Source organism: Furipterus horrens, unplaced genomic scaffold, assembly GCF_987537825.1.
Source record: "Furipterus horrens unplaced genomic scaffold, mFurHor1.1.pri manual_scaffold_9, whole genome shotgun sequence".
NCBI lineage: Eukaryota > Metazoa > Chordata > Mammalia > Chiroptera > Furipteridae > Furipterus > Furipterus horrens.
Window position 1 is genome coordinate 46,117,782 of NW_028327179.1, and position 72,089 is coordinate 46,189,870.

The window sequence follows — 72,089 nt, forward strand, 5'->3', positions numbered from 1 at the left end:
TTTATGATTCTAGAGTTTTAAAAGTCCTAAGAAGAATATTAACAAAATTATGACCAAGTTGGCTTTATTTTATATAACAAGGTTGGTTTAGTATTTGAATATCAATACAATTATTATATTAACTCAATGTGGTCATCTCAGTCGATGTAAAATAAAAAACAGTTAATAAAAATCATTATCCACTTCTGATTTTTAAAAAATGTTTAGTTCCATCCATGTTGTTGCAAATGGCAGGAGTTCCTTCTTTCTTTCTGCTACATAGTATTCCATTGTGTAAATGTACCACTTGCAACAACATGGATGGAACTAGAAAAAATTTTGCTTAGTGAAATAAGCCAGGCAAAGAAAGAAAAATACCATATGATATCACCTAATACAGGAAACTAAAGAACAAGACAAACAAAAGAACTAAATAGAACAAAGAGCAGAATAGCAGTCAATGGGGGGGAGGGGGGAGGGGGGGAGAGAAGGGGGATAAGTAAGGGAAGGTTTTAGTCAAAGAACATATATAAATGACTCATGGACATGGACAACGGGGAGGGATATGATTGCGGGAGAGGGGGTTCGTTGAGTGGGGGAGAGAAATTGGGAGAAAAGGAGACAACTGTAATTGAAAAACCAAAAACAAGAAAAAATAAAAAAAAGAAAAACAAAAGTTTAAGCAGCTAACAACAAAACAATATTTTAATCTGATAAAGAGAATTAAAAAAATAAGAATAATAACAATCATCATACATGTTGACATGCTGAAAACTGTGTCCCTGACAAGGAGCAAAATATGGATACTCTTATCACCTCTTTATGCAACTCTGCACTGGAAGTCCTAAACAATAATAAAGTGAAGAAAAGAATAAAATGGAATGATTGGAGAAAAAGAAATAAAACTATCAAATTTATAGGTTATAACATTATATAAAAAGAAAATCTAAAACTCTCTACAAATAATAAGACAAGTGAAACAGTCCAGTAAGATTGATAGGTATAAACTCAGTATTAAAAACATGCATTTTTATATGCCAGCTACAATTAAAAATAAAATTTTAAATAAAATATATAGTACAAAAACATGAAAATAAAATATTTAAGAATAAACTTTATAAAAGAAGTATAAGAACATGAGGCAGAATATACAAAGCATTATTGATGTACATTAAAGGAAGCCTTCTCTTAGCTATGACAATTTCATAGATTGGAAGATTTATTAATGAAAAAAATGTTAATTCTCCCTAAATTGATCTACTGACTCTGGCAATTCCATTGAAAATATTAGCTGGATTTTTTGGTGACAACTTGTTTCTAAATTTATATACAAATTCATAAGACCAAGAATAAAAATTGTGGAAGGCCTTGTGCTACAAGACAACAAGACATGAATCTATAGTAATTAAGGGAAAGAAAAGCTTAAGAACAAACAGCCCTGGGGATGTAATGGACAGCATGGTGACTATAATTACTGATACTGTACTATATATTTGAAAGTTGCTAAGAGAGTAACAATAAAAAATGTAATTATGTGTGGTGATGGATGTTTGCTAAAATTATGTGGCAATCATTTCACAATATATGCATATACACCTATTAAGTCATGATGCTGTATATGTAAAACTAACACAATACTGTATTTCAATTTTATCTCAATAAAAATATTAGTCAAACATAGAGTGACTAGGAAAAAAGTCTGGACCTAAGCATATTATGAACACTTGAGTTTCAACAAAGTTGACACTACAGAGCAACAGAAAAAGGGCAGTTTCTTGGTTTGTTTGTTTGTTTTTTAATATCAGGTGCTAAGGTTGATTGAAAAACCATATGGAGAAAAAAGTAAAATTTGCTATCTAGTGTCATACATATAAAAATTAATATCTAGGTGGATTTTTAATCTAACTATGGTCAGCAAAACAATAAAGTTGCTAGAAGATAATAATTTAAGGCCAGATTTTTTAAATAGGATACAGGATACATCAAGTATAAAAGAAAATTTTGTAAAATTAAGAATTGCTGTTCATCAATACACCATTAAGAGACAAGTCTTGGATCACATTAGTAAATTTGTAACTGTCAGATCTAAGACCCCCGAATAGTGAAGAGTGCTGTGGTCTGGTGGCAAAGAAAAACTTCCACGGAAACTTGAGGAGCTTTTCCATGCCTTATTGGTGTGCAGTGGCCAAGAGTGCTGGCAGTAAATCTTGTGCCTTCTCTACAGTGCCATGGGCTTATATACATTTGTTACACAAAGGTGGCTTCTAGCCCAGAATTATATCAATCACCGGAAGTAGTTACATCAGTGGTTATACAATAGCTGCTGTGTCAGCTACCAGAACTCAGCTGCTGAATCAGCTATCTGGAAGTCACACTCCAGAGGTAGGCCCAACTCCATCTTAAGCCTTGGCTACATATCTCCAGAGGCCTTGCCCTGACAGTAACACATATAAATGACAACAAAATCATGTTCTGAATTTTATTTTCTTAATTTCTATAAATGAATGATAAGACAAACAATAGAAAAAAATGAACAAGGGACCTTAGCAAGCAACTGAAAGGATAACTAAATGGCCAATAAATATAAAAAAAGGTGCTCCTACTCTTTAACAATGAAAGAATAAAAGTTAAAACTAAAATAAAATGTCACTACACATTTACCAAACTGACTAAAATTAAAAGTGCTGACCAGCCCTCTAATTAGGGAGTAAAACAGATATAATTTATGTATTGTGTCACCAGACAAAATATTGAATAAATCTATTATTGCTAACTGTGCAGGCCAATAAGACAGCCACTAAATACATATGATTACTTGAATTAAAAAAAATTTACTATAAGCAAAAATTTAATTTCTTAGTAAAATTTCCTAAATTTCAAGTTATCAATAACTACATGTGGCTAGTAGCTACTGAATTTTATAGTGGAGAATATTTCCTTTATTACAGAATGTTTTGTTGCATAGTGCCAATCAAGTCAAACAATTTCTTTGGATAATTTAGACTCTAAAAAACTCTTTCTTCAACAGCAAAACTTGGGTATTTTCTTAAAATCAGTTAGATGACTTATATTATTTAGATTTTTTTTTTTTTTGGAATGTCTTTCAAATTTTTATTTTTTTATTTTTTATTTTTTAAATGTGTTTTATTGATTATAGTGTTACAGTTGTTCCAATTTCCCTTCCCTCTGCTCCCCTCCACCCAGTGGCCCCCTCCCTCCCCTTGTCCCCCCTTTTAGTCCATGTCCATTCGTTGTGCGTATAATTCTTCTCAACCTCTCTCTGTCTATTCCATTCCCTCCTACGATGTTTCTTAATTCCTATACCATTTCCCTCCCTCCCCCCCTTCCCCTTCCTTGCTGACCTCCCCCCCAATATGTTTCCCATATCTATAGTTCTTTTTCCACTCTCATTGCCTATTTAGTTCGCCTTTGCTTCAATTCCCTAGCTTCTGTTGTTGGTTCTTGTGATGCAGTTTTCATTTTAGTGTTCATAGTTTTGATCCTCCTTTTTCTAAACCAGTCCTTTTAACATCTCATATAACAGTGGTTTGGATCTAATGAACTCTTTCAGTTTTATTTTGTCCTGGAAACACTTTCTCTGCCCTTCTATTCTGAATGACATCTTCGCTGGATAGAGTATTCGTGGTTGTAGGTTTTGGATTTTCATTGCTTTGAATATTTCTTGCCAGTCCCTTCTTGCCTGCAGGGTCTCCCTTGAGAAGTCAGCTGATAGTCTAATTGGAACCCCTTTGTACATGATTCTTTTCTTCTCTCTTGCTGCTTTTAAGATTCTCTCTTTATCTTTAACTTTTGACATTTTGATTCTAATGTGTCTTGGAGTGGTTCTCCCTGGGTCCAGTTGTTTTGGAACTCTCTGTGCTTCCTGGACCTGTAAGTCTATTTCCTTCCCCAAGTTTGGGAAGTTCTGCTTTATTATATTTTCACTTAATTTTTCAATTTCTAGTTCATCTTTTTCGCCTTCTGGCAAACCAATTATTCTTATGTTGGGCCTTTTATAGCTGTCCCAGAGGTTTCTGATCCTCTCATCCTTGCTTCCCGTTTCCTCTCTCTGCACTGGTTGACTGTTTGTTCCTTCTCTATGTTCTGGTTTGTTGATTTGAACTCTGGATTTTATTTCCTCACCATCCGTCTCGTATGAGGTTTTGTTCCTTTCAGTATGAGTGTTTTTCAATTCTTTCTCATCTTTTTCCAGATCTTTTGTTAATTCTGTAAGCCACCTGATAACAATGGCCCTGAACTGAGCCTCTGACAGGTTTCTTATTTGTTCATCTGTCAGGTTCTTCATCTGTTGCCTGGTGAGCTGTGCTACCGGAATTTCTATAGTTGTCTGCCTCATTTTGACAGATGCGTTTTGCTTTCTTGGGCTGGCTATATATTATTTAGATCTTAGTGTGACTAACCCTGGCTGGTTTGGCTCAGTGGATTGAGCGTCGGCCTGCGAGCTAAGTGTCGCTGGTTCGATCTTCCAGTCAGGGCACATCAGAGAAGGAAAACTCTGATTCCAAAAAACCTCCGCTGCCTTGCGGCATACCTCTTCAGGGGAAAGGCTAAGGGAGTAAACCCCGACAGGAAATCCGGAGCCGGAGTCCCTAAGGCGGTTTGACGTTGTAGTCAACACCGGCAACTCCTGCGGCGCACCTGAAGCCAAGCTGTATTGACTCCGTCTTTCCCTTGGATCCCTCAGCTGCGAAGAGAGGGGGGGTCTGCTGCATGGGCAACAGCAGACCATCCATATCACCCTGCCCAGGCTCTGTAGCTTCAGCTTCACTGGAGAGGACACTCCAGCATCATCGCAAGATGTCGATTCAACACGGGAGGAGACAGATACCGTGTCACTCCCGAGTCGGACTGCACAGTCATTTTCGGCAGTGCGGATAGACTCTTAAGAAGCTACACCATCGTCTCTCGAGGCTCTGTAGCTTCAGCTTCACTGGAGAGGACACTCCAGCCTCATCGCAAGATGTCGATTCAACACGGGAGGAGACAGATACCGTGTCACTCCCGAGTTGGACTGCACAACCATTCTCGGCGATGCAGATAGACACTTAAGAAGCTACACCATCGTCTCTCGAGACGGACGGCTGCCGATGATGATAGTGTGACTATTATAAGCAAGGAAAATGTAATGGAAGCTCAGGCAAGATATGAATGTATAACTCTTGAAAACACCCTAAGTGGAAACAATAACTGCATATTAGATGATCCCTGTCCCTTCTAACTGGTTGTTTTCATCTTCCCCATGCAGTTTTGCACTCATATTCTGAGATTATTATTCTAATCCCCTTCATCATGTCCATCCATATTCCAACAAATTGGCCATAAGGATGGAGATATACGAGTATGGTCCTTTTCTCTAAAATAGCATACATTGGGCCTTAGCCAGTGTGGCTCAGTTAGTTGGGAATCATCCTGCAAATCAAAAGGTGACCAGTTCAATCCTGGGTTGTGGGTTCGGTCCCTGGTCAGAGCACATGTGGAAGGCAATTGGTCAATGTTTTTCTCTCACATCCGTGTTTCTCTCCCTTTATTTCTTCCTCTTTCTTCCCCTCTTTCTAAATCAAAAATAATAAAATAAATAAAATTTAAAAGTATATTGTTTCCTTTTACATCTCAGCCAAAAGGTAGGCCCATGGCTACAGCTAATCATGAGGATATCCAGGAAAGTAATTGTTAACTTTATTTCTATGTGCCTAGCTAAAACATTTATCCCTCTAGAATATAGAGAGAATGGATATTGTTAATGCATCTAACAATTTCTCTTATACTTGCCTATATTTTATATTCTTTTACACATATAATTAAGTTTTCCTGCTCCTCTCCATTTATAGATGTTCTGGTAAAGATGCTGTGAATTTTTTTTTTTTTTAATGGTCAATTCATTTGCTGTGAAATTTTCATTGCAATCTTCCAGTACATTAAACAGGACATTTATACTATATTTGAATTCTGTAATAGAATTTATTTTATCAATTTTAAGTTCTGTACCTGAATAAGAAGTGAGTTACCCCAAAAACATAAATTAAAAATTTACTCCCAGTCTCCCAAACACTTGATAGAAACAAAATGTTGATGCAAAAACATCTTGTGGCTCACCAGCTTATTAATTTTTGGTAAGTAGTGAAATCTCCTGTACGCGATTTATTCACTATGACTAACAGCTGAGTACTTAAAATGGAAATCTATTCCTACTTAAATCATAAAATAGGATCCTATTATCACAGTTAATTTTTTCACAGATCAGCACATAGTAATCATTAATTAAAAATGTTTACATGGTATATAATGAAAGTCTTTCAATAAAAGAAGACATTGGGTATGTAAACCACCCTCTTATTTACATTAAATAATATATTTAAGTTGAATTATATAGAGTTTATCTGGGCATAATTTATTGCAATAATAATTTTATGTAAATTCTTGATAATTGAGAAATCCCTACTAAATCGTCATTCTTTATTCCTTTGAAAAAGAATCAGATTTTCATATTCTCTCATTTTTTGAAAGAGTAATAAATGGATCTTTTTGATAAATAGCATGGCTACACAACTCTCCAACCTGAGAACTTAAACCTTCATTGATGACTCTTAGCTCATGATCTACAAAGTGACTGGCATCGTGGCAAACTTGTGATAGCAAGGTCAGGTTCAACATTGTTTTCAGTTCAAAGAATAAGCACTTAATTAATAATGATAGATGGAGTACTGAGTCATTACCTGAAAATGTTCATTCCACTTGGTCATTTGTATAATGTGGGTCTAAGACTCCATAATATAACACTAGGATTTTTTCCAAGGAAGTAGAGATTTTAAAAAATTTCCAAGACATATCGCAAAGAAATCTACAGGTAAATATGTTATAGCCCCACTGACATTTTATGTCTGAAATATTTCTTCATCAAATAATTCCTCATATCTGCCATTTCTTCATATCTTTATCATTTACCTTCAAATTATCTCTTGTTCTGAGAGTCTCTTCACTTATAGTGTCTGTGTACCATATGCACAGGATAAGCACAGGACTACAAAGCCCAGTTTCTGTATCCCAAGAAACTAGAAATATGAGGGGGACTCCCCCAAAACATAATTTATTTATAAAAAACTGTGTGTTTATTCTTACATGTAAAAACTTCAGTCACCTTCAAAATACTCTCCATTTGATGCAATACACCTATTGAGACATTTTTTTCACTGCTCAAAACAGTTTTGAACTCATAGATTTTGATGCCTTCTAGTGATTTTGCCATTTTTTTTTTCACCTCTTCCACACTGGCAAAATGTTTCCCTTTAAGGATTTATTTTCTTCCAGAGAACTAAAAAGAGAAGTTTCTGGGGTGAGATCAGGTGAATAGGGAGGATGGTGCATGGGGTATTGCCATTTTTGGTCAAAAACTGCTGGACACTCAGTGCGGTATGTGCAGGTGCGCTTATAAATCACACATAATGAAATAGGCAAACACACTGATAGAGTCTTCAAAACAATTTCACTGATGCTGAGTGCAGCCTCTCACAACAATGCCAGCTAGTACACTGATACAGCTGTGCTCCTAGAACACTCACCTGAGTAGGGGGGGACCTGTACTACAAGGGTCCCCCCTTGTATAACCCAAAGGGTTGATCCCTAAACTAAGTACAGAATTATATATTTGAAAAATACTGAAAATCCAGGGAACAGGAGGCCAGGAGGTTAGAAACTTCAAGTAATTGACTTCCTTCCAATTGTCGTCGTCGGCAGCCGTCCGTCTCGAGAGACGATGGTGTAGCTTCTTCAGAGTCTATCTGCACCGCCAAGAATGGCTGTGCAGTCCGACTCAGGAGTGACATGGTATCTGTCTCCTCCCGTGTTGAATCGACATCTTGCGATGACGCTGAAGCTACAGAGCCTGGGCAGGGTAATATGGAGGGTCTGCTGTTGCCCATGCAGCAGACCCCCCCTCTCTTCGCAGCTGAAGGGTCCAAGGGAAAGACGGAGTCGATACAGCTTGGGTTCAGGTGCGCCGCAGGAGTTGCCGGTGTTGACTACAACGTCAAACCGCCTTAGGGACTCTGGCTCCGGATTTTCTGTCGGGGTTTACTCCCTTAGCCTTTCCCCTGAAGAGGTATGCCGCAAGGCAGCGGAGGTTTTTTGGAGTCAGAGTTTTCCTTCTCTGATGTACCCTCACTGGAAGATCGAACCAGCGACACTTAGCTCGCAGGCCGACGCTCAATCCACTGAGCTAAACCAGCCAGGGCACCTTCCAATTGTAAGCTGCACATAATCTAATACTATCTTAGAAAAGTGAAAACTGCTGATACAAATCTTATTTAGTTCTCTTTACATTTTTCTCTTTAATTCAACTATTATGAAACTACAATCCTTAGCAAATACAGGAAAATATTTACAGTTTTCTACTTCCATTTTATGTAGTTATCCTAGCTATTGGCAAAAAAAACTATATCAGAATAATATAACATAAATAGGTTTTTCCCATGATCTTCCAAAGTTCTTTGACTATTAATTAATAAAGTAACAGTTATGTAAATATAGTGTCCATTAGATATCTGTTCTTTCTTAATTTGTTTTCAGTTTCTTATAGAACAGATATATTAAAATATGCTTTGCTCTGAGAGAGGCATTTTTTGATCTGTTTATTATAACTATAATGATTGATTGTATAAAAATAATTTGGATAATTTTATTGTTTGTATACTTTCTATATTTAGATTCCCAGATAAATTATGTCAACTGACGGTCACTGGTATCAATTCACAACCAGCAAAAATCTCCAATTTGAGGTGCAGTGAAGAAGAAAACTTTTTTCAGTGTCAATGGCTCAACTATAACCCAGCACGGCTGTGAAAACATCACTGCTGTTAAGAAGGCCCTGGGGAAAGGTAGCTCTAGGGTGAGGCCCCCTCTGTCTAGACTGCTCTGCTTTAGTCCTGTTAGACTGCTCTTCTCAGTGCTGATCTCCTTTGCTCTGTGCTGGTCTGCTTTGATCCAGTCTGCTCTGCACTGGTCTGTTTTGCTCTGTTTTGGAGAGACATCATCCAGAGAAACGTAGACTTGGGTGCAAAGGGAAAGTGTAGTCTCAGAGTCATAGGAGAACTGACTTATATTGACAGAAGTCCCCAACTCTGGACATTGATTGGTATATTGTCCTGCAAATGAGGACTCCAAATCTTCACAGTTCAGTTGGTATAAAATGCACTGTCTTGATTGGTCAGAATGGAGCTACTCTAATTGGTTGGTGAAGAAGTTAATGGGGATATAGCTGCACAGGTCTGATTGGAGGAGGAAAGTTTCAATTCTTTTGGTTGAAATAGGATTCCAAGAATGCCTTCATAAAGGCTGGCTCATATGGCAGAAACACAGCATAGGCAGAAAGTTCAGTGGAGGGACAGGTAGTTCGGTGTAGGCCTCTCCCTGAAGGGCAGATTGCATGAAAGGGCCCTGTGCAGAAAAGACTGCTAAGCTCTGTTTTAAAAATTTGAGGCCTGTTAGCCACCATGATCCCTTCTTAGTAGATATTATTTTTCTCAGGGTCCACAATGACCATAAGCTTTATTGTCTTTACATTTTCTTTATAAGACTTCCCTAACATAATATAATCACTTATATCTGGTTTATTGCAATATGCTCCTAAATTGTTCCTTCACTTCCAGTCTAAGATCGGTCCAGTTGATACTACAATCTTGAAATACTTTTTAATAACAGGAAACCAACATGGTGGAATAAAAATCTAAACTTCATCTGCTTCACATTTCTGACAAACTACAATTAAAATGCTTAGTTTGACAAATTCTTATACAATCATATATATCACACTCTGATGTTCACACTACCAATCACAATGCAAAACCTGAACCTCAGTGTAAACATCATCTCCAAATAAAACTAATAACAAATGGGGATGAAACATATTTATATCATTTTGAAATACATTTAAAGCACTCTCCTTGACCCAGAACCATGAAAGAGCAAAGTATATTTGAAAAACAGTAACTAATTCTGTGTGGTTTCAATATAGATAACATGGCCAGGAAATATTCAAACTGTTTTTTTAAAAGTTTCTTGTCACATTAAAGAACTTAGACTTTAATTCAATATACATTGTGAAACCATTGAAGAATTTTAAGCAGAACAGTAACTTGATTAGATACATAACTGTAAAAAAACTATCCTTGACAGCGTGTGGATGATTGATTGAATGAGGAAGGGAGACTAAGGAAGTCATTTTGGAAGCCCAAGTGAAAGATGATAATGGCCTAAAATAAGAAAATAGCACAAAATAAATTTTTTAAGAACAGGGACTATTTCTCATTTATTTCTTGTGCCCTCAACACCCCACATAGTGCCTGCCACATATTCATTCTCGGCTTCAAAATAACTCTCTGGGAAAGAATAAAGTGCTTAGTATCAAAATGTGACAAAAACAGTCCTGGTTGGCATGGCTTAGTGGATTGAGTGCCAGCCTGTGAACCAAAAGGTCACAAGTTTGATTCCTAATCAGGACGCATATCTGGGGTGCCGGCAAGAATCCCCAGTTGGGGACATGTGAGAGGCAATCAACCAATGTATCTCTCACACATCAATGTTTCACTCCCTCTTTTTCTTTCTCCCTTCCCCTCACTCAAAAAAGTAAATAAATAAAATCTTTAAAAAAAAAAAAGAAATACAGAATCTCACAACTTCTGAATCAGAATTTGAATTTAAAAATATTTTAAAATGACAAAAACATAAATTACAGTCATATTTTCTGGTTTATTCCTTTATTTAACACAATGCTATTATATATCTCTTTGGGGCATTGTGATAATCAAATTATTAGCAGAGTGTTCACAGACTTCTCCCCACCACAGGACGCTCTTCAATCTGGTTCCAACATTTTTAAAATATATATTTTTTATTGATTATGCTGTTACAGTTGTCCCGATTTCTTTTTCCTCTGCTCCCCTCCCCCCTGTGACCCCCCTCCCTCCACTTGTCCTCCCCCCTTAGTCCATGCCCATTGGTTATGCATCTAGTTCTTCTCAACATCTTCCTGTCTACTCCACTCCCTCCTACTATGATTCTTAATTCCTGCATCATCTCCCTCCCTTTTCCCCCTTCCCCCACTCCGCTGACCTCCCCCCACTATGTTCCCCATACCTATAGTTCTTTTTCCCCTCTCATTGCCTACTTAGTTTGCCTTTGTTTCAATTTCCTAGCTTCTGTTGTTGGTTGTTGTGATACACTTTTCATTTTAATTTCATAGTTTTGATCCTCTTTCTCCTAAACAAGTCCCTTCAACATTTCATATAACAGTGGTTTGGATCTGATGAACTCCTTCAGTTTTACTTTGTCCTGGAAGTACTTTCTCTGCCCTTCTATTCTGAATGACAGCTTCGCTGGATAGAGTATTCGTGGTTGTAGGGTTTTGCTTTTCATTACTTTGAATATTTCTTGCCACTCCCTTCTTGCTTACAGAGTTTCTTTTGAGAAATCAGCTGATAGTCTTATTGAGACCCCTTTGTATGTAACTCTCTTCTTCTCTCTTGCTGCTTTTAAGATTCTCTCTTTATGCTTAATTTTTGACATTTTGATTATAATGTGTCTTGGAGTGGTTCTCCCTGGGTCCAGTTTTTCTGGAACTCTCTGTGCTTCCTGGGCCTGTAAGTCTATTTCCTTCCCAAGTTAGAAAAGTTCTGCTTCATTATTTTTTCACATAATTTTTCAATTTCTTGTTCTTCATCACCTTCTGGCAACCCTGTAATTCAAATGTTTGTTCGCTTATAGCTGTCCCAGAGGTTTCTGAGCCTCTCCTCATATTCTTCACTTTTTGTTTCCTCTTTCTGCACTGGTTGACGATTTGTTCCTCCTCTATGTTCTGATTTGTTGATTTGATCCCTGGTTTTCCTTCCCTCACCACTTGTCTCATATGTGGTTTTTTTTTTAAGTATATTTTATTGATTATATTGTTACAATAGTTCCAATTTTTCCCCCTTGCTCCCCTCCGCCCAGCAACCCCCTCCCCAACAATCCCCTCTCCAAGTCCATGCCCATGGGTCGTACATACAAGCTCTCCTGCCTCACCCTTTCATATATTCTTCTTCTTTTTTAAAAATAATTAATTAATTAGTTAAATATTTTAACAATAAAAAATAACAATCCCTCCCTCTCAGACTTAAGACTCTTTACAATCTTATAAAGGACAATGGACGAAGGTCTCGAGCTCCTCTAGCTGCTTCAAGCTGGACATGGTCGTCGTCCTACCTACCCGTGGGTCAAGAAATCCCTAATAAGAGTGGGGGTTTGGAGGGGAGGGTGGCCTTCCCACAAGGGGAAGAATCGTGCAGACTCCAGGTTGGTTGGCTGTCTCTGGACAACGGCATGCTTGGTTTAACAGGCTGGCATCCTTGTTGTATTCTGGGGGCAACAGGGTTAAAGGACATCATTCAATCCGTAACCACTAGATGACAAAAGACAGGTATTAATTTTTCAATGTCCCACATTAGGGAAAATAAGGGCTTCTTTGGAGGAAGGTATGCCAGGTATATCTCACCTGTCCAAAACCATTTTTCCCATTATACTTAGTTTGGACTGAGGGAAATATTTTAGGTTTCCCCCATCTCAGGCCTCTGGGCTCTTTCTGTCCAAGCCATTAGGATAGAAAAGAGAAACTAGTTTCAAAGTGAAGCCCACAGACCACCCCGTTCTTCACCAACCCAGCCACTTAGTTCAGCCAAACCATTGAGTCTCAGGAGGCAGCAATGCAGACAGGATTAAGTGAGGCCTATATGTACAGACAATCACTCAGGTAATGAGATCATAGACTTATACCCTTTGAAAACAGAAAACGCAAGTTAATTTATGTAACATAACCCACATACAAGTCTCTAAATCTGTAGGGCTGTCTTATCGGAAAGACATCAAGTTGCAAGGCATTTGACATTCTTGACTGTAAATTAAACATCTTTGATAATGCCACAGACATAGTTTAACTTTCAAATGAAAACAAATTTTAAATGAAAAGAAACTTTAAAGATGGTTAGTTGCACTACTTTATAGTCTACCACTGGGCATTGTGATCTTCTTTGAATTGTGATTTTTCTCCCTAAGATTACCCTCCTTGTCATTAAAGGGACTGCATTAAGTTCATTTTTAATTTATCCTGTTCATTTACATAAACACAACAAGAGCAGCAAATTATCACTTATGATCTTTAGTTCTGCTTTGCTGGAACTTACGCAAGGAACATTTAGGGTGACCTTCAGTCTCCCCTTCAAGGCACAGAAGCAGATCCACATACCTGGCATTCAGCCTTGCCTGTAAACACCTATCTTTTCCAGGTCCTCCTGGTTTTCCATTGTGCCTTAAGGTCCCTTCTAGCCATCTTTCAGGAAAACAACCTTCATTCCTTCCCTGGAAAGATTGCTATGGACCGCTCATCCATCCAAGGTACCAGGCCTTTTATCTCGTGGACTTTTATTACCTTTGAAAGTCAGTCCCAGTTGCTCAGGGCTTTTTGGTAACAACCAGAGCCCAAGCATGTCTCCTTTAGGCATGACATTCCATTCAAAGTCTTAGTTAAAAAAGAAAAAAAAAAAAAAAACACCTCTAATAACAACTGGTCTTATTAGTTTTATACAAAGAAAGTTAGGTCATTACTTCTTTAGAATGCCAAATTCTGGAGGGATCAGATAGGGAGAAAAATATACAGTGTGAAGGAAAATCCTTGTCCTTCTAATATTCACTGAACTTGCATTTCTATTCTTTATATTTTCCCCCCCACTAAAAAATTTTCTGTTTCTTTGTTTTTCCATTACAGTTGTCTCACTCCCTTCCCCCTCTTGCCTCCCTGCACCCCGCCGCCCCTCTTCCACACCCAGTCTCCACCCAGCTGTCCACGTCCATGGGTCATCCATACATGCTCTCCGACCAGACCCCTCCCTTCCCACCCCCTCTCTCCCTCCCATCTCCCCCCTCGTTACTGTTAGTTTATTCCTTGTTTACATACCTCTGGTTCAATCCCGCTCATTTGTTTGTGTTGTTCACCAGTCTCCTGCAACAGGTGACAGCATAAGGTAATTTTCTTTTGTTGCCTGGCTTATTTTGCTAAGCATAATTCTCTCTAGTTCCAATCATGTTGTTGCAAATGGTAGAAGTTCCTTCTTTCTTTCAGTACTTATTCATTGTCATTTTCCCCCTTTGTACTCGTGTTCCTCTCTGTCTCTCTCTGTTTCTTCATTTTCTTAAAGCAGACTCTTTAACATCTCTTGCAATGCTGGTTTGGTGGAGATGTATTCTTTTAGCCTTCTTTTGTCTTGGAAACTCCTTATTTCACCTTCCATTTTAAATGAGAGCCTTGCTGGGTAGAGTATTCTTGGTTGTAGGCCTTTGTTTTTCATTGCTTGGAATATTGTTTGCCATTCCCTTCTGGCTTGTAGTGTTTCTGCTGAGAAATCTGAGGATAGCCTTATTGGAGTACCCTTGTATGTTTTTAGTTGTTTCTCTCTTGCTGCTTTTAGGATTCTCTCTTTGTCTTTGAATGTTGCCATTTTAATTATGATGTGTCTTGAAGTGGGCCTGTTGGGGTTCATCTTCATTGGGACCCTCTGTGCTTCCTGGACTTGCATGATTCTTTCTCTCCTCATGTTAGGGAAGTTTTCTGTCATTAGTTTTTCAAAGAGGTTTTCTATCCCTTGCTCTTCTTCTCCTTCTGGAATTCCTATGATACGGATATTATTACGTTTCATGTTGTCCTGCAGCTGTCTTAGAGCCTCTTCAGTCTTGTTCAGTCTTTTTTCATTTTGTTGCACTGTCTGGGAGTTTTTGTCTACATTGTCCTCCAGCTCGCTGATCTGATCTTCTGCTTCCTCTAGCCTGTTTTTAATTCCTTCTACTGTGTTCTTCAATTCAGAGATCGTATTCTTCATTTCCTCCTGGCTCTTATTGATAGCTTCCATGTCCTTTTTGATGCTGGTATAATTCTCAGTAAGTTCCTTATAGTTCTTCTGGAGTTCACTGTAGTTTTTCTGGAGTTCTTTGTAGTTTCCGCTGAGCTCACTGAGCTTCTCCATAATCCGTGCTTTCAATTCCATATCTGATAGTTTGCTCCCCTCTATTTCATTTAGCACTCTTTCTGGGGACTCTACCTTTCCTTTCGATGGGGGGTTGTTTCTCTATCTCCCTATTTTTGTGACTCCTATTGTTTGTTGGTGTTTCTTAGAATGATCTGCACTTCCTTTCATATGTGTTTTCATTCATTTCAGCAGGACTAGCCTTCATCCTTCCCCATCTTGTTCAATATCTTTTGTTAATTCTGTAAGCTGCCTTATGACTATAGCTCTGAACTGAGCCTCAGAAAGATTTTCTATTTGTTCATCGGTTAATTCACATATTTGTTTTTTGGTTAACTGCGTGATTGGTATTTCAATCATGATTCCTGACATTCTGACCATTTTCATTTATCTTTTCTTCTTGGGCAGGGCCGTCACCCCTCCTAGGCTATCGAGGGTGGAGCCCTGTGCACTCGTCACTACCAGGCAACCCTTCTCACCACACTGTGGAGCTATGTGTGGGGGTGAGGGTCCAACATGGATTCCTGCCATTCACTCTCCACTGAGAGACCAGGAGCCTACACCTCCATCCCCATGCCCTCTGGGCCTCACAGTCTGAGACAATGAAGGTCTGCCTTCCCCAGCATTGGAATCATGAGCTGACAGGTTTTGTCTGCAGTCAGGGTTGGTTCCCAGGTGCTTCTCTCCTCCTCTTAAATAAGGGTGTCTGTGCTTACTGAGTCCTGCCACTCGTTGCTGCAGCTGCCACCTCCAGCACAGCTTGATCTCTCTGCCTCGGCTTCGCCCCTCCTACCCATCCAGAAGAGCACCACTTGTTTATAACTTCATACATTGGACTTCTGTGTAGCTTTATTTTCTGGAACTTCTGGTTATTTCTGGTTTTGCGGTAGTTGTAGTCCTTCTTAGTTGTGGGGGGAGATGGAGCATGTCAGCCTAGGCCTCCATCTTGGCCGGAAGTTCTGGTTCTACCATTTTTATAACACAAATACCTAGAAGAGGAAAAGTTAAACTTTTACTTTTCTAAGTTTCTTTGTTCTCACTTGAAAGTAACAGGCCAAAACATTCCATCCCAAACTTTTTCCTATCCAATAATTCCAAACATACTCAACTTCCCTAGCTAATATTGCACATTTGTTATGAATAACTCCTTATTTTTCTTTATTTCTCAACATTTTTAGAACTATAGAAGACGCAGCATGATTAATGCTTTAAAATAATGTTGGTTGATTAGTTCTTAAAATGTAGGCATATTTAATTCACTGATTTTTTTAGGTATATTTTATTGATTATGCTATTACAGTTGTCCCAATTTTTTCCCTTTGCCCCTTTACACCCAGTACCCGCTACCTGCCAGCAACCCCCTGCCCCCCTTAGTTCCTGTCCATGGGTTGTGCATATAAGTTCTTTGGCTTTTCCTTTTCCTCTACTATTCTTAACATCCCCCTGTCTATTTTGTACCTACCAATTATGCTTCTTAATCCCTGTACTTTTACCCCATTCTCCCTTTTCCTCCACCCACTGATAACTCTTCATATGATCTCCACATCTATAATTCTAATTCCGTTCTCATTGTTTGCTTAGTTTGTTTTTGTTTTTAGATTCAGTTGTTGATAGTTGTGTTTGTTGTCATTTTACTGTTCATAGTTTTGATCTTCTTCTTTTTCTTAAATAAGTCCCTTTACCATTTCATATAATAAAGGCTTGGTGATGATGAATTCCTTTAGCTTTACTTTGTCTGAGAAGCACTTTATCTGCCCTTCCATTATAAATGATAGCTTTGTCTCTGCCCCTTACAAAGTAACAGGTGCATCAGCATCAGCGCTATCTAATACACAGAAGCAAACACAGGGAGGCTGTCAAATTGAGGAGACAAAGAAGTATGGCCCAAATGAAAGAACAGATCAAAACTCCAGAAAGAGAGCTAAATTAAAAGGAGATAGCCAACCTATCAGATGCAGATTTAAAAACACTGGTGATAAGTATGCTCAGAGAAATGATTTAGTACAGCCACAAAATAAAGAAGTGAAGGTTAAACAAAATGAAATAAAGGGAAATATACAAGGCACCAACAGTGATTAGAATGAAACCCAGAATCATTCAAGTCTTTGGAACTAAGGAAAAATTAAACATTCAACCAGAGGAAAATGAAAAACAAGATTTCAGAAAACATGAGGAGAGTTTAAGACTCTGGAACATCTCCAGAAGTGCCAACATCCAAATCATAATGATGCTGGAAGGAGAAGAAGAAGAGCAAGAAATTGTAAACTTATTTGAAAAAATAATAGAAGAAAAATTTCCTAATTTGGCAAAAGAAATAGACATACAAGTTCAGAAAGTACAGAGAGTCCCAAACAAGTTGGACCCAAAGAGAACCATACTAAGACACATCATAAGTAAAATTCCAAAGGCTAAAGATAAAGAGAGAATCTTAAAAGCAGCAAGAGAAATGAAGAGTTACCTACAAAGGAGTTCCCAGACTGTCAGGTGATTTCTCAAAAGAAATTTTGCAGGCAAGAACGGACTGGTGAGTAGTATTCAAAGCTATGTAAAGCAAGGACCTACAACCAAGATTACTCTCTCCACTGATATTTTCTTATATTAAAATACAGTTAGAATTGGAGAACACTGATTTTCACATCGTTGTGATATGCAGGTGTCTTAGACAGATTTTCAAAATTGAAATTTTGCAGGTTTTACTTAATATCTAAGATGTTGTCTTCTACTGTTGTTATGTGCACAAAGAAAGGAACCATGGCTATTATAGGCATAAAACAATTTAGATCAGAGAGTCAGCTCTAAACATGCTTTTCTTTGTAAAATCCTGGTAGTAATCAGTGTTATCAAGATTGAAATAATAAAGTCATCATATGAAAAGAATTGTATTGATCCAATTTCACTGATAGAATTAATTGAAATTGATTTTATTCTCCTTGCGCTTATAATTTCATTTTTAGTATTAGTCATAATTTTTTAACTTTTATGTTCAAAGTGATTTGTTAAACATGTTCATAACTTTAATAATCTCTTCCCCACAACACACACATACACACACACACAAAAAAAAAAAAACCTAATGTGAATTCACTAACTCTTATGTGGATTCACTAATGCTTATGTAGGCCTCAAAATCCTTGATTAAGGCAAAGTTCAGTGTAAGGGTGGGGAAAAAGCCACAGTCTCACCAATCTGATACTGCTGAAGGTCTGTTTGCCTGGTTTCTCAGTCTTACTTAAAACTTCATTGTAAGAAGAGAGGAAACCATAACAAAGTACATTTTTTAAATATCTGTCCTCATTGCTAAAATTCAAGCTTCAAGAGACCTGGAGTCCAGTGTGACTCATTCACTCATTCAACGGGAGAAGTTCTTATATATAGTAGACAACAAATAAATAATTGATGGATGAATGAATAAATGAATTAGTAAAAGGGAAAAAACAATCATTTAGAATATTGTTATAAGTAGAAGAATAGTGGCATGAGTAAAGTGGTATGAACAAATATATATAAACACAGTGGCAGAGATGGTTTTAGAAGAAGACTCTTGTTTTTAGACCTGAGTAAACACTAATGTAGTTCCTCTTACATTTCAAGATTAGATGGACAAAGATAAGGGGATGGGTCTTCATCAAAACCACGGCATTTTTAGGCAGAGGTAGGCAACTCTATATGACACTGGCAAATACACATTGAACCCCTGGAAAGTTCAATAGGACTTATGAATCACTTTCATCTTAGTTTTCTTTCTTTCTTTCTTTTTTAAGAGTATGGATTGAGGTGAATTGAAATTTGGCCTGAACACTTACTAACTCCTCTCCCTCCCTTTTACCCCTCCCACCCAAAAGGCTCCATTTGAGTGCAGAGTATTTGTTATTGCTGCCTAATGTTGGGTTTGGCCATCTGTTTACCAATGACAAGTGGGTAAAAGTGACACTCTGCCAATTCTGAGACTTTAGCTTAAATGCTTCATGTTAATTTACTAGTTGCCTTACAAATCTGTGCTCTCTGTGAGAAAAACGTGCCTTACTTAGCCCACTAGTCCCAGAAGGAGGAAGAGTGATAAAGGGATCCAAAAGTAAGCAGTAAGACACAGAGCCACCCTGAGAAAGCCAAACTAAATCAGCCAAATCCTAGCCTCTACTCAGTGTGGAAACAATAATATTAATTGTTGTTTAAAGCTACTGAGTTTTGAAATGATTATGTAGCAATAGCTAACAGATTTATGGCCAACATTCTATTAAAAAATAACATACAAAAAATCTACAGAAATATCTGAGGCTTACTGGAAAATTAATAATAATGATGACAAAAATTCTATTAACAGTCACCATTGTACACTGACTAAATGTCAAATACCATGCTAAGTCCTTACAATACTTAATTTTCACAATAATGCAAAAGGATAGGTATTGTAATTGTTATCTGGGTAAGTGAAAAAATTGACAATCTGAAAGTTTTTGCAATCACAAAAACACATCTACTCTTATCTTGAATTTCAATGAAACATTTGCATTTATTTGAAAGAAAATATTGCAGAGAAAGTAAAGTCTCACCAACTTTGTATTTCATGGTATCTTTCTGTAATTATCACATACTTGTAGTTTCTAACACTGAGCAAATGGAGAGCCAGCTTCTATGTTTCATCATATCAGGCAGCAATATAATAGATCAATTAATACAAAACACCTCGCTGTCATTACCACAATTTGTGTACATAATATATTGTAAAATTGCCATAGAAGATTCTTTATTCAAGTCTTAAATGTCATGATATTCAGGAATGGCCATTTTCTGGAAGGAATGTTGCCACTTAGTGCTCATTAAACTATGTGGCCACTATGTACCACACTTAAATTTTTAATTAAAAAAGATTTTTAGAAACTGGGGCTTTTTCAAAATCCTTTCTGTTCTTTTTCAAAAAGATTATTTTTCTTGCAAATTTGTAAAAACTTTATTTGATAGGATATTCTACTCTTAAACTAAAAGTTATTACTAATATATTGTAATTGAAAATGGAAATATATTCTTCAAGTTAATATAAATTAACTGCTGAGCAACTTAGTCCATTATTTTTTACAGTCAAGCCACTAAATTGTGAAAATGGAGTGCTTCTAAGTGGCAGAGATCATGGCACTGGGGTTGAAATGAAGACATTTCTTAAAATGCTGTCAAGAAAAAAAGATAAGAATTTTAAAGTCTCATGTAATATACATCGTTGTAAACTTTAGATATATTGTTTTAAAATTTAAATTTGGCCAACAGATTAGTCTATATAATGCCTGTCAGCAATTTGACCACATGGCAAATTAGCTTTTCGTAATTTACTTGAGTAAATTAACTTCCACAATTGCTTTTGGTTCATTAATGAAAATCAAGGGTTTTTTTTTTCTTTAATTTTACTTCTGATTTTACATACAAAATATAAATATATGCTGCCATATTCCCCCCAAAGTGGCTCTTTAAATTTGCATACCTAGGTAAGTATAGAAAATACAGAAAGTATCAACTCCACAACCTCACATACACTGGGTGTTAAAAATTTATTGATTTGTTATTACTACTTGTCTGTTCCTAATTATTAGAGAGATTGATAATATTTACATTTTTTTTTTAATTTTAATTTTTTTATTTTGGTTTTTCAATTACGGTTGTCCCATTTTCATATTTACATTTTTTATTGGCCACTGAGATTTCCTCTTCTGTGAATTTCCTCTTAGTATCATTTGCCTTGTATAATTTTTATCATAATACTATGCCCTTCACTAAAAGTCAATTTTATCTGTAGGAAACTGTATATTCTGCTCCTTATTCTTTCGGCTGCTATATGCATTACAAACAAAATTTGACAATCTGTAGCTTGTATTTTTGGTGTGCAGTTTGCTTTTTTCCTTTTGTAGTTTTAAGTTAAATTTGTTTATGATGTCATTGATCATAAGAAGTTTACTTTTATATATCAATTATAAAATATTTTACTTTATGTCTCTTGGTTTTTTTGGAACATAGGATAGCTTTCTCTTAAAATCATATTTTTAAAAATATTCCATCAATATTTTAAATATTTTTTCTTTTATGTGTTTGGCATAGTGTAAGTCACTGTTCTAAAAAATATGAGATAGAGATCTAATTTTAGTACTTAAAACACTCAAAGATCATTTAAAAAATTTTCTGGATTTAAGAGTGTGTGGCGGGGGCGGGACGCCGCCGGGCTGTGGGTCTGGCTTTGCAGCCCAGCAGGCGCTCGTGGGGGACATGGCGGGCTGTGTGGCCCGGCGCGCCCTAGCCATGGGCAGCCGCTGGTGGTCCCGGTCACTAACCGGGGCCCGGGGGCCAAGGCCCCTCTGTGCGGCGGGTGGAACTGGGCCCTTCCTCCCTGCGCTGACCACGACGCGGAGGCACCTCTCATGCTGGTGAAGGGCAGGGGCCCGGAGCCTAGAGAGCGCGCTCCCGGCCAGGGAGGAGGCTAGGAGGCCCGGCCGGGACAGGAGGGAATTCGACCCGGGATAGGGTTGCGGCCGGGAGCCGACTTGCGCTGCCTGGGATGTATGCCAGGAGCAGAAAAGGGAGCGCGCGCTCCAGAGCCCTGGGTTATGCGGGGCTGACTCTGAGGGGGAACTAGTAATCCTCCCAGAGTGAATCCTACCTCCTGGAGTGGGGATCTCCGAGCTCCGCTGTTACTGAGCAGCCTTTTAATTAAGCCCTAGGGCTTCAGAATTCGACACCCCACGCCCCCCCCCCCCCAGCCCTGTATTGGGTCAAGGCCTGCCTCAGAAAGATGCTCGAAGTGGGAAACAGGACTCTCGAGTCTGAGCCCTGCACGGGTCCCCGGTTTCAGTGTGAGCGAGGGGAGGCTGGTTCTCTAAAAAAAAAAAAAAAAAAAAATTTCTGGATTTAAAACATATTTTGATATTTGATAAAAAACAAGTTCTTTGTTAACTTAGTGGAGCTTCTTAAGCTGCTATATGAATTTGAAAATAAGTTTCTAAGTTCTATAAATAATCTTCAGAACAATTGTAATTGTAATTGTAGTAAATCTATAGGCCAATTTGAGAACTGATGTTTTTACCATATTTAGTGTCCATGAACATAGGTTATTTCTATTTTTCCCTCTAATGTCTTTAGTTTCTTCTCTATAATTTTTAATATATGTTTTGTCCGTTTCCGATTCAGCTTATGCATAGTTAATATCTTTGTTGCCATTTTAAAGGGATTTGTATATTTTGTTTGCATTTTAGAATTAGTTATTGCTGTTTTTTAAGAGAGCTTTTGGTTTTCATTTATTGATCTCATATATTGCCATCTTGTGGTAATCTTTTAAATGGCCCTGAATTTATTGGAAATATTTCTAATGTTTCACAACAATTAGAAGGTTTTAGATAAAATCACAATATCAATTTCATTTTTCCTATTCATTTTTTTGTGAAGTATTTTTATTAGAAATGGGAGGTAAATTTTAGAAAATACTTTATGAGTATCTATTGTTTTGACAGCGGTGCCTTTCTCTAATTTTAATCTTTAATAAAGATATATAGAGTTTCTAACACAATACTATTCAGTTATTCTTATAGTCTCATATTCTTATATGTTTTCTAAATATTTCTACATCTCTCTCTGTGACTTATTCCTATTCTTCACTGTTTCTTAACAGTTATATCATTTTTTTATTTGTCATAGTACTTTATTATGGAAATTAACTTTTTGTCAACATGTATTTATAAATATCCTCAATTTCTTTTCTTTTGTGTTTATTAACTTGTAGCTTTGTTTCCATATAATATATATTTTTATCTTTATGTGACAATTTATGTATTAATTTACATATTTTCTGCAGTTTCCTTGATCCATTTTTCCTTTATTTCATGCCTCTTTTCTTCTTCAAGGCCTTCAAAAAGGTTTGATAGTTATCCCAAACCATTTATAAAATAGTTCATATTTCACCACTAATTTGAAATGTCATCTTTGTCATTTGTTAAATTCTCATACATATCAGGATACATTTTTCAATGTACTATACTTAGCACACCAATTTTTCTCAACGCTATATTCTTGGTAAGATAATCAAAACAGTGTGTGTGTGTGTGTGTGTGTAATCTTACCTTTAACATGTTAGATTTTACCCCTAGCTATTGCAGTTTCTGTATGAGTATTATTCTATGTGAGATAATCAATTCGTAAATTTCTAAATGATGTTCTCATAGTTTAAGTCAAGAGAATTTTTTACTTTTTGCCTATTATCGCTATAAAAAAAAGTATTATAGTCTATTTAGTCAATACATCTCTGTTGTTCCTTGATAGAGTTTAAAAGCTTTATCTATATAGTTTCTGAGATTTTTTTAAGTGTAGTTTTTGGTATTTAATTTTGTGTCACTATTTACTATTTTTCTTTTTATCTGTATTTTCTAGCTGATTGCTTTTTTGCTTACAGGAAAATTATTATATTTTAAATATTATTTTTATACAAATCACATTGCTGAATATATTTCTACTTTATATTTGTGTAGAATTGCTTTTTCAGGGTTAGGAGAAATAGTGTAAATTTACAGTAAAACTGCTTCTAGTATACAATATGAGCTTTAAATTTACCCACCCTTGTTCTTAAAATCTCTGAGCCATAACTACCTGTGAATTTCTCACTGAAGTTGTCCTCTCCTGGGCTCACAGCCTTTTGCCATCCTGCTGGGTCTATACTCTTTTCCTGCTCTCACCTTCTCTCCATTTTCTTTGTACTATTGCACTCTTACCACCTCCTCTATAGGTATGCTCCCCAAAATAATAAATTCTTAATTTCAAAACAGCTAAGTTATCATTCTGTTGTTTTTATACCAACCTAATCATGTCCTAAAAATTATATTTTCACAACATTTTCCCAAGTTGCTTTATTAAATAAAAGATTGTGTTCTCTGAGAAATTCTGCCAAACACTTTGAACTAGTAATGGAATAGTGAGTGTAAATGAAGTGTCATATGCATGTATTTTTTAAACTCTTTAGGCCCAAAGGGAACTAATTGGCACAATTAATTGCGACACTGGTCTCAATCACACCAAGAACCAGGGCCTTTAGAGATATCACAGCATCTGTCACTTTAAATTTTATACCAAGAATATCCATGCATTAGACCTTAACTTGTATCCTGTGAAATAAATAATCTTTCCCTTTACTTTTACAGAAAAATTGTCAGGGTGGACCTGATGAGCCCATTAAGAGACCTTTACCCTTTTTTTAAAACTTATTGCTCTTTCTACGTCCTGGCTGGTTTGGCTCAGTGGATTGAGCGTCGGCCTGCGAGCTAAGTGTCGCTGGTTCGATCTTCCAGTCAGGGCACATCAGAGAAGGAAAACTCTGACTCCAAAAAACCTCCGCTGCCTTGCGGCATACCTCTTCAGGGGAAAGGCTAAGGGAGTAAACCCCGACAGAAAATCTGGAGCCGGAGTCCCTAAGGCGGTTTGACGTTGTAGTCAACACCGGCAACTCCTGCGGCGCACCTGAAGCCAAGCTGTATTGACTCCGTCTTTCCCTTGGACCCTTCAGCTGCGAAGAGAGGGGGGGTCTGCTGCATGGGCAACAGCAGACCCTCCATATCACCCTGCCCAGGCTCTGTAGCTTCAGCTTCACTGGAGAGGACACTCCAGCGTCATCGCAAGATGTCGATTTAACACGGGAGGAGACAGATACCGTGTCACTCCCGAGTCAGACTGCACAGCCATTCTCGGCGGTGCAGATAGACTCTTAAGAAGCTACACCATCGTCTCTCGAGACGGACGGCTGCCGACGATTGCTCTTTCTAATGTGGAATGAATACTCCAATTATCCAAGCCTTAAATAATGTGTCTAATACTGGCTGACAGGGAGAGAGCAGCGTCATTACAACCCAAATCAGATAAAATTGACTTCTCACAGGAATAAAAGGCCCCTTTGCTGAAGCAAAGGAAGGATGCTGGACTCATACAATCAGCAAATGCACACTACAATAGAAGTCTTAGAAATATAAAACAAGTAATACTATGGAGGGTCATTTCATAGAAAAATAATTTGGAGAACCATAATAAATCACATTTTAATTTTTTTTATTTTTAAAATATATTTTATTGATAATGTTATTACATTTTTCCTAATTTTCCCCCTTTCCACTCTGTACCCCTCATTGCCTCCGGCAATCTCCCCCTTGATTCATGTCCATAGGTCATGCATACAAGTTCTTTGTCTACTTCATTTCCTGTACTGTTCTTAATATCTTCCTGCCTATTCTGTACCTACCAATTTGTACTTCTTAAGCCCTGCACCTTTTCCCCCATTCTCCCCCTCCCACCTCCTAATTGATAATCTTCCAAATGATCTTCATATCTATGATTCTGTTGCAGTTCTTCTTGTTTACTTAGTTTATTTTTAGATTCAGTTGTTGATAGCTGTGAATTTATTGTCATTTTAATGTTTATAGTTTTGATCTTCTTTTCATTAAATAAGTCCCTTTAACATTTCATATAATAATGGCTTGGTGATGATGAACTCCTTTGCTTTACGTTGTCTGGGAAGCACTTTATCTGCCCTTTTACTCTAAATGATAGCTTTACTGGGTAGAGCAATCTAGGTTGTAGGTCCTTCTTTTTCATCACTTTGAATAACTCTTGCCAGTCCCTTCTTGCCTGCAAAGTTTCTTTTGAGAAATCAGCTGACAGTCTTATGGGAACTCCTTTGTAGGTAACTCTCTTCTTTTCTCTTGCTGCCTTAAGATTCTCTTTTTTATCTTTAGCCTTTGGCATTTCATTTATTTTTATTTTTATTTTTTTTTCATGTTCCTTCTTATATGTATCAAAACTCATACTGAACAATGAGTTCTGGGTTGCAAAAGAGGATTTATTTTTTGCACCTGTATGTTAGTCTTTGCCCACAAATTAAACAAAAACAAACACAAATGATAGCCTTTGGCATTTTAATTATGATATGTCTTGGTGTGGTCCTCTTTGTGTCCACTCTCTGTGCTTCCAGGACTTATATGTCTAGTTACTTCACCAAATTAGGAAATTTTTCTTTCATTATTTTTTCAAATAAGTTTTCATTTCTTGCTCTTTCTCTTCTCCTTCTGGCACCCCTATGATTTGAATGTTGATATGTTTGCAGTTGTTCCAGAGTCTCCTTAGCCTATTTTTGTTTATTGGGCCTCTTTTCTCTTCCTGCTGTTCTGATTGAATGTTTTTTCTTCCTTATGTTCCAAATTATTGATTTGATTCTCAGCTTCATCTACTCCACTGTTAATTCCCTATAAATTTTTATTTATTTCACTTAGTGTAATCTTCATTTCTGCTTGGGCTTTTTTGGTGCTGGTGAAGTACCCAATGACCACCCTGAGCATCATAATAACCAGTGTTTTGAACTGTGCATCTGATAGACTGCTTATTTCCATTTTGTTTAGTTCCTTTTCTTGAGGTTTGTTCTGTTCTTTCATTTGGGCTGTATTTCTTTATCTCCTCATTTTGGCAGCCTCCCTGTATTTGCTTCTATGTAGTAGGTAGAATTGCTTTGACTCTCTATCTCAATAGCATGGCCTATTATAGAAAAATGCATCTGTAAGTTGTATGGGGCAGAGCCATAGGTAATCACCATGGTGGGGCAACATGTGTGAACCAGGTTGATGGAGTCTCAGATATGTTGTCATGGCTCTGTAGCTCTGTAAGGAGGGCTTAGAAAGACCTTAGCCTCTGCTTGGCCTCTGGAGTTTTGTCCAGAGGAACCTGTCCCCTGGTACACATCCTGATGCCAGACACTTCAGTTTTTCTCCCTTTATGCCACTGGTATCTTTACAGCTGCTTCCCCTGTGCTGGAGCCCAGAAGGAGTAAGTCTGCATAAGTTCTAAGTCTGTTGCAGGTCCTTTAAGAGGAGATGTCTGAGAATCCTGCAATTCCTTCTGTTGCCCTAACCTCCACTGGTTTTCACAGCTAGAAGTTATGGGGACTTACTTTCTTAGCACTGAAACCCAGGGCTCTGTGGTTTGGTGTGGGCTGGGATCCCTTGCTCCCAAGGTTTCCCTTCCAATTTTTATGCACCACATCTGGGTGTGGGATCACCCTTTCCACCCTTTCTGAGACTCCCTGTCTCCATGTCTCTGCCCCTCCTACCAGTCTGTATGAATGTGATTTCTTTAATTTCTTGATTGTTGGACTTCTATACAGCTTGATTTTCTGATGAATCAGGGTGATAGTTTTTTTGTATTTTAGTTATTTTTTTCTGTGACTGTGCAAGAAGGTGAACCATGCTTACCTACACCTCCATCTTGACTGGAAGTCTCATAAATCACATTTTAATAAACACTTAATACCATTAATGTTAAACAGTAAAAATAGGGGTTATTATCAGTTTATTAAACATATAGTTAATAGATACATTTTGAGATCTGAATTTGCATCAGGAAGTATTCTAGCTGTTGTGATTAGAGCACTGAGCAGGATATAAAAGAATTCTCCTTGCAAATATCATATAATGTTTTAGAACATATTAATAATATTTTGTTGAAGTTTTTCAGCATAATGGGATTCTCTATAAAGTGTAGAACAAACATACAGCAACTTTAGAAGGGAACCAAGGCCTAGGTTAATATTGTGAAACTCAAATTCCTTTTGGATTTCTTTCATTCCCTATTTACTTTGTGAGCATTTATTATATTCTAAATATTCTATTGCAAACTGACTTCTGTTTCCCAGGCTTCATAAAATAAAATGTATACTGTTAACAGTTCTCAGTTTATTATGTGATAGTTTAGGCACCCACATTCTTTCTGAGTTCCAAAATTCCAAGAGAAGAGCTCCTATTACTCCATTTGAGAGGATGATCACTATTAGAACAATTATCTGTTGCCACACAAAGGGGCACAACTCAGTATTTTCACAGCTACTGATGCAAATATATACATCCAATATGCAATATTATGGGTTGGGAAGAAGTTACACTTGCAAAAAGAGAACTGACAGCAATTGTTTGAGTTGTGTTTTGTGACAAGAAAAATATAAGGTCTTTAGAAGTAAATATGCAAAGAAAGGGAGAAGAGCTCTCATTTTGTTTAGGGTAAGGTTATGAAGTAAAATTTCTACTAAGTTTTCAAGATATATGTAGCATATCCAGATGTCCTAGCTTGGGATCAGCCTAGAGTCTCACCATGGGAATCTTTCATGTCACTCAAGTAAAATTTTATTCAGGTAAAATTATAAAACTTTTCTTCTGATAGAAACACTCTAGAATTAATACTGCTTGATGCATTGCTCATCAAACTTCAATGTGTATGTGATCACCTTTAAAAATCTTGCTAAAATGCAAATTCTATTTTCAAAGGTCTAGGGTGGGAATTTTGCATTTCTTTAAGCTATTAGGTGATGCTGATAATGCTGATGCACAGACTATACTTTTAGTTACAATTTCTAGTGTATTGTAAAGAAAGATTTATATTTGGAGATTAATATGCTACTTAATGTATGAATGAATCAAATGAAAACTGATAAAACATAATCATATTTTTTTAAAAGTCAAAAGTCAAGTATTTTAAGGGTTGGATAAGATAATTGTAATAATTTTATTTCATATAAAATAGTATGTTTTTGACATCTGGAAATCACCTGTAAATAAAGCACTTTTTTTAGACAATGTTATTTTTACATTTAATTTATAATCATTTGGTTCTTTGTAATTATCTTCAGTGTCTTCTAGGAATCTTATAAGAAAAAACATGTATTATCCTCTGGAGTTCATGCAGAGAGAGAAGTTGAACTGTGCTATGGTCACAAAAGATGCCTCAGCAGATACCATGGGTAGGTCTGAGCTGGCTCACAGAGATGTCTTGAAGTTGTTGAGGCCAATATTCTGGGAAGGTTTTAGTGTGATCCATCTATTGCTGACATACCTAGAAGTTGTGGGATAAGTGTTTCAATCCTGAAAAGGATCTGAATTAGACACCCTAACATTGACCACAGAGCACCTCTTACACATACTTATCATTTGTTTTTTGTTCTGCTCATTCTGATTTCCCTCTTTCTCTGCCAGTACCTCTCCTGGTCTAGGTTAATTATTTGTTTGATAATTCATACCCTTATTCCTGTGGTTTATGAGCCCTGTAACCATGTCCTTGTGAAGCTGTGACTGCTGCACTTCTTGATTATTGTCTAAATTAACCAGGACAATACCAAATGATGTCCCAGTGGATGGCTTGCATCCTACAAACATTTCTTTCTGGTCCCACATTATGACAGCGAGCTTAATGATATTTTTTCTATGTCCCCTGGTAGAAAGAGCCTCTCCCTAGAGACCTGTATGTAGATATATATTAGATCCTAGAAGTGCAGTGATGAAAAGCACATTTGTGCTCCACATGAGTCAATGTGAGCAATGCTAAGTGGGACTACTTCAACTTTTACCCCTGTTTTTTGTACCATCTATCCAATATCTACAGGACACAAAATTAATTTATGGTATATAATCATTACTTTAGTGTGCATACTATATCCTGGAAGATGTCACTAATCTTTACAGGATGTCATTTGTAAATAAAGACCTTAGCTGTACCTTTTAAGAGTATTCCATTACTCAGTCCCCCTAGAAACCTCCTGATGGTGTTATATATGACAAAACAAGTGTAGCCAATCATTATATACCCACAGTTGCTTGCCATTTGCTGTAAAGGAGGTCCCTTGTTTGAAATGATGTTAGATATATCCCATACTGATGAATCAAGCACTGTGTAAGGCCTTGGATAGTGGTATGCCTGAGGCCCAATGGGAAAGAAAGACAAGTCTATACTAGTAATGTGTTTATTCAAATCAAGCTGAAATGTTCTCTCTTCCAGAGTGAACGTGGTTCAATATGACGAATTCCTGAGACTCCTTTGGAGATGGTGCTGAATGATAGTCTCAGCTTTGGTCTTCCTTGCTGGCATGATGAACATTTGGTAGCATAAGTAGGTTAACCGGTCTTTTTTCTTCTGTCCTGTTTTTATTGTTTACAGCAGAATGCCCAACATAGAACATAGTTATTGCAAGTAACTGGATGTAAAAAAGAGGATAATGACTAAGTACAAGTAGGAGACACGACTTTCTTTAAATAAATACTTAATAAACACAACTCAGTCCTGCAAACAGCTGGGCTCTGAATTTGTGCAACAGAATGTTCTGTCTGTGGAAGCACAATGATGTCAAGATTCCCCTCCCCCTGTAATCAATGAATGGAATCAGGGTGCCAGCTGTCGTGATCACAATGAACACCATTCTAGAGCCCTCCCCAGCCTCCCCAGCCTTTCACACATGACCTGGCCAGGGAAAGACATCAGAATTTCTGGAAGGTCAGTGGTCCGAAACAGTGAAGAATTCTGCATGACTCTCCAAGTCCCTGTGTCTAGAGCAGGGGATACACCTAGATGACTTTCTTTAGTTCGTCGTAAAGGACCAGCACAAAACCACCGCCCATGCCCCTGAGGACATTGGACCAGGCACCCTTGAAAAAGGCTTTGCACCCCTCATCCTTGAAGATCTTCTGCCAGCAGTGGTTGGTTCCCCTGTACATGATGTCGGCTCCTTTGCATCCAGACTGCATCATCATCCGCCTCCGCACGGTGTCGAAGGGGTAGGTGGCCAAACCCGCCACGATCGTCACAATCTGTGCGATGGTCCCACTCACCATGATGTTGGTGTTCTTGGGGTCAGGAAGCATACCTTTGGCTGTGTCATACAAGCCAAAGTAGGCAGCCCGGTAAAGGATGATACTCTGCACAGAGACGCTGAAGCCCTTATACAGGCCCCGGATGCCATCAGACTTGGTGATCTTCACCAGACAGTGTCCCAGGCCTTTGAACTCCCGCTCAGAGTCAGATTTCCCCACGTCTGCCGCCAGACGGGTTCTGGCAAAATCCAGTGGGTAGACAAAGCAGAGGGAGGTGGCGCCGGCTGCCCCACCAGAGGCCAGGTTGCCAGCAAAATACTTCCAGAATTGCGTGTGTTTATCTATGCCACCCAGGAAGACCTGCTTATACTTATCCTTGAAGGCGAAGTTGAGGGCTTGTGTGGGGAAATAGTAGATGACGTTGGCCAGGTTGCCCCTCCAGAAGGACAGCACGCCCTGCTCCTTGGGGATGCGCAAGATGCAGTCCAGGATGCCCTTGTACTGCTTGTCCACCGCAATCTGCTTACTGGCATGTTGCACCTGCAACAGCAGCTTGACCCGCTCAATTGGGGCCACTGCCGTTTTGGAGATGGCGGCTGTGATGCCTCCAGCCAGGAAGTCCTTGGTGAAGGAGATAACTTGTTCCATCACGGTGGTGCAACGAGCAGGGCAGCATGCTCAGGGCTAAGTGGAGGTGGTGAGAGCCAGAGGGTGGATGCTGCTGGTTCAGCACTGCAGTGGCCAGAACCAGAATTTAGCCAGCTTTACTGAGTGGAATCCCATTGTGGTAGGGCCATTGTCTGCCATTGTGGCTATTGTGTTCCTGAAGCCATTGTGACAGAATATGAGTGGCCAATGGCAGAGACAGACTGAGGTCTACTAGCCAAGTCATTCCATTTTTAAATCTTTCTCTTTCTAGGTCAATGGATAGTCAATCAAGCTATTTTCCAAGACATAAAATATTATAAATACTAACACCAGGCCTTGTTTTCTTTTCATATAAACTGGATGGGTAAGACCATCCTTACAATCCCTGTTCACTGGGAGAATTTATTCTCACCACTTTCCTTCAAGGTCAACCTTAAGATCTGTAATATAGTAGTAATTCATTGAAGCAGATATGGTTTGAATTTATGTACCTATTTGACCCACCCATGAACCATTTTAAGCATTTTTCCTCTTCTGTTACCTGTCACAGGGGACTGACTATCAAATCATAGATGTGAACTGAAGTAGACACATCAGTGTAATGGTGTATGCCATGGGTGTTGTATTTTTGCATCCAATTTTCAAGTATAGTGTTTCTTAAACTTAATGCAAAAATATAAAAACATTATAAATTCTATAATAATAAATATTGCAATCTCCAAATTAAATAGCATGAATGTCAAAATATAATTTATACTTAATGACAAATGTATTACTCTCTTATAATGAATAGGGATATATTATTGCATGCTAGCTTCAATTTATAAGGAAGATGCATTCATTGAAAAGGATTTCCCTTAAGTTTAAAATAAAGATGATGATTTATAAATATCTCTGATGTAAATGTAACAACAGACAGTTTTTAAAACATAATTTTCAGTAGTGTAACTTTTCCTAAAGTTCTTTTCACTGGAATTTGATTTTAGGATAAATTGAAGCTATTCAATAGGACCATCTGGTCATCTATTAGACAGCAACACACAACAGAGCAGTTTCAAAATGATAAAGAAATGAAGCAATGTTTAAAAGTAAAAGAAAATGGTTTCAATTTTCCAGATTTCTGAATTGACAGAAGACTGATTTAGTAACTGTACAAGTGGGAACATCATATTCTAGACTAGAACTATAATAAAACTAAAATTCATGTTTTCAGTAGAAGTAGAAAATGTACTGTTCAATAATTTTATGTGCCTGCAAATGATACAGCAGTGTCTAATGGTCTACCAGGAGTTGTTTCACACTATTAAAACTGTTTGTTAAAAGAAAATGTATAGATGTCTCTGACTAAACTAATAAAATAATTGTCAATTGTTACATTAACTTAAAAGTGTATATATCTGAGTGGAAAATAAGCACAGGTGATTTTAATGACTCATCTAAAATTTCTTTATGTCTATATCTGTGCATTAACAGTGACAAATAAAAGGTGTGATGGAACTTGGCTGAACAAAAAGAATATTATCTAAAACAGTAAAATCACACGAAACAGGTCTGCTCTTTGAAAACTAAGTGGATCAGTAATTGTTCCTGGCTATAGAATGAAAACTTTTGTAATAAATGAACTAAATTAATTTTAAGTAGAATCTTTACAAAACATATCCCAATAGAAAAACCAAACATAAGAAAATGTTGCAATAATATTATAGTGAAACTCCATTTGCCCATTATCCAGTGTCAACAATTATCAACTTGGGAGCCATCTGGTTTTATCTATACCCAACTCATTTAGCCACATCTCTAATTATTTTGAAGCAAATGTCAAATATAACACCTTTTCATGGATAAATATTTCACTATAATCTCTAAAACATAAAGATACCATATTGTTTGCTCCATTAGATGCACTTTTTTCCCCAAAAGTGGGGGTGGGGGGATGTCTGTGCATCTAATGGAGCAAATATTGCGTCACAGACTGTGATGTGTATTACCTAACCTGTCAGCAGTGGTGACAACCATTAGAAGAGGAAGCGGTGGGCCCATGTGAAACCCCTGGGGATGTTTAAATGTCCTACTTTATTGCTGAATCTCCGGGCATCTGGTCAGTATGAAGATAGCGAAGAAAGTGATATCAGTGATTGTGAACAATTGAGCTTCATAAATTCTGAAACTAGTGATGATGAGTACTTGGGGTTCCCATAAAACTAGACTCGTACTTGAACCTTAAAAGTCTCTCCTTATTTGTTATGATAGTGATGATGGTTCTTAATACTGCTGTTGACCGCTGTTCACTTTACATGGTTGAAATATTATTCTGTTATATTTTATTAAATACTTTAGTACACCATTTAGTTCAGATTTTTTTCTTGTTTTCCTCCTCTAAACCTAGGTATGTATTATGATCAGGTGCATCTTATAATGTGAAAAATATGGTAATTCTTCAAAACAGCAAAAAACAGACCATATGTATGAAGGGAAAATTGTAAAAAGGCATAAGTTTTTCTGGCCCGCAAAATCCTAAAATGTACATAACTACTTTGTAAAACAGTTGCATAAAGTTTATTTTACTAATAAATTATTTTCTGAAAACAAAGAAGAAAAACCCCACTTTCTCGAAGTTAATATGTGCTTTAGTATCAATCCCACCATTTGGGTTAATGGAAAACAAAACAGTAGTAGAAATGACCTTAGAAATCAAATTGTTTTTCAAATACTCTGAGTAGTGTAAGTCTTTCCCTACAAATGAAAATATTCTAGGATCTACACTAGATCAGGTGAGAGCAGAATTATGTTGTATGAATTCAGTAAGAATGGTTGGATATCCAAAAATCTCACCTTACTCCACACTTGTAGCAGGTGGCTAAATAATTCTGAATAGCATATTATGGCTTCTTAATAGTTTGGTAACTACACATTTATTTCAACTATTTCATAGTTCAGATAAGGAAGCTGAAGTTAGATGATTTCCCTTTTAGAAGCAGTTAATTAGCAGCAAAGCTGATATCATAAGTAACTCATGTCCAAGTACAGTGTTGTTTGCATTACACATGGTACCATGGGCTTTTCTAGAAAATCCATTGAACAATTTTATTTTCCCATATTGCTGACATAACTATGCCTCATTTTGATTGGTGGTTCAGTGTTAATTCAGCGTTGTAAGTTGAAATACCATTTAAACGAATTTGTGGTACTCACATTTCCAAAAAACCTTATATAAGTTTTTGTGATTTAAAGAATATTATTGAATACTTCAAAGTCATTCACTCATTTCTCTGTTTTATAAACTCTAATTTATTTTATATAAGCAAAAACCAATTATATAAACTTAAAAATGCACTTGTAGAAGAAATATAAGTAATGCATGGGTGTAGAGAGTTTAGCTAAGCTACTCTCTCATGTTGCTGTCTCATCATCCATTTTGTTTGGCCGAGTGGCCTGCAGTAATTTAAATCTAACTCTAGACCCTCATGCAAGTACATACCCATATAGCAAACCAAAGAATCACAAGCAAATGCAAGTTCCTGATATAACTTCCCCAGCAGCCCTTGTGATCAACAACTTCCTCTGCCTACCACGAGCTTCACCTTATGCTTCCCTTAGATAAAACCACCATGAAGCATACCAAGATCCCCTCTTTCTGTTTAATTTGACCAATCCACCCTAGCCTGGAAATCCCAAAGCACACCACCATAGATGCTAATAAAACATGGTGCCCCAGGTCCTGTCTCTCTCTCTGTACTCTACCTTAATCTCACCATGTGGCCTCTCAAGAGGTCCCTGTAACTTCCTCTAGGATATGTGATTAATAAGATCTAATTCAATTTGCTTTGTGGTCTGTTGTTGAGTAGAGGCTCACCATCTAAGACTTTATGTTGCAGTTAACTAGTGTTATTTTGATAAATTCACAATAATGGAAGAAAAATCATGTGATACACATATTATGAGTAGTAACCAAAGCTACTGGAAAAGTAAAATAATAATTTAGAGTAATGAGGATCATCTTATTGTAGTTTCTCTTTTCTCAGAACTGTTTATTATTTCTGTGGCTGAATGTCATGTTCTTATGGCATCACAATAATCTTTATAAACTGTATATAATGGAAAATTAATAAAATATATTAACACTGAATATATTTCATGAAACTATAAACTCAAGAAACAATATATAGCATTGATATATTAATATTTTTCTTTATATTTAGGGAAATTATAATTTCAAATAAATTAGGAAGATGTTCCTCAAAATAAGGAGCACATCAGTTAGAGGTAGTTTTAAAACCTGAGTAGCTAATTTGCTTCAAAATAAAATATAAAAGTTATAGTAATTATATTAATAATAAATATAACATTTTATTCAGCACTTTCTATGGGAAGACACTGTGCTCAGTACTTTATATGCATTTGCTTTATTTTATTATTTTAAATATCCTAGGAAGTACATATTAATGACATTTTATAGATTATATTTAAAGGCTTACAGCCATTAAATATACTTTAATCTTTAAAGGCACAATATTTAGAGCAGAGAGAGACCTGAGTTAAAATTCTAGCTCTGCCACATATTAAGTGTGAGACAAAAGAGAAGATATTATATCTCTTTGGAATTTCAACTCCAATAATTTTAATAATCTTATTTATCTTGCTCAGAGAAGGAAAACTCTGACTCCAAAAAACCTCCGCTGCCTTGCGGCATACCTCTTCAGGGGAAAGGCTAAGGGAGTAAACCCCGACAGAAAATCCGGAGCCGGAGTCCCTAAGGCGGTTTGACGTTGTAGTCAACACCGGCAACTCCTGCGGCGCACCTGAAGCCAAGCTGTATTGACTCCGTCTTTCCCTTGGACCCTTCAGCTGCGAAGAGAGGGGGGGTCTGCTGCATGGGCAACAGCAGACCCTCCATATCACCCTGCCCAGGCTCTGTAGCTTCAGCTTCGCTGGAGAGGACACTCCAGCGTCATCGCAAGATGTCGATTCAACACGGGAGGAGACAGATACCGTGTCACTCCCGAGTCGGACTGCACAGCCATTCTCGGCGGTGCAGATAGACTCTTAAGAAGCTACACCATCGTCTCTCGAGACGGACGGCTGCCAACGATTTATCTTGCAAGATTGTTCTGAGAACTAGAGATTATGTATGAAATAACCTAATAGAATGCAAGTTGGAACTAATATTGCCCTGTTTTACCACTTGTGTAACTATTTCTTACTGCTGTAACTGTTGTCATACCACTTTTTGATGTTCCCTTTTCTCTTATCAAGAATACTGTGATTTTTACTATTTTGATTTTATCTCATCCTATGTGATGAAAATGATAAAAGGTACAGTAATCATTATTATAAGAGTTCATCATAAACTACTTGTTCAGAGATGATGTTTCAAAATTGATTTTATTTCTAATTTATTAAGGAATTAATAGAGTATGTAAGACATTCTGCACTGCAAATGTTAACAGCCTTTTGCCATTTCCAAAAATGCTGAAGACCTTGACACAAATTACTACCTATTTACTTTTATAAAATTGACATTCTCTGTAAACTAATTGATAATCAGTGGTCAATTCAAAAGATAATCGTTCTCTATTACTGGCCCATTTTTTCCACAAATAATCTTGGTGGAAAATGTAAAATTGTTTTCCCCATTAATGTTTTAAATAAAATTACTTGAGTTTATTAACAAAAAGTCTATTTTTTAAAGTCCAGAGAATTTTTATGACATATGAGTTGTCATTTTAATACATATACATGTCACTCACCCTGCATTACTACCAACCCAAATCTATATTAGTCAATTCATTTCATGTACCATAGTATACACAAAATAATGGTTTATCATTACCATGTAATAATATTAATGTCTTTTTTAAATTGTTAAGTGTGGTAATTATAATTTTCTTTCTTAAATTTTATTGTATTTTTTGCATTACCATTTAACCCCCTTACACTCCCCTTCCCTCCACAATCACCACACTGTTGTCCATGTCCATGAGTCATTTTTCTTTTGCTCAATACCTCCACCCCATAGACTTCCCCCCAACCTTAGCTGTCATCTGTTCTCTACCTGAGTCTGTCTCTATTTTGCATGTTAGTTCTGTCTGTTCATTAGATTCCACATATGACCAGAGTCATATGGCATTTATTGTTTACTGAATGGCTTATTTCACTTAGCATAATATTCTCTGGGTCCATCCATGTTGTCGCAAAGGGTAAAAAAATATTTTTTTAGGGCCCTAGAGAAACTCCAGATGAATTTAAAGCTATAAATCAAATTGCAGCAGGTTTTGAGTCAGTCCTCTTCTGGTGGTCAACAATTAATAAGAATGTTTATTGGATAAACTATATTTATCATAACCAGCAGAGGTTTATTGATTATACTAGGAATTGTATAGAAGGAAGAGCTCAACAGTTAAACGCCACCAATCGAATGACCTGGGAGAGTAGGATGGCAGTGGATATGATGCTATCAGAAAAGGAAGGTGTATGTGTAATGCTTGGGGGACAGTGTAGCACTTTTATTCCCAATAATACAGCTCCTGATGGGAGTATCGCTAAGGCTCTTCAGGGACTAACCACCTTAGCAAATGAACTGGCAGAAAACTCAGGCATCGACAATCCTATAACAGGATGGTTAGAAAACTGGTCTGGCAATTGGAAAGGAATGATTATGTCAGCTCTCGTCTCCTTCATAGTAGTAGCAGGCATTATTACTGCTTTAGGCTGCTATATTAGTCCCTGCATCAGAGTTTTAGTTCATAGATTAATGAAAAGCAGGATCAAATAAATGAGTGTGAACTACTCCTAAAATATTCACCTTCTCCAAGGAATGATGCTCTTCAGGCACCAGGACTGTAAGTCCTGAATAATAATGGAAGTTAGAATAGGGGTATCAAGGATTCACTCACACATAGTCCAGGGAGTTCAAGAAATGAGTCAACTCTGTGGGATAGAGGATTTTTTAATTTGTTAAATCATGAAACATAGATAGTACTATGTCTTATGTACAAAATACCATTCTATGCACTTTCTTATCAATAATTTGTTTACCAGTCCCAGAACTGAGTTAAGGCAAAACTAATTAAAGTGTTCATAGGCTAATGTATTCAGAAGATATTTATTGAATTTCATGTATCTAGCTATCATTAACAGAATTTTAAAATTAACCTCATCCTGGTGATATATGAAAAATTGCTTTTGACATCCTTAGCTTGACACATTAAGACAAAGGTTAAATTTCAGACTGTAAATGCTCTTGCCTTTCCAAAATTTACCATCACTCATTTCCCTTAGTGTATAATAATTACCCTGGCTATTTTAACCAATTTGACAATGCTCACAAACAACCCATGATTTTGCCTGAGTCCAGAAAGCATGTTTCATTATTGGTTATTCAAAAAAACCCTCTTTGAAGGGCCATTATGATAATTTTTTTAAGTGGAAAGTTTTTTAGCATGCTAAATACTTTCAAAATGAAAACACAATATCTATTAAACAGATCAAAAGTGCTTCAGAAAAATGATGATAGGGTAGTGAGTCAATAAATGATGAAAACCCATTTCAGGAATACAGTACCTTTCACCTAAAGTGCTTTATGTATGAAGATAGCTTCAGCCATTCTCTCCAAAGTAGAACGCACTTTATATCAAGGACATTCAAGACAGGAAAAATAAAATGACTGTACCTCACTTAAAACACAAAAAGTGGGTTAGAAGACAAATCATGATAAGTAAAATGCATCTAGCTCAGGATGGCAATACTTGAGCCAAAAGCTTCATGAAAATTAATTTTATTCTCAAATAAATTATGTAAGTCCAAATTGTATAGTCAGTATAACTTAAAATCATGAGCACAACAAAACTTGCATAAATTAGAGGCCAATATCCAGCACATTGACTTAAATATTTTATTATTTCATTGTCAAAAACCTTTGCAAACACAAAGCAGCCAAGGTTTTACCAGGAAAAGCAAAAACCAACCCAAAATAACAGCAGAAAGCATGATGTCTTATGACCTACATGATGTCAAAGCCCAAGTTAAACAGGTGAATATATACTAACCCATTAAAAACTATCTTTTAGTTTAGTGAAAATCAGAGCTCAAAATGCCCTGCATTTATTTGAATTAGACTTGTTCAGTAGTGTATGTGTTTATAAAAAAGAAGACCTTGTTTAGAATTACTTTACTTATCATACAGTTGTTTTTTTACCTGCTCTGGATCTATGGTTGCTTTTATGTCTCAGTTCTAGGCCTTAAATTCTCCATTCCTGTGTTTTGCTGTCATTGCACATTCTCATGATGTATACAGCTTTTACTTTGAGAGGCTGATTTGCCAGCATTACTTGGTGCTTTAAAGCTGATTTAACCATCTCTTAAAAAAAAACAAAAAACAGAAGGCAGTAAGTAGGATCAGATTATATGGTCATTCAGAAAAATTGGAAGTTTCACCATCCCATTTCATTTTGTTGTTGGATAAAATTGCGTACAGGATTTATGTGGTTGGCCTGGGTTTCTAGCAAAATTCTGATATATCTCATAAATTCTATTGTTTCTCCTATGCAAAGAGTAAATTTTTAAGCCTAGAGATCATATTTAGGAAATCATTCTCAGTTTTTTACCTGATGCTCTATTAATACAAGATAGTACAATTCAGCACCACACTGTTAAATATCTCTATGAAGTCAGTATGTACAGTTTATAAATTATATTTTTACAATCATAGATGAAATCTTTTATAATGCCAACCCCAATAATTTAATATTAGGTTCAGAAGTATGCAGAAATATATTTCAAATATTGTATAAGGCATTGTGATTATTGCTATACCTAGATAAAGAATAAGTTTAATCTTTAGAAATAAGTTCAGTGATGGACCAAAGAAGTAAACCAAAACTTCAAAGGGCTTACTACAGCTGATGTGTATTAGAAAAAAATATAAAGACTTTAAAACAGAATAAGGAAGGGCTGAGATACAGGTTAGTAAAAAAAGAATAAAGAAAATGAAAATCTTGTGGGTAAATTGAAAACACATAGTTTGAAATAAATTTAAACCAATAATAGTAATATCACATACATTTTTATGCAGTAGAATTAAGCTATATAATAATAAGGAAATGGATGAATGCAGTTAAGGTATTGTTATTGTATTATTTAAGAGGAGGGTAGACATTGATTGACTACAGACCTTCACAAGTATTTATATTGCTAATACCCAAGGATTTGTTGAAAAATTAGAACATCATGTGAATATTCCAAACTAGTTGAAGGAAAAAACATAGGATGAGCAGAAAACAATAAAATAAGATAAGAAGGGAAAGAAGGAGAGAGATGTTGAGTGGAGATAAATGCTGGATGATTAAAATGAAGAAAATAACAACTTTGAGATATAAATACATATAGATATTTTATTACAACAAATCTACATGAACTAAATGCTCCAGTTAATTTAAAATTCTTAGACTATATTGAAAAATAATTTTTAAATCCTGTGTGCTATTCACAAAAGACATAGTTTAAACATAAAAATATAAGAAGTTTGAAAATGAGCAATTATATATCAACATTATTATCTTTCCAAAATACTAGTATTGTTATAGCAATATCAAATAAAATGTCTCTTAATTGAATAATAAACATTATTTCAAATGAATGGGGGAAGTCTATAATAATATAGTAAAGTAAATCAGAAATATATCACCATTTTAAATTTTTATATAAATTTGTGTATCCCTGGGAAGAGCTACTGAAATGTAAGAAGTAAATATTAACAAATTCTCAAAAAATTTCAAATCTTCAATTATAATGACACCTTCAACACACCTCTCATTAATTGGTAGAGTGGTAAGCCAAAATAAATCTGTAAATACAAAGAAATTATCAATAGTATCATTGGTATTCTTGATCAATTAATGTATATAACATACTGTCTTGATCAGATGTTCTTTTTTTTTTTTTTTAGTTATCAAATAATTTTTACTGAGCATCTACACTGTATCACATGTAGCCTGGTGCTGAAAATATAAACACATCCTTTTCAACCATATAGGAACTTCACATAAAAATTGACCATATACTGAACCATATGGCACATTTTGACAAATTTTTAAAATAGAATTCATACTGAATATGGTGCCTGGCCAGAAATGCAGTTAAACCATAACTCAAAAATAACTAGAAAATTCTTGTATCTTTGGAAATTAAGAAATATGTTTCTAAATAATCCAAAGACTAAAGGAGTCATTTTTAGTCTTGAATGCTTACTTTAGAAATGAGAAAGGCTAAAAAAAGTAAGAAAAATCAACAAAATAAATTTAAAGAAAGTAGAAAAATAAGTAAAAAGACAATAAAGGGTAGCAATTAATAAAATAGAAAACAAACTTCTATAAAGGGGAGCAAAAGCTAAGTAAGCACTGATTCTTTGAACAGACTAATACAATTGATGGGTCTCTAGTGAAATGGTTTAAGAAAAAATAGAAGGCATAAATTAAGAGTATGAATAATGAAAAGGGAGATAGAACTGCAGTCAGACATGGTAAGGGTACTTATAGAATATTATAAACAATTATATGTCAATAAATGTGACAATTTCCAAAAAAGTGGACAAATGTCTAGGAAAATAAAATTGACCAAACCAAATTCAAGAAGAAAGAAAACATGAGTAGTGCTGTAACTGATACAGAAATCCAAAAAGTTATCAAAAGTATTCATACCTTGGAAACCCCAAGCTCAAATGATTTCATCAGACTGTTCTACCAATCAAAGCAAATAGTAATCTCAATCTTAAACTATTATTAAAAGAAGAAATCAAGTGGCATGACACAAAGAATTTTCAAAGTTCCCTCTTACAACTTCATACAGAGTTCAAATGTAGGAAAATCCACATCCACTACAGAAGCAGCCCCCGTTTCCATTTTATGACCTCAACCAAATGGCCTCTTTATAACCAGAGATTCATCAAACAGATGTATGAAGCCCACTAATCTTTCTAAAGAGGGAGGACAAGTCACTTACAGTTTAAACTAGGTCTGTTTCAAAAGACATATGATTCCCTTGAACAACAAAAGATTTACCTTTGAAATAATTTCTTCCAGAATCTAGAGTGACAGAAGCTTATAAATCGTAGGGGAAGAATAAAGAAATTTTGGTGCTTTTTGAAATCCTCAGGACATTTTCTAGAGAATAAATTTTAGCACATGCTATTCTGAACATAGTCCTCAAGGAAAAATTATTCAGAATTGTGAGTATGAGGAGAGGTAAAAGCTTGGAATTATTTTGAACTGTCCTATAATTAACCTATGATGACCAAAGTATTAAATGTTATTATAATAGCTTCTAGATATTTAAATATCCAAGCCACTCATTTAAACTTTTCTCTACTTGATTTTCTTGTACCATACCAAAATTCTAATTTGAGAAATTCAGATTCTAAAAAAAATAAAATTAAAAAAAATATATTGAATTCATTTCTTCATTGATAGCAGATATCTAGGTGTTTATATTTCACATTTATTCTAAAAAGTAAGATATAATGTTAATAAGTTTTAAAAAAATATGTGACTGCTCATATATTATTGTTTCATAATCCTTGAAAAAACACAAAAACATAAGAGAGAGTAACAGGCTTCAAAAAAATTCATGGATAATGAAAACATTTTTCTACATACTATTCAATTAAAAGCTAAAATGTTCATAGGTACTTTATTATTATCTATTATTATGAAATAAATACATGTGATTCACATTTAGGAAAAAATAAGGTAGAAAAGTAAACAATGCTTTCTCTTCAGAATGTAGTGTTTCCTTTGTATATTCTGGATGTATTTATCAAGTTTCAAATCAAGAACATGAGGTCATTAATTAAAATATCTTACAAAATAGTGTCAGGTAAGTTCTACATTTATATTAATAACACAAAAAATTAAAATTGAACGTATGAAAATAAAGACTGTCATAATGCCTTAGTTAACATTGTTCAGAAAACAAAGAGATGGGAAAATAAAAGACCTTTTTGTCTCAAAAATAAAACAAAATAATGCTCATTGATATCAAAAGCCAGAGAGAATTTTATAATGGTCTTACCACATAATTGATACAGAAGATGAGCTATATTTGCAGTTGATCTGCTTATATACCAAGAAAATTCCAAAGAAGTAAATGGAAAAACTAGCACAATAACTGAATAAGTTATAAAATTAATGTAAACCACAAGCTTTCTTATATTTAAACAGAAATTATTGTGTGTGTATTAAATTCATATATAGAGAGAGGCTCAGTCTTGCTTATAATTAGAGAAATGCAAGTATTTAATGAAGTGTTTAAGAATCAAAGTTTGAAAACATAACATCACTGATGAGACTGAAGAAAAGGCACATTGCAAGTAAGAAACTAAAATAGATTTTAACATTTTACAAAAGTAAAAAATCCAGTAAATTTCTATATGCATTTATCCTTTGACATAGCCATCTTACTTCTTGGGATCCATTCCAAAAGAACACTGGGAATAATACAGAAAAAATATATGCCAATGTTATTCATTATAAGAAGCCACTTTGAGATGTGAACCTGTATCAGTCAACTATTATCACAAGAATTTTGTGTAACAAATCACAGTATATCTCAGTGATTTATAAAAGCACTCATTTATTCCTTGTCCATGGTTCTGCTAGTCTTCTAGGATTTTCAGAGACAAATCTGGCCCTGCTTCACTGACAGGTAAGTACAAGCCAGCTGCCTACGCTGTCGTTTACCTGAGGCCAGTGGGCTATACAAGACACAGATTCACAAGACAGCAAACCCAATCAGACAAATTTTTCTGAAGCCTCAGTTGTACCAAGGTGCCTAAGATACTTTTTATCAAATCAAATCACCTAGTCAAAGCCAAAATCAGTATCTGATCAGTATATATCACATGCTATGAGGACAGAATGTGTATTTGGCAACACTATAAAGGAGTAAAGATTCAGGACTAAAACCTATTACACAATTCAAGTTTACATCAACAGGGAACTTGTTGAACAAAGTATGGCACATTAAAAAACTAGGAAACTATGATGCTATAGTAAAAAATAATATATAACCCTATAGGAAAATATCAAGGATATGTGTTATTTGAAAAGGGTGAAAATGAGAAAGTTGTGTATTGTACTTCCCATAATGTCTAATTACCAACTATGATATGAAAAACTAAATATAACTCAGGTTAATTCAGGTCTCAATTTTTCTTTACAACATAAAACTATCCTCAACCATGCTTAATTTACAGCTCATTGCATAGCACAAGGAAAAAGCAGAAAGAGTGCTGTGAGTTGAATGGGGAGACCATGTCTGAGGATAGTAGGACCATAAATCTCAGTGGAATTGAACCTAAGTTGCTAGATAACCTTAGACCAACTTCTCAGAGCTCCCAAGGCTGAGCATTGTTTTAGGTAAAGTTTGACTTGGGTTCGTTAAAATTATCAGCCATACCTCAATACTTTTGTGCCTACCCAAATTTAGGATAGCCTTAACTATGCTTTGGAACTCCCTGATGACTTAACTGTGAGCCATTACCACTACTTACCATCTATCCTTAAGCCTTTTTCTTTCTTCATTTTCAGAACATTAACATGGAGAAAGGTAACATAAAAACTCCTTTCTCTACTAAATGCTTCAGCCTTGTCTATATCTATGTTGATTTCCTATTTTTTTCCTCATCTTGCTGATTCTTATATTAAGATGCTTGAATGCTCTCTGTTCTTTTTTTATATCTCCACCAATGGCACTTGCTTGACTCATCAACAGTTCCAGTAAGTTAGCAGCACAAACTATGTTCCTTACAAGACAAAGTGGAAAAGACTAAATTTTGTACTAGCTACAAATTTTCTACTTCAGGGTTTCCTGTAAGTAGTTGTGCTCCAAAACCACCAGGAAAACTTTTGAAATGTTCTCATTCTGGTCTTCAACTCTGAAGTTTCTGCATTGAAAATTTAGTACTGGTCTTATATAGTTAAGAATCACTGCTTTAAATAAAATGAATGGTTGAGTGCCTGCCTTAATAGGTTTTAGAACACTGCAAGATAAGAAAAATTGTATTTAGATAACCAAAAATTAACTTGGTTAAATAAAAGGGATAGAAAATAATATTCATTTTTATATTTTCAAACAGCTGTGTTCAATGAAATATAACTTAAAAATCAAGTGGATAATATGCTGCTCTATCCTTTTTAAAAAAAAATTTAGTGAATTTATTGGAGTTAATTGGTTAATAAAATTATATAGGTTTCAGGTGTGAAATTCTAAAACACATCATCTGTTTGTTGTAGTGTGTGTTCACCACCCAAAGTCAAGTTGCCTTCCATCATCATTTGTCCCCACTTTACCATCTTCTACATCCCCCATACTCCAGGCCTCTGTAGTCACTATACTGTTGCCTGTGTCTATGAAGGTTTTTCTTTTCTGCTTAATCCTTTCACATTTTTTTACCCAACTCCTCTCCCCTCTAAGAATTTTCAGTCTATTTTCTGTCTCTATGAGTCTGTTTCTGTGTCGTTTTGTTCATTAGATTCCATATATTGATATAGGTAAAATCACACAGTATTTGTCTTTCTGTGACTGGCTTATTTCACTTAGCATAATACTCTTCAGGCCCATCCAAACTATTGCAAAGGGTAAGATTTCCTTCTTTTTTATGGCTGAGTAGTATCCTACTGCGTAAATGTACCACCGCTTTTTTATTCACTCATCTACTGATGGGCACTTGGGCTACTTCCAAATCTTGTCTATTGGAAATAATACTGCAATGATGATGGGGCTGTATATATTCTTTCAAATCTATGCTTCTGGTTTCTTCAGATATATTCCCAGCTCTCTATTCTTATTTGTATCACTGAAGTCATTTTGTGACAACATGACTCATTTTCTTTTATCTTATCCTGTGCTTCCTGGAGACAGGATGAGAATACAGTTATCCCCTGGGTAACTTAAAAAAAATCTTCATACTTGAACTTGTCTAATAGACCTCATTTTCTAACTCATTGCTTTCCCATAAACTCTGAAGATCTAAAATTCAAGGCAGTAGAAAAAGAATGTTTAAAATTCAGATTACTACTTTATTTCATTTCTTTTTTTTTGTAAAGTGTTCATTCATCCTCACTCATATCATAATTTGCATAAATTTTAATATATATTTCAACATCTTGTCTTCATGTCTTGTCTATAAAAATATTTCAGCAATATGTTATGCTCTGCAGCCAATGTAAAACACAATTATGCCAGCTGGCTTAATTTATTAAATACTATTCCAAAAGGGGAGAAATTAAATAAATACTATTTCCATGTAATTGAAAGTTTTGTAAAGTGTTAAAAGAGGGCTATTCATTTTCATTTTTTGATAGTTGTCAAATGTTTTAGATAAATTAACAATTTAAAAAGTCTCTTGTCACTCCTCCATTGCTTAGGCTAAGTTGATATATGGTTACTCACTTTTCATTAGGAAAAACAGGATTTTTTTTTTCTGGTCACTACTACTCAGTAAATATGTTTAAAATCAGTGTTCTTTTTTTTAACTCTGTGCCATCTTTCCATCTCAAAAGCCTTAACTTAATCATGTATACAAAGTTCCTTTTAATTCCTAAATATATTTATAAATGTCAGAGATTAAGATGTGGACACTTTGGGTGATCATTAATCTGCCTATCAACCAAAACAAAAAGAAACATGATTCCTTCTCCATGAAGCCCCTTTAGATTCCTTCAAGCATACTAAGGTATCCTCCTTATAGGCTCATAAAGTGTATTTTGTATATTTCTATTATTGATACTTATATGATTACCTCATTTAGTCTCCTAAACTATGAGTGCCATGAAATTTCTATAATGCCTAAAATTATTAGATATTTGGAAAATTCCAAAAGGTTAATGGAAAACTAGCACGACAGTGAATTTTGTGAAGAATTAAGTTATATAATTAATATATGGAAATTACTAGTCTTTTCATATTAAAACATTATGTGTACCACCAATAATGATTACAATATTTAACACAGTAGATATATATTTTTTAATATTGGCTGATTGACAAACTACTAACCATAGTTAAGAGTAAAATTAAAATATTGTTAAGTGGAGACATTTTTGTTGTCTTCTGATAAAAATGTATTTATCTATATTTGGTTTCTAGAAATTGTGACATCATGGTAAAAAGAGATACATAAATTAGTCTGCTTCAGAACTAGTCATGTTCAAGACTGACAAATGTTAACCTAAGTAATATATTCCCCCTTCTAAGATGTTAACTGAGGATTTATTAGCATCTACTTTTTAACATATAGCCACCAAAAGTTTTTCAATGTATTTATAACCATCAAATGAACTAATTTAACCTTTAATTTTTGGAAAATATATAATAGTCTGCAAACTTCAATATTTTTAAGAAATTAGAGATGTATCATCCTAGAAAAAAGTGTTTTCTTATAACTATAGTTTATTTATAACTAATTTATTAATCATAGGTTATGGTATTAATCAAGGGTCTTAACTTATGACAACTAGATTTCAAAATGTGTTTTTATGGTATTTTTTGAAATTGCAGAAGAATTCCTCATTTGTATATTATCATATGCAAGAAAAGATACAGTATTCTTTTTATTTTTAAAGCTCTTTATGCTTAAAATATAAGTATTCTTTTTTTATATATATATTTTATTTTTTGGTTATTCAAGTACAGTTGTCCCATTTTTCCCCCATTGCTCCCCCCTCCCAGCCCATCCCTTCTCTCACAATTATATCCCTCCCCGTTGTCCATGTCCATGAGTCATTCATATACGTTCCTTGACTAGACCCTTCCCTTACTTATCCCCCTTCTCTCCCTCCCCGCTCCCCCCCATTGACTACTATTCTAGTCTGCCTATTTAGTTCATTTGTTTGTGTTGCTCTTTAGTTTCCTGTATTGGGTGATATCATATGGTATTTTGCTTTCTTTGCCTGGCTTATTTCACTAAGCATAATTCTCTCAAATTCCATCCATGTTGTCGCAAATGGCAGGAGTTCCTTCTTTCTTTCTGCTACATAGTATTCCATTGTGTAAATGTACCACTGTTTTTTGATCCACTCATCCACAGACGGGCACCTAGGCTGTTTCCAGCACTTAGCTATTGTAAACAGGGCTGCTATGAACATAGGGGTGCATAAGTTCTCTTGAATTAGGGTTTCAGGATTTTTCGGGTATAATCCTAGCAGTGGAATCACTGGTTCAAATGGCAGTTCCATTTTTAATTTTTTGAGGTAATTCCATACTGTTTTCCACAGTGCCTGCACCAGTCTGCATTCCCACCAAGAGTGCAGTAGGGTTCCGGATTCTCCACATCCTTGCCAGCACTTGTTGTTTGTTGATTTGTTGATGATGGCCATTCTGACAGGTGTAAGGTGGTACCTCATTGTGGTTTTTATTTGCATCTCTCTGATGGCCAATGATGTTGAGCATTTTTTCATGTGCCTATGGACCTTCTGTATGTCCTCCTTGGAGAAATGTTTGTTCAGATCCTTTTCCCATTTGTTAATTGGGTTGTTTGTTTTCTTGATGTTGAGTTGTATAAGCTCTTTATATATTTTGGAGATCAGTCCCCTGTCTGTGATATCATTGGCAAATATGTTTTCCCGTATGGTTGGTTTCCTTTTCATCTTGCTGATGTTTTCTTTTGATGAGCAGAAACTTTTTAGTTTGATGTAGTCCCATTTGTTTATTTTTTCCTTTATTTCTCTTGCCTTGGGAGGTGTATCCGTGAAGATATTGTTATGTGAGATATCTGAAATTTTCCTGCCTATGATTTCCTCTAGGACTTCTATGGTATCATGGCTTACATTTAAGTCTTTAATCCATCTTGAGTTTATTCTCGTGTGTGGTGTAAGTTGGTGGTCTAGTTTCATTTTTTTGCATGTCCCTATCCAGTTCTCCCAGCACCATTTGTTAAAGAGGCTCTTCTCACTCCATTTTATGTTCCTTCCTCCTTTTTCAAATATTAGTTGACCATAGAGGCCTGGGTTTATTTCTGGGCTTTCAATTCTGTTCCACTGATCTATATGTCTGTTCTTATGCCAATACCAGACTGTTTTGATCACAGTGGCTTTGTAGTATTGTTTGATGTCTGGTATCGTGATTCCTCCTGCTGTGTTCTTCTGTTTCAAGATTGCTTTTGCTATTCGGGGTCTTTTTTGGTTCCATATGAATTTTTGGAGGATTTGTTCTAAGTCAGTGAAATATGTCATTGGTATTTTAATAGGGATTGCATTGAATTTGTAAATTGCTTTGGGTAGTATGGCCATTTTGATGATGTTGATTCTTCCCATTCAAGAACATGGTATTTGCCTCCATTTATTTGTATCTTCTTTAATTTCTTTCTTCTATGTTGCATAATTTTCAGTGTACAGGTCTTTTATCTCTTTGGTTAAGTTTATTCCAAGGTACTTTATTTTTCTTTTCTTTTTTTTTTGTTTCATTGCGTTTTTTTAATGTGTTTTATTGATTACAGTGTTACATTTGTTCCAATTTCCCTTCCCTCTGCTCCCCTCCACCCAGTGGCCCCCCTCCCTCCCCTTGTACCCCCCTTTTAGTCCATGTCCATTGGTTGTACATATAGTTCTTCTCAACCTCTGTCTATTCCATTCCCTCCTACGATGTTTCTTAATTCCTATACCATCTCCCTCACTCTCCCCCTTCCCCCTCCCTGCTGACCTCCCCCCAATATGCTCCCCATACCTATAGTTCTTTTTCCACTCTTGTTGCCTATTTAGTTTGCCTTTGTTTCAATTCCATAGCTTCTGTTTTGTTTCTTGTGATGCAGTTTTCATTTTAGATTTCATAGTTTTGATCCTCCTTTTTCTAAACCAGTCCCTTTAACATCTCATATAACAGTGGTTTGGATCTAATGAACTCTTTCAGTTTTATTTTGTCCAGGAAGCACTTTCTCTGCCCTTCTATTCTGAATGACAGCTTCGCTGGATAAAGTATTCGTGGTTGTAGGTTTTGGATTTTCATTACTTTGAATATTTCTTGCCAGTCCCTTCTTGCCTGCAGGGTCTCCCTTGAGAAGTCAGCTGATAGTCTAATTGGGACCCCTTTGTACATGATTCTTTTCTTCTCTCTTGCTGCTTTTAAGATTCTCTCTTTATCTTTAACTCTTGACATTTTGATTATAATGTGTCTTGGAGTGGTTCTCCCTGCGTCCAGTTGTTTTGGAACTCTCTGTGCTTCCTGGACCTGTAAGTCTATTTCCTTCCCCAAGTTTGGGAAGTTCTGCTTTATTATATTTTCACTTAATTTTTCAATTTTTAGTTCTTCTTCTTCGCCCTCTGGCAATCCTATAATCTGTATATTCGATCTCTTATAGCTGTCCCAGAGGTTTCTGATCCTCTCATCCTTGCTTCCCGTTTCCTCTCTCTGCACTGGTTGACTGTTTGTTCCTTCTCTATGTTCTGGTTTGTTGATTTGAACTCTGGATTTTATTTCCTCACCATCTGTCTCGTATGAGGTTTTGTTCCTTTCAGTATGAGTGTTTTTCAATTCTTTCTCATCTTTTTCCAGATCTTTTGTTAATTCTGTAAGCCACCTGATAACAATGGCCCTGAACTGAGCCTCTGACAGGTTTCTTATTTGTTTTTCTGTCAGGTTCTTCATCTGTTGCCTGGTTAGCTGCACCACCGGGATTTCTATAGTTGTCTACCTCATTTTGACAGATGCGTTTTGCTTTCTTGGGCCTGCTATAGGGGGCAGTGCCTGTGTATTCGTCACAACCCTGCGACCAGCAGCGATCCGCAACCTTTTTTGCCACGCTGTGGCGCTTTGTGTGGGGGCGGGGGTCCAAGATGGATTCACACAGTTATTCCGCTAGGAGACCAGGATCCGTCCTCCCGCGCTCTGGGCCTCACCGTCCGAGGCAATGCGGTGGCTGGCTTTCCCAGCGTTGGGGTGGCAAGCTGCCGGGGTTCGACTGCAGCTGAGATTGCTCTCCCTGCCGCTGTCCCTGGTGCTACCGCAAACAGCTCTGCCCCCTTTCACTCTTCTTACCTGCCCAAAGGGTGCCGCTGGTTTATAACTGGATGTTGGGCTTCCGTGTAGTTTTATTTTCTGGAATTTCTAGTTATCTTTTGTTTTGAAGTAGTTGTATTCCTCTCTAGTTGTAGAGGGAGACCGAGCGTGTCCGTCTAAGCCTCCACCTTGGCCGGAAGTCGGTACTTTATTTTTCTTGTTGCTATAGTAAATGGTATTTTCTTTTTTGCTTCTGTCTCTGATATTTTATTATTGGTGTACAGAAATGCCTTAGATTTCTGTATATTTATTTTGTACCCTACTATTTTGCCAAATTCACTTATTATATCAAGTAGTCTTTTAGTGGATTTTATAGGGTTTTCTAGGTATACTATCATGTCGTCTGCAAATAGTGATAGTTTTACTTCTTCTTTCCCAATTTAAATGCCTTTTATTTCTTTGTCTTGTCTGATTGCTGTGGCTAGGACTTCCAACACTATGTTGAATAGAAGTGGGGAGAGTGGACAGCCTTGTCTAGCTCCTGATTTCAGGGGGAATGCTTTCAGTTTTTGTCCATTGAGTATGATGTTGGCTTCAGGTTTCTCATATATAGCCTTAATTATGTTAAGGTATGCTCCCCCTATTCCCATTTTGCTGAGTGTTTTCAACATAAATGGGTGTTGTACTTTATCAAATGCTTTTTCTGCATCTATTGATATGATCATGTGATTTTTGTCTTTCATTTTGTTTAGGTTATGTATTATATTTATTGATTTGCGAATATTCAACCATCCTTGCATCCCTGGGATGAATCCCACTTGATCATGGTGTATGATCTTTTTGATGTATTGTTGGATCTTTTTTTCCAAAATTTTATTGAGGATTTTAGCATCTATGTTCATCAGTGATATTGGCCTGTAGTTTTCCTTCTTTGCTGTGTCTTGACCTGGTTTTGGGATTAGGGTAATACTGGTTTCATAGAAAGAGTTTGGGATTTTTCCCTCTTCTTGGATTTTCTGGAATAGTTTGAGGAGGGTAGGAGTTAGTTCTTCCCTAAATGTTTTGTAAAATTTGCCTGTGAAGCCATCTGGTCCAGGGCTTTTGTGTGCAGGGAGATTTTCGATTACTGTTTCAATTTCCTTCTTTGTTATTGGTCTGTTGAGACTTTCTACTTCTTCTTGATTCAGTTTTGGAAGGTTATATGTTTCTAGAAATCTGTCCATTTCTACTAGGTTGTCAAATTTCTTGCCATATAGTTGTTTGTAGTAATTTCTTATAATTGTTTATTTTTCTGAGGTATCAGTTGTGATTTCTCCTCTTTCATTTCTGATTTTGTTTATTTGGGTCTTCTCTCTTTTTTTCTTAATGAGCCTGGCTAGAGGTTTGTCAATTTTGTTTATTTTTTCAAAGAACCAGCTCCTAGTTTTGTTGATTTTTTGGATTGTTCGTTTAGTTTCTATGTCGTTTAATTCTGCTTTGATCTTGATGATTCCTTTTCTTCTTTTTGCCCTAGGCTTTGTTTGTTGTTGCTGTTCTAGTTCTTGTAGCTTTATGGTTAGGTCTTTTTTTGAGATTCTTCTATCCTTTTCAGATATGCCTGTATTGCTATGAGCTTCCCTCTTAGGACTGCTTTTGCTGTGTCCCATAGGTTTTGGGCTATTGTGTGTTCATTGTCATTAGTTTCTAGAAATTTCTTGATTTCCTATTAGATGTCATTGTTAACCCATTCGTTATTTAAGAGCGTGTTATTCATTCTCCATGAGTTTGGGTGTCTTTGATGTTTTTCCTTGAGGTTGATTTTTAGTTTCAAGGCATTGTGGTCTGAAAAGATGCTTGATATGATTTCAGTTTTCTTGAATTTGTTGAGGCTTGTTTTGTGTCCTATTATATGGTCTAAAAGATACAGTATTCTTACAGATTGTTCTAGATAAGGCTAATTTTGTTCAGATGAGTTAACAATATGATATTATAATGATCTCAATATTTATTAATAAATATCCACATGACACATAGTTTGCTGTGACAAAAATGATAGCTTTTCAATAAAATATCTGTTAGGTGTGCAGCATGTTACACAGACAATAGAATAATTGAAAGGAATGGCACATACTTGGTAATATCATGAACTGCAGAGGGAGTCTAGATAATTTACCACTAACTAAAATGATTTCCTGTGCATGTAACTCATCAGAAGCATCAGCGGGAAATAATAGGCCCTCACTGTGACATAACTACATTAGATTTTGTAGTTTAGTTTCACCTTACCATTTTATTTCTTTGCCAACCTCATAAGAACATCCAGAAAATGAAAGTAGTACCCTCTCCATTAGATGTTTTTGGTAGCAAACAACAGAATGAGTTATAAGGTGAGACAAATGGAGACTTTTTTTAACTCAGTCTCTCCTTATCCATTGGTGCAAACCACCTATAGATTATAATTACCTAATAGGCTAAGAAACAAGCATTGTACTTCTACAAGTGTAAATTCATTACAAAGTCAATAGATGTTACTGATGGTAACCAAAGAGAAACTGCAATATAATTACTTCATTTATAATGGAAAAATAAAATAACTACTCATATTTGAGAAACAAAAACATTTACAAAATTATTTTATTTTATAAATGTATATAGGAAGGAAAGTTTTCCCCTCTAGTCTCCTAGATTCTATATCTAGGTCTTTGAAATAAATTGACAACAGTCAGATTAACAGAAGAAAAAGTAAACAAATTTGTTAAATTTTAATATTACATGCACAGGAGCCTTGCAGGAAAAAAAGTGAATACCCAAAAAGCAGTAATATGTGCAAGATTATATGTACTACTAATAGGGAAAGGGAAGGGGAGATGTAGGTCACTCAGGGAAAAGTAAATGATTTTTAGGAAAGATGGATGGACTCTTAGAAGAATAGATGGTTGGTATCATAGTTCGTTACAAAGTTTGTCTGGATGTGGTTTCTCCTCTCCTGAGATAAAAATGAACCTACCTTATTGATGAAACTCCTGGGGAAGGAATTTATCATAACTGAGTTCCTTTTGGAGAATCTGTCTTTAGGTAAATGATGTGAGTTCAGAAAAAGCCTCTCCTTGAATTTATTGTTTTTTAAGTACCTTCAGCTCAAAATAGCCAATATAAAAAAGTGGCATATTTTTGTGTGGCATATCCTTAATTATTTTAATTAATCAACACTTGATTAAATTAGCACTGGAATTCAGAGTGCTAATAAGTCAAGAAAAAAATTAGGACCGGCAGATTAGAAATATGATTTTGATACAAAAATAATAATAAATATTTTTTTAATTTCTGAATTTAAAAGTTAAATTCTTTCTTTTAAAGTATATTTTATTGATTATGTTGTTATGTTAGTTTCAATTTTTCCCCTTTTGCTCCCCTCTGCCCAGTACCCTTTTCCCTCCAGCAATCCTACCCTCCTTAGTTCATGTCCATGGGTCCTGCATATATGTTTTTGGCTTCACCCTTTCCTATATTATTCTTAACCTACCCCTGTCTATTTTGTACCAACCAATTATGCTTCTTAGTCCCTGCATCATTTCCCCATTTTTCTCCCTCTCCCCTCCCAGCTGACAACCCTTCAAATGATCCCTATACCTATGATTCTGTTCCTATTATGGTTTGCTTAGTTGGATTTTTATTTTTTAGATTCAGTTGTTGATAGTTGTGAGTTTGTTGTCATTTTAGTGTTCATAGTTTTGATCTTCTTTTTCTTAAGCAAGTCCCTTCGACATTTCATATAATAATGGTTTGGTGATGATGAACTTCTTTAGCTTCACCTTGTCTGGGAAGCACTTCATCTGCCCTTCCATTCCAAATTATAGCTTTGCTGTCTAGAGTAATCCTGGCTGGAAGTTGCCTTTCATCACATTGAATACTGCTTTCCAGTCCCTTCCTGCCTGCAAAATGTCCTCTGAGAAATCAGCTGATAGTCCTATAGGCAGCCCCCTGTGGGCAACTCTCTGTCTCTCTCTTGCTGCCCCAAGGACTCTCTCTTTATCTTTCACCTTTGGCATCTCAGTCATGATGTGTCCTTGTGTGGTCCCCTCTGGGTACAGCTTGCCCAGGACCCTCCGTGCTTCCTGGACCTGTATGTCTATCTCCTTCACAAAATTTGGGAAGTTTTCCTCATTTGTTTCAATTCTTGATTCCTCATTCTGCACTAGTTGACTGTTTATTTTCTTCCCTATGTTCCAAATCATTGATTTGAACCCCATTTTCCTTCTCTTCACCATTGGTTTTGTGTGGATTTTCTTTCATTTTACTAAGCATAGACTTCACTTCTTCTCTTATGTGTTTGCCATACTCAAGCATATCTGTCAAGCCCGTGAGGATCTTTATCACCAGTGTCTTGAATTCTGTGTCTGATAGGTTGTCTCTCTCCTCATCTGATATGTTGGCTATCTCCTCGTTGCTTAGTCCTCCCACTAGAACCATGATCTGTTTCCCCTTTTGGTCCATACCTCTCTGTCTCCTCATTCTGACAGGCTCCTGTGTTTGTTTGCCTCTGCATCCCAGGTAGAGCTGTCGCTCCTGTTATGTTGTAAGGGGCGGAGCCTTAGGAATTCATCAGTACAAGGCGACCTGTTTCACCATGTTGTGGTGCTGTATGTGAGGGAGGGGTCTGAGAGGTAACAATGCCACCTGCCCCGTAGTTGCCCCTTTTCCAGGCACCTCTCACACTTCCGCATCAGACTGGCGTCCCTCTAGCTGCTGCCCTGGCCATCGTTCCCACAGTGGGTGGGTCTGCCAATGTTGTAGGACCGTGGGGGCCCTTTAAACAAGCAGACTCTGCTGAGAGACTGGCAGTTTCTGCCTCCACCCCAATCCCCATTGGTCTGCACAGTCAGAGGCAATACGGCTTGTTTTCCCCAGTGCTCTGACCTTGAGCTGCAAGGTCCGGTGAGGAGCTGGGAACACTCTCCAGGTGTCCCTCCTGACTTTTTAAAATGTGTGACTGAGCTTTCTGCTGGCCCGCCACTGCCACCGCTGCTGTCACTACCACATCTTCTCCTCTCTGCCCTAGCTCTGCCTCTCCTACCTGTCTGGATGAGTATTTTTTCTTTATATCTTTGTTTGCTGGACTTCCATGCAGTTTGATTCTCTGGAAATTCTGGTAGTTTCCAGTTTTGAGGTAGTTGTATTCCTTCTTAATTGTGAAGGGAGACACAGTGTGTCTGTCTATGCCTCCATCTTGGCCCAAAGTCTAAAAGTTAAATTCTTTAAGATCTCTATTGATTGCTTAGAAGGAGATTAGATCTCTTCTATTACATTTATATCCTGCATAAATCTAACTGAGCTGTTTTCATTTTCCTTTATTTCTTTTCATGTATTTGAAAAGTGTGCGCTTTTTAATGCCAGTATCCTCAAAATGAGATTCATATGTTCGCACGGAAGCGGAATAAAGGAGAGAAATGAAGACACATTTTGCAATATTGTTAAGGTAGTCATCTATTTGACTGGCATCAGATAACAAAATAGAATCATTATTTTGTTCTAAGCTGTGTCTTTATTCAGTGATATGAAGCACCTGAGTTGCTTTTCAATTATTCCTGTTATTTCTTTAAGTGTAGTTCATCTGTGAATGTGCTTTTGTAAGGACACTTGACAGAGAAACAGAAGCCTTCCATGAGTGCACCATCATTCTCACATTAAGTTTACTTGAAAGAGTCAAACTTTTTCACATTAATTACCTTTGGTTAATGATCCTAAGTAGAAAATTATGATTTTAGAGAATTCCAACAAAGTGGACTTTCTTTTATTTTCAAATAAGATGGGAAGAAAATTTTTACATGAACATGATACTTAAGATCTCAGTATGTTGTGTGTGTGTGTTGGTCCATGGTATATACAATTATTTGGCAAAAACTAACTTTTCTTTAGTTTGGGGTTAATTTGAAACTATTAATTGTGATACATAGTGCTTAAGACTTCACAGAATGCTTCCACAGACATTAATTAAATCTCACAAACTTCATGGGAAAGAGATATTATAATTTTGCATTAGAAATAGAAACTCTTATGCTCAAAGAGTGTCGGGGATCTGGGCAAAAGATGAATCTTCTAATGCTATCTCCTTTGCTCTTTTCAGTAAGCCTCAACAAGTCTTATATTGAGCCTATGAAATAATGCTCTTGAAAGGATTCAAACAAGTCTCACCACAATGTGCTATTTTATACATGGATTATTTTGAGTTAAAGACAGTTGAGACCCTGCAGCCTCAAGAGAAAATTTTTTCTATCCTTTAAAGCATTTAAATCAGGGGCCTTACTCATAATAATATTTATTACCAGAAATAACTTTTTATGAACTATCTATCTGGCAGGGTGAACATCTAATACTGAGTATCTGTTCATATCATCATATAAATTACACTCTTCCCCTCTGAAGCCTCAGACCTTTACCTCATTCCTTAATTCAAGATTTTCATATATACCTCATTTTATCTTTCTGTCTTGAAACTGCTCATGTGTGTGTGTGTGGGGGGTCTCTGACTGTCTTAGATATGTGGGGTTCTCCTGTGCACAAAATTGAATTTGATTTTCTCCTATTAATCTGTCTCGTGTCAATATAATTACTAGACGAGCCAAAAGAACTTAGAAGTGTAGCATAAAATGTTTTCTCCCCATCACTCTAAGTGCAAGAGCCTGTTATTTCTATTAAGATGTTAATCATTTTTATTAATAAATATTTACTGAATAAAAAAACAGTCATTACCTTAAAACAGGTATCAAATTGTATGGTTAAGAAAATTTAAAAGACTGACATTAAACATTTTAAGTGCAGCAGAAAGAAAAACTTTCATTAGAAAAGATATTCCCAATTGCAAATGTAAGCAAGTTAACATAATTTAAGGATAAATCGTCGGCAGCCGTCCGTCTCGAGAGACGATGGTGTAGCTTCTTAAGAGTCTATCTGCACCGCCGAGAACGGCTGTGCAGTCTGACTCGGGAGTGACACGGTTTCTGTCTCCTCCCGTGTTGAATCGACATCTTGCGATGACGCTGGAGTGTCCTCTCCAGTGAAGCTGAAGCTACAGAGCCTGGGCAGGGTGATATGGAGGGTCTGCTGTTGCCCATGCAGCAGACCCCCCCTCTCTTCGCAGCTGAAGGGTCCAAGGGAAAGACGGAGTCAATACAGCTTGGCTTCAGGTGCGCCGCAGGAGTTGCCGGTGTTGACTACAACGTCAAACCGCCTTAGGGACTCCGGCTCCGGATTTTCTGTCGGGGTTTACTCCCTTAGCCTTTCCCCTGAAGAGGTATGCCGCAAGGCAGCGGAGGTTTTTTGGAGTCAGAGTTTTCCTTCTCTGATGTGCACATATACACATTTATATATATGCATATACACACAAAGAGTAAATGATAAAAGCAAAATAGGCAAAATGTTAACAAAAGGTAAACTTAGATAAAGTATGTGGGTTTTCTTTGTAGTAATATTATAATTTTTCTGTAAATTAGAAATTATTACCTAATAAGAAATTTTTAATTGTACACTTAAAATGGTTAAAATGGCAAATATTATGAGATGCATATTTTACCACATAAGAGACCTATAGGAATTATCAATCCAAACAAAAAGTAAAAGGATAGAAAAAGAGGTACTTGAAAGATACTAACCAAAGAAAGCTGGTGTACTATAAATACCAGATAAAAATAGACTTCAAGGCTTTACTATAAAGAAGGTCACATGTGGCTACTTAAATTTAAAGTTAAATTTAAATATTCAGTTCCCCAGCCGAATTAGGCACATTTCAAGTACCCAACAGCCACAAATGTCTGTCATATTGAACAGTGCAGAACTACTCCATCATTGCAGGAAGTTCTATAAGCAGCCCTACTAAATAATTTTAAAGTTTAATGTAATAACACAGTCAAAATATATAAAGAAAAATTTACATAGTACAAAGATTCATTATCATAATGGTAAATTAGAGCACACCTCTCTCCATAATAGATCAAGTAGACAAAAATAAGAAAGGTCACAGAAAATTTGAAAAATGCCCTGGCTGGGTGGCTCAGTTGGTTGGAATATCATCCTGTGCACCAAAATGCTGCAGGATCGCCCTGGCTGCTGTGGCTCAGTGGATTGAGCGTTGACCTGTGAGCCAGGTGTCGCTGGTTCGATTCCCAGTCAGGGCACATTACTAGGTTGCATGTCGGGTCCCCAGTTGGGGGCGTGAGTGAGAGGCAACCACACACACACACACACACAAAAAAAATGCTGCAGGTTCAATCTCTGGTCAGGGCACATATCTAGGTTGCAGGTTCAATCGCCAGCATCGCCAGGTAGGATGCGTATGGGAGGGAACCAATCAATGTTTCTCTCTCACATCAATGTTTCTATCTCTCTCTCTTCCCCTCTCTCTAAAATCAATAAATAGCCCAGGCTCAGTGGATTTAGTGCTGACCTGAGAACTGAAAGGTCGCTGGTTTGATTCCCAGTCAGGGCACATGCCTGGGTTGTGGGCCAGGTCCGTAGTTGGGGGCATGTGAGAGGCAACCAATTGGTGTTTCTCTCCGTTTCTTTCTCCCTCCCTTTCTCTCTTTCTAAAGATAAATAAATAAAATCTTAAAAGTAAAAACTGTACAAAGACTTTAGAAATACCTTATAAAAAATAAAATAAAATCAATAAATATTCCCTTGGGTGAGGATTTTTAAAAAAGAAAATTTGAACAATTAACAAGATCAGTTCAGTAAAGTATGTAAAATATTGTATCCAGCAGCTGAAAACACACATTCTTCTTAATCACACATGGAACACTTATAAAACTTGACCATCTACTTGGCTATAAAGCAAATCTCAGTAGATGGCAAGGATTCAGTATCACAAAAACCATGTTCTTTGGCCACAACGGAACGAAGGTTGAAATCTAAAAAAAAAGATAACTAAACAAGCAAAACAAAAATCTGCTTGGAAACTTTAAAATCTACTTCTAGAAAAGTAGTAAGTCAAAGAAGAAATAACAAAAACTAGAAAATTCTTTGAACTAAACAATAAAAATGCTACAAAATAAAAACTTATTCAACATCCCAAATGTCCATCATCAGTAGAAAGGGTAAATATATTCCTACAATGAAATATGACTCAGATACAAGTTCCGGCCAAGATGGAGGCATAGGTAGACACACTGCATCTGTCTCCCCAACTAAGAAGTAATTACAACTACCTCAAAGCTGAAAAAAACAACAACCAGAAATTCCAGAAAATCAAACTGCTTAGAAGTCCAACACATGAAGAAATAAGAAATACTCATTCAGACAGATAGGAGGGGCAGAGCCAGGGTGGAGAGAACACAGTGTGGCAATGACAATGACAGTGGCAGTGCAGTGGCTGAGGCCAGCAGTGGAAAGTACAGTCATACATTTTAAAAGTAATCCTAGCCCCAGACCAGACCGTGCAGCTCATGGTTCCAGCCTGGGGAAAATAAAGCCACATTGCTTCTGACTGTGAAAACCAGTGGCAGTTGAGGTGGAGGAAGAAAATGCTGGTCCCTCAGCAGAGTCCTCTTTTTTGAAGGCCCCCATAGTCCTAGAACATCTGCAAACCCACCCACTCTAGGAACTATCACCAAGCAACAGTGAGAGGGGTGCCCGTCCCATACGGGAAGTGCCTGGAAAAGAAGCAAGTGCTGAGAAAGTGGCATTGTTCCCTCTCAGACCCCTCCCCCACATACAGCATCACAACATGGTGAAACGGGTCACCCTGTACTGAAAAATACCTAAGGCTCTGCCCTTTACAACATAACAGGTGTGACAGCTCTACTTAAGACACAGAGGCAAACACAGGACGCTGTCAAGTTGAGGAGACAGAGAAGTATCGCCCAAAGAAAGAGCAGATCAAGGTTAAATATAGCTTTGAGTTCCCAATGTAACAAAAAATAAGGTAGACACTATAAGTTAGCTATACAAAAGCCATTCATAACCAAACTTCCCCTTCTCTTTCTCATATAAATAGGTTAAAAATGTAAAATAGTCATTTTTCCTAACTACCTTAAAAGTGAATGTAACACGATAATCAGTTCTGCACAGGAAATGTCAGCAAAAGTCACTCACTAGGTATTCCAGAAACATTTTTTAAAGGAGCAGACTAAGTCAGCCTGCTTACCTTTAGTCTTTTGCTTTTCTTCATTCTTCTATTTGGGATGCAGATACAATTTCTAAGACAACAAGATTAACTTATTACCAGAAAACAAACAAACAAACACACATGCACAGAGTACACAGTAGAAAAATAGAAGAATTTATTTCTGAATAACTACTCCAGGCTTCTTATTCAGTGGGATATAAAAATCTCATAGTTGTCGACCCAGCCTTTATCCACAGTCAAACAGAATTTTAACAAATACAAAATTAATTCTTGAAATTAGGGTACCCCACAAAACATATTGACTTTGCTAACTATAAAAGAGATTTTTTAAAAAACCTTGAGAAGCAAAGGTCTGACAGTTTCTAGATGGAAAGCTATTGATCTAGTTATATGAAGAAAAACATTCAGTATAGCTATAGCTTGCTAAAGACCTCACACTGACCCAGATTGCAACTTTAGGGGCAATAATAAAAATTGAGTATTGGGGCTTGTGCCAATTTCAGCAAATTTCCACAAGAAAGGTTGGCCCTTCCAGATTTAGTCTACCAAATTTGCAAATCAAAGAAAAATGCTATTTGTTGCAACATATGTTGATTGGTAGTCCTATAAGTTTGAGTCTCATGAGCATTGAAAAGGCGAACTCAGTTTCAGGATGGGGGATCAGAAAAACAGAGCAATCTGTGTAGTTGAACTGGTCCAGTACTGCTGATAGTACCAATCAGCCTTACAGGAAATGACACTGGATCTCTGGTATTTCTCTAGCCTGCTTTACTGCTCTGTCACTCAAAGGTTTGGAAATGGCTGGCAAAAATGGAATAAAGAATTGTAACTCACTAAAGTCCCCATTTTTAAAAAATTGCATAAAAGAAATAACATTAAAAAGTGCTAGGAAGATGTACTCTTCACTTGGTTTCTTCAATGGAACCAAGTTGCAAACCTGCACTATGACTTCCAGTCTATTGACCTTGATGCAGTCAAGATAAAGACAAGATAGGGTGACAACTGTGTCATCTGCAAATAGGGACAGTTTCATTTTTTTCTTTCTCAACTATATGGCTGTCATTTTCTTTTCTTTCCTATCACACTGACCAGACTCCCAGCATTATGTTGAATGAAAGTGATAAAAATGGAGATTGTTCCCAGTCAGAGGAAAAGTATTGCTTTTCATCATTAAAATACTATAGGGTACTTGTAGTTGAAGTCCTGTTCTGATTTCATTTTTTCTGAGAGTTGTTTTTGTTTTTTATCATGAATGGGTGTTGAGTTTTGTCAAATGCTTTTTCTCTATCAATTAATATAATGATGTGATTTTTCTACACATCTTTTGCCTGTTACTATGGTAAATTACACTGATCGGTTTTCAATATTGAACTAGACTTGCATTCATGAATTAAAACCTGCTGAAAATATGTTGCTAAATTTTATTTTGCTAATATCACATTGAAAATTTTGTATCTATTTATGAGGGATATTAGTTCGTCACTTCCTTTTTTGTACTTTCTTTGTACTGTCTTTTTGTACTATCTTTTGATACAAGGTAATTCTAGCTACATAAAATTAATTGGTAAATATTTCTTCCTCAAACTCAGTCACTGGTTATTGGTGTCATTTAGCACTTCACAGAGTCCTGTGGAATGAGGGCCTATATTCCCTGTTGGCTGCTAGCTAAAGACTACCATCTATTTCTTGCCTCCATAGGCAGCTTGCTTCATCTAAGTGTGTAAGCCAAAATGGCAATAGAAAGAGTACTAGTTAGCTAAAAGCCACAAAAAATTTAGCAATTTACCTTTAATTATTTGAATACTACATTTTAGTTTAGAAAGCAAGTTTTTATCTATTATTTCATTTATTCCTCACAATAATAAACTTTAAAAAGTGGAAGAAGTATATTCGTATTGAAGAGATGAAAATACTGAAGCTATGAAATTTTATGTGACTTGCTTGAATTACTTCCCTAAGAAATTAGAATTTCTACCTTAGCCAAGATTCATATGTACTTTTGTACCTTAGAATTTAATGTAAGAAAGTAAAATAGGTATAGAGCTTACTGAAATATACAACAATATAGAGAAAATTTAAACAAAAGGGAAATAATTAAAGTGTATTGAATTATTGCTATGTGCCAGGCACTTAAAGCAATTACCTCCTCTTATATAATGACATCATCATAAGATGGAAATTTATATTCTAAATTTCACAGATCTGAAATTTAAAAATTAGTATGTTTGACTATATTTCCCAAGTGTAGTAACCAGTCTTCATTATGGTTCCTAGCAATTTTGCCTCCTGGTATTTACACTGTTGTTTAGTCCCCTGGACATTGAATCAGGTCTGACCTTGTGTCACCCATGGAATATGGTAGAAGTGTTTTTAAGTCATAAGTTTTTGCAGTTTATACATTCCACTCTCTTTTTTATCACTCATTCTGGGGACTCCAGCCATGATGCCATGTGCACACTCATGCAGCACCATGAACAGTCCTATGTGCAGAAGAGTAGAAGTCCTGGCCAATAGTTAATATAAAATTGTCCTTACAAATGAGTCCTCTAGAAATGGAACCATCAGTCAAGTTCTCTGATGACTGCAGCTCTGGGAGACATCTGACTGTAATCACATAAGAGCCTTCAGGAAAGTATTACTCAGCTGAGCCTGACCCATATTACTGACTTAAAGAACTTAAAGAGATAACTTAAAAGAGTATTGTTACTCTATGTCATTATATTTGGGAAACATTTGTTATGCAGTAATAGATAAGTAGCACACTAAGATAGCATAGTAAATATTGAGGCCTATATTTAAACCAAGACTTCCAGTTCCCTATGCAGTATTCTTGTAACAGTAATTACAAACTGAAAATTTTTGAGTCATTATATTGTTTATGTAGTGTTTATTCACATTAATTTACAAACAGTTTGCTCTGCTGAAATTGTTACTACATTGGAATTACTAAATTTCTTAAACTTAGATTAAGAAATTAACAATAAATTTTTCCTGTGATATAGGTAAAATATATGTTTGAATAAACATTGTAAAAGAACCACATGTGTGATAAATTATAATTATCAAACTATTATAGAAAATTTAAGGTTTTATCACATAATTCACCTTGCTCTCTCTTAAAGTAATATATAGGCATATTTGGTAATGTGAACAATTGTTACATACTCCATCCATGTTAATCTAGATCTATAGATTATACATTTGAGAGTAATATGAGTTATTTAAAATTGCAAAATATTTCTCCTTGTATAACTTTGCGAAGTATCATTCTTGAGTACTTCTAAAACCAAGATATAAAGAGAAAAAGAAAATGGATGTTCAGCAATACTGTAAAATTATATTTTATTGTGCAAAAATCAGTTGTTTTATGCCACTTGAGAGGAATAAATACATGTTAATTTATTTTGTCTTTTCTCTTACCAAAGCATTCCTCCAAACAAAATCCTTCTACAACTCTGAAACAGTGTCACTCTCCAATGTCAGCAACACACCAAACCACAAACCTTCATGGCATTTGGACATGATTGACTTTTGTTTCTGAGATATAGGGCAGGAATGTGGAGAACTGTTTTCTTTTCCTTGATACTGACATCTATTATGAGAACAGATCTTTACAGCTACTGGTTGTGTCCTGTTAGTGTTATACTTTGGGTCCCAAGTGATAGACTGGCCCATGTGGTTCTTCTTAATTTTTAAGCTTGTGTTGTGTGTGTGTGTGTGAGAGAGAGAGAGAAAGACAGACAGATAGAGACACAGAGAGGCACAGAGAAACACACATAGAGAGAAAGAGAGAGTCTAGTGTATTGGAGACAGAAGGGGAGGGGGCAAAAATGAGTAGAGGAGAGGGGAGGGGAGGGGACGATAAAAGAGGGAAGGAGAGGGGAAGATCCCTTTATGATACAAGATCCCTAAAAGCAGGGCCCAAGTCTGAGGTCCCTTAAAACAAAGGTTGTCCTAAACTTATGGGGATGTGTGATAATGACAATGCAATATTTTGTCTAAGTAAATTGAGCATGCAGAGACCTTTGTGTTAATAACTTTGGTAGTGAGGCAACCTCCATCTCCAGACTAATCCAACTATGTTTAATTTAGTAATAGAGCTTAGGTTCCGCTGACTCTTTGCTCTATGAGCTATTATTTATCCAGTTTCCAAGAAGTCTAGATTAACTCAATAGCATAATGGTTGTCTGAGAGTCAGACAGTTCATGTGCAAATATTTTATTTTCTGGATGGTTGCTGTTCTTATTGTCTGTTCCTTAATGTGGTTGATGTGTGCTTAATATTACATGCATACAATCTTTACTTACAATTTTAGAAATTTAAGCTGCTTAGTATTGAAAAAGGCTCATTCAGTCAAATTTTTACAAATGTTTAATATTTTAATGCATACTTCTTATTCACTAAATCTCATTTATTTACATTCTTTTACAATGTTGTATTTCTCTGATTTCAAGATAATAAGACCACAATTTTGAGGGAAAACAAAAAAGTCATATAGAAAGAAAAAATGTTTAAAATACATTAAAAGTGTAAGAGAATGTGGGGGGATAAATGATGAGAGAAAAAAATTTTCAATTAAAAAATGAAAATGAAAAAAGTTGATGACAGGGAAGATGACAGAGTTTAAAATCTCTATTAAACTTAAAAATATAGTTATTCTTAAGACAACATTTAATTTCACACATAAATGTTCACATCAGGAATTATCTGGCCATAAAAATAGTAAGTAAAAATTTGAGTCAAAATAATGGATATTAATTTAAGGTATACATTTCCCTATGATAAAATATAATTAGGTTATAACAGATCATTGAAAGCCAGATTGATGAAATATATTTATGGGTATGGAAAAATATGACATAATTTATATTATTAAAATGATAAAAAAACAGCTTTTTAAATAATAGAATTCTATGTAGTTCTCACTTTATTTTACTTTTCTATGTTTTCCAAGATTTACTTTGAATACATATTACTCTTAAAATTAAAATATATATTTCCAATATAGTTTTGATATCACTAATAAACTCTCAAAATTGCTATAGGGATATCTAATTTAGCTCCAGTAAGTAAATAACTTGGAGGGTGTCACTTCCATCCTTATAATAAGAACAAATTGAAACAAACTGAATATGAATGACTTAGGTCTACCAGAAAATTGATTTCATAAAGCAAATCACCACCCTGAAGTTTATAAGGCAAGAGTCAAACACAGAAAATCATAGCTGAGATTATCATACTAGTTATTGTGTTTTTAATTTCAAGTTCAAAATTAACAACATAAAAAGAAGAAATACTTAGAAAAAATGTAGCAAACTATGTACAGTGTCTCTGAAAAAAAGTAGAAAATTCTTTGTGTGGTCTTTTTTTCCTATTTTTTGTTTTTATTTTAGGAAATTCTAATGAAAGAAATCAAATGTCTAGGTAATAATTAAATATTCCTTGATCATGTGTTGCTGAGCTATCAACTCTTCCCAAATGTATCTATAAACTGAAAGCACCCTCAAAGAAAATCTCAACAAGATATTTTGTGAATATCAACAAAGTAATTCTAAAGTGTACATGGAAAGGCAAATGACATAGAGTAGCTAATGCAATACTAAGGAAGAACACCATAGTCAGAAAACTGACACTACCTAAAAAACTTACTATAAAGCTAGAGTAATTAAGACAGTGGGGTATTTGTGAAAGAGTAGATGACTAGATCAAGGAAACAGAACAAAAAACACAGACATAGACCCACACAAATATAGCCAACTGATCTTGACAAAGATGCAATGGTAATTGAATTCCAAAAAGATAGTCCTTTCAACAAATGTTGCTGGAACATTGAACATTGAAATGCAAAATCAAGAAAAAAAAAAAGTTAATCTAGACACAGACTTAAACAAAAATTAACTAAAAGTGAATCTTAGACCTAAGTGTAAAATGCAAAACTGTAAACTTCCAGAAGATAATATAGGAGAAAATCTGTGTAATATTGAATTTGTCCCAGTGTATGTAGGTACAAAACCAAAACCATTATCCATAAAAGAAAATTGACTAGTTAGCCCTTATTTAAATTAAAAACTTCTTTCTGGCTACAGGCACTATTAAAGAATAAAATGCAATCCACAGACCAGGAGGAAATATTTGCAAAATACATTAGTGGCAAATATTTTTATCTAAAATACACAAATAACTTAAATCTCGATTATAAGAAAACAAACAACTCCATTAAAAGTATTCAATAGACAAAGATCTAAGCAGAAACTTCACCAAAGAAGATAAACAAATGGCAAGTAAGTATATGGGAAGTGCTCAACATTGCATATCACTAGTGAAATACAAGTTAAAACAGGAATCAGATGCTATTGCACACCTATTAGATTGGTGAAAATCTAAAATACTGACAATAGCAACTACTGGCAAGGAAGTGGAGAATAGTAACTAATTCATTGTTGTCAGGAATGCAAAATGGTAACAGCCACTTTAGGAGACAATTTTACACTTTCTTATAAAACTAAACATAGTCTTACCATATGATTTAACAATCTTCTTCATAAGTATTTATCAGCTTTAGTGAAAACTTATTTACACAGAAGGACCTGAACATGAAAGTTAATAGCAGATTTATTCAAAATTGCCCAAACCACAGGTAACCAAGATATTCTTCAGTAGCTGAATGGATAAATTGTGGTACATCCATAATCTGGATTATTATTCAGTGTTAAAAATAAACCAAAAAGTCATGAAAAGACATGAAAAAAAGTTAAGTACATATTGAGAAGTGAAAGAAGCCAATATGGTTCCAGATAAAAGACATAGTGAAAAAGGCAAAACTATAGAAATGGTAAAAGATCAGTGGTTTTCAAGATTTGGCAGTGAGGGGGAAGAAAGAGGGATGAACAGTTGAAGCTTGGGAAACAGTCTGTATGATACTATAATGGTGGATACCTAACATTATATGTTTGTCAAAATCCATAGAACTACACAACACAGAGAATAACCTTATTGTAAAATATGAACTTTAGTTAATAATAATGTGTCAGTACTGGTTCATTAATTGTAACAAATATACCACACTAATGCAAGGTATTAATAATAGAGAGGCTGAGAGAAGATATCATTAATGTTGTACTATCTGCTCAATTTTTTTTGTAAATCTAAAACTATTTTACAAAACAGTCTAAGTTCAGTTCTCATATGGCAATTTTTATTTAGAATTATTAAGTTAATTAAACACGGGGGCCATTAGACTGTAATGGCTCTAACACCATGGCAACCTATGTAAGCAAACCAAAATCTAAGCCTGTAAATGTCTCAAGGTTACAAAATTAAAACCAAGGACTACCCATCTTAAACAGCCAACTAGACTTGAAGCTATAACCACGCAATAATTTCCTTGCAATATGTCTGCTTTTTCTTTATAAAATTCTCTCCCTTTTCTCCTGTCAGTGGAGCACTCCTAACCACTTCTTATTTAGAGCTACATGATTCAAGTTAATTTTTGCTCAAATAAACTCTTAAAAACTTTTAATACAACTCAGTTTATCTTTTAACAGGATGAAGCACTATTCAAAAAAATCTTCCCTTCAATTTTTGGCATTGTGCTACTGTTAGTTATTATTAATTAGTTCAATAGAATACTAAAATTAATTTTTTTGCAAATCTTGTACCCCACTTTCCATTCACTTTATTTTGACTTCATACATGTATTTTATTCTTCCTATTACTTCTAAAGAATATGGCATATGGCATTTTTAAAAATTGTTTTTCAATTACGGTTGTACCATTTTTCCCCCATTGCTCCCCCCACCCAGCCCACACCTTCTTCCACAGTCATTCCCCACCCCATTGTCCATGTCCATGTGTCATTTATACATATTCTTTGACTAGATCCTCCCCCTACCTCTCCCCCTACTCTCCCTCCCCACTTCCCCCAATAACTGTTAGTCTGCTCCTTGTTCAAATTTGTTCCTTTGTTTGTTTTGTTCATTAGTCTCCTCTATCAGGTGATATCATATGGCATTTGTCTCTCATTGCCTGGCTTATTCACTAAGCATAATTCTCTTTAGTTCCATCCATGTTGTTGCAAATGGCAGGAATTCCTTCTTTCTTTCTTCTACATAGTACTCCATAGTGTAAATGTACCACAGTTTTTTAATCTATTCATCTACAAATGGGCACGTAGGCTGTTTCCAGCACTTGGCTATTATAAACAGGGATGCTATGAACATAGGGGTGCATAAGTTCTTTCGAATTGGGGTTTCAGGATACTTTGGATATAATCCTAGCAGTGGAATCGCTGGTTCAAAAGGCAGTTCCATTTTATTTTATTGAGGTAATTCCATATTGTTCTCCATAGTGGCTGCACCAGTCTGCATTCCCACCAACAGTGCAGTAGGGTTCCTCTTTCTCCACATCCTTACCAGCACTTATTGTTTGTTGATTTGTTGATGATGGCCATTCTGACTGGTGTGAGGTGGTATAGCATTCTGGTTTTTATTTGCATCTCTCTGATGGTTAGTGATGTTGAGCATTCTTTCATGTGTCTATGGACCCTCTGTGTATCCTCCTTAGAGAAATGTTTGTTCAGGTCCTTTGCCCATTTTTTAAGTGGGCTGTCTGTCTTCTTTGTGTTGAGATGTGTAAGTTCTTTATATATTTTGGAGATCACTCCCTTGTCTGAAGTATCATTGGCAAATATGTTTTCCCATATCCTTGGTTTCTTTTTCATCTTGCTATTTTCTTTTGTTGAGCAGAAACACTTTAGTTTGATGTAGTCCCATTTGTTCATTCTTTCCTTTATTTCCTTTGTCTTAGGAGATGTATCAGTCAACATAATTAAGGCTAAATACAAGAAACCTGAAGCCAACATCATACTCAATGGACAAAAACTGAAAGCATCCCCCCTGAGATCAGGAACAAGACAGGGATGTCCACTATCTCCACTCCTGTTCAACATAGTGTTGGAAGTTCTAGCCACAGCAATCAGACAAGAAAAAGAAATAAAAGGCATCCAAATTGGAAAAGAGGAAGTAAAACTGTCATTTTTTGCAGATGACATGATAGTGGACATAGAAAACCCTATAGACTCCATGAAAAAACTACTTGATATAATAAGTGAATTTGGCAAAATAGCAGGGTACAAAGTCAATATACAGAAATGAAAGGCATTTCTGTACACCAACAATAAAATATCAGAGATAAAAACTAAAAAAATCTCATTTACTATAATAACAAGAAAAATGAAGTACCTAGGAATAAACTTAACCAAAGAGATAAAAGACCTGTACTCAGAAAACTACGTAACACTGGGGAGATAAATTAAGGAAGATACAAATATATGGCATAATTAAAAAAAATACAACATAGAATATATCATTCTGATTTGTTATCATAAGTGACATGGAAGATGGACAACAATGCATTCATCTAATTTGTTGCTATTACAATAAAATTTTTACCTCATAAAGCCAGCATATGTTAATAAATCACATCACTTAACAAATATAATAAATAGATACATTTCAGGTTTATAAAAATCTAGTAAACATTTAAAATTCTTAATTTGAATAATTCTAAAGTCATTTCAAGGCCTTGTATTGCCATTCTTTTTTGTGCTCTAAAATAGTGATTGTCTTTATTTAACAGGAGTCTATGGTTGCTCTAATATACAAAGTAAGATCACTTTTCTTCTCTTTGATACTTTTCTCCATTCTTAACACAGTAATTTTTAAACTGGGGCCTATATTTTCATCTGATTCCTGAGATTAAGAAAAACAATATCTATAAAATTTGTATAAATAATATTTAAGGTAATTTTGAGGGAAATAGATTTGATCATATTTGTAAAAGATTTGTGTGACCCATAAAATCATTATGTTAGAACATGGCAGAAACCTTTTTAAGAGTATAACTTTATCCCAATTTCACATTATATGCAAGCCTTTCTAAAGATAAAGACATTGTTTCAGTATATATTGGTTTAATTTGCACTTTTCGGGTTTAAGTAATTTATGATGTGCAAATGTTAACACATTGGAGAAAGAAAAAACAGTATTTTTTTTTAAAGATACATCAATTGTTAGCCAATGACACGTGGGATATCTTTTGCTGCTATGCTTTTATGAAATAACCATATTTCACTGTAAGATAGTATAAGTGTTAGTCTGTATTTTTCAATATGATATTTTGGAGTATATTATTATTATTATTATTTATTACCTACAGGTGATTGAACCTCAAGTAGGGATATTTTACATAGGTTGAATTTTTTTTTTCAGTCACCAAGAGGTACACCTTCCAAAGAACAATTCTTCATTCACCACTTGGGTTGCTTTAAAATCTAAATTTCTCTCTGCTTTTGTAGCCCACTGACTCTAGCCCAGATAGAGTATTTTAATGACCTTTTCTTTCTATCTCACATAAAACTTAGAGATAGCACTAAGTGGTCATTTACCAGAGGCCTATCAATGTAAAAGGCCTTTTCTGGCTCATGTATAACCAGTATATCAGGAAAGTGTAAAGAGAAAAGAGGAAAAGGGAATGAATAATGTTAAAAACCATGTGTGAGGAAAAGATCCAATCAAAATGTCAGTTAAGCTAAGAATTTTAATTTAATAAAGTATGAAAAATTTGTTGATATTCTTTCATATTGTATATGGCAAACAACTTTCAAGAAACTACCAATTGATTTTTGTTTGGTAGTAA

General features: G+C 35.8%; 1 non-coding gene and 1 pseudogene across 1 annotated transcript; both read right to left on the reverse strand.

Annotated features, from left to right (window-relative positions):
* Window positions 1-25,819: 25,819 nt before the first annotated feature.
* Window positions 25,820-25,947, reverse strand: LOC150001676 (small nucleolar RNA SNORA40). Its single transcript, XR_016513234.1, has one exon. It is a non-coding gene; the product is annotated as a small nucleolar RNA SNORA40 (small nucleolar RNA).
* A 4,471-nt stretch (window positions 25,948-30,418) lies between these two features.
* LOC150001677 (ADP/ATP translocase 3 pseudogene) lies at window positions 30,419-31,312 on the reverse strand (annotated as a pseudogene).
* Between the last annotated feature and the right edge of the window lie 40,777 nt (window positions 31,313-72,089).